At 42.4% G+C, this 71,193-nt stretch overlaps 4 protein-coding genes across 5 annotated transcripts; 1 reads left to right on the top strand and 3 right to left on the bottom strand.

Annotated features, from left to right (window-relative positions):
* Positions 1-29,899: 29,899 nt before the first annotated feature.
* On the bottom strand, positions 29,900-41,856 carry lpcat1 (lysophosphatidylcholine acyltransferase 1). Of its 2 annotated transcripts, XM_058048051.1 has the most exons (15): positions 41,590-41,856; positions 36,589-36,728; positions 36,277-36,491; positions 36,076-36,188; positions 35,950-36,010; positions 35,138-35,196; positions 33,762-33,796; positions 33,574-33,628; positions 33,421-33,503; positions 33,232-33,357; positions 32,238-32,385; positions 32,025-32,123; positions 31,798-31,939; positions 30,669-30,804; positions 29,900-30,594 (listed from the first exon to the last, which is right to left on the bottom strand). In XM_058048051.1, exons 1-14 carry the CDS (start codon positions 41,674-41,676, stop codon positions 30,671-30,673), a joined length of 1,497 nt encoding a protein of 498 aa, XP_057904034.1. In that variant the 5' UTR covers positions 41,677-41,856; the 3' UTR covers positions 29,900-30,594; positions 30,669-30,670. The 2 variants fall into 2 exon arrangements, with proteins under 2 accessions (XP_057904034.1, XP_057904033.1); XM_058048050.1 differs by having other exon boundaries at positions 29,900-30,804; positions 41,590-41,855.
* A 2,088-nt stretch (positions 41,857-43,944) lies between these two features.
* On the top strand, positions 43,945-45,629 carry ndufs6 (NADH:ubiquinone oxidoreductase subunit S6). Its single transcript, XM_058048067.1, has 4 exons — positions 43,945-44,135; positions 44,353-44,406; positions 44,746-44,868; positions 45,496-45,629. Exons 1-4 carry the CDS (start codon positions 43,992-43,994, stop codon positions 45,562-45,564), a joined length of 390 nt encoding a protein of 129 aa, XP_057904050.1. The 5' UTR covers positions 43,945-43,991; the 3' UTR covers positions 45,565-45,629.
* Positions 45,630-47,452: 1,823 nt separating this feature from the next.
* irx4b (iroquois homeobox 4b) lies at positions 47,453-53,119 on the bottom strand. The gene is made up of 6 exons (XM_058048053.1): positions 52,746-53,119; positions 52,447-52,632; positions 52,179-52,291; positions 51,412-51,568; positions 51,156-51,309; positions 47,453-51,086 (listed from the first exon to the last, which is right to left on the bottom strand). Exons 1-6 carry the CDS (start codon positions 52,788-52,790, stop codon positions 50,521-50,523), a joined length of 1,221 nt encoding a protein of 406 aa, XP_057904036.1. The 5' UTR covers positions 52,791-53,119; the 3' UTR covers positions 47,453-50,520.
* A 9,396-nt stretch (positions 53,120-62,515) lies between these two features.
* irx1b (iroquois homeobox 1b) lies at positions 62,516-66,114 on the bottom strand. The gene is made up of 5 exons (XM_058048052.1): positions 65,557-66,114; positions 64,955-65,197; positions 64,046-64,802; positions 63,921-63,981; positions 62,516-63,406 (listed from the first exon to the last, which is right to left on the bottom strand). Exons 1-5 carry the CDS (start codon positions 65,791-65,793, stop codon positions 63,358-63,360), a joined length of 1,347 nt encoding a protein of 448 aa, XP_057904035.1. The 5' UTR covers positions 65,794-66,114; the 3' UTR covers positions 62,516-63,357.
* Positions 66,115-71,193: the final 5,079 nt, after the last annotated feature.

Below are 71,193 nucleotides of genomic sequence, written 5' to 3'. Positions count from 1 at the left end.
CAAAGAAGCCGTAACATTTTGATGAGCATGCGGTTAACAGTGCAGATTTCGGAACATATTTAGTACTTATTCAGCAACTTTTTGGTAATACAGTCCGCTCGCAAGTGGGGCCGCTTATGTTATCGGAATTTGGTTTTCTGTTTGCTATTTGTCCACCCTTCACCCTCTGTAAAAATATGAATAAAAATAAAAAAAGGAATTAAATTAAAGCTTTAATTAGATTATTAATTCTAATCAATATTATATTATATAATATAAAAGAATATAATAATAATATATTAATTATAATAAACAAATTTGGGCGGCACAGCGGTCGAGTGGTTTGCGCGCAGACCTCACAGCTGGGAGACCAGGGTTCAATTCCACCCTCTGCCATCTCTGTGTGGAGTTTGCATGTTCTCCCCGTGCATGCATGGGTTTTCTCCGGGTACTCCGGTTTCCTTCCTCCCACATTCCAAAAACATGCTAGGTTAATTGGCAACTCCAAATTGTCCATAGGTATGAATGTGAGTGTGAATGGTTGTTTGTCTATATGTGCCCTGTGATTGGCTGGCGACCAGTCTAGGGTGTACCCCGCCTTACGCCCGAAGACAGCTGGGATAGGCTCCAGCACCCCCGCGACCCTCGTGAGGAAAAGTGGCAGAAAATGAATAAATGAATGAATGTTTGCTATTTGCATCACAATGAAGACTCGTGCTTGTGTGTGTTGCAACAAATGTGTTGACGTGCGGACAGGAAGTGATGTCGGTGGTTCAGAGTTGAATTTTAGCTGGGTTACGGCCACAACAGTAGCCCCCGGTATTATTATTCATTCATTCATTTTCTACCGCTTTTCCTCACGAGGGTCGCGGGGGGTGCTGGAGCCTATCCCAGCTGTCTTCGGGCGTAAGGCGGGGTACACCCTAGACTGGTCGCCAGCCAATCACAGGGCACATATAGACAAACAACCATTCACACTCACATTCATACCTATGGACAATTTGGAGTCGCCAATTAACCTAGCATGTTTTTGGAATGTGGGAGGAAACCGGAGTACCCGGAGAAAACCCACACATGCACGGGGAGAACGGTATTATTATTATTATTATTATTATGGTATTGCTATTATTATTTTTGTGCCTATAGTGAGATCATCTAGACCTGCAAAAAAAGTGCGTTGTTCCGCCGATCAAGTCCGATGCTCGTTTCACCAAACCATTACTGACAGCTAGCAAGCTATCGAGGATACGACATTCACAATTTTAATGCTGCTTCTTAATTCAGTATGCTTTTTTTTTTTTTTTTACTAATAATGGACCGTGTTCAAGCACCAAATGGCATGATTTATTTATTAATATGTTTATGGAGCCGCGGAATTCGAACTGCTGTGTGACTGCTGAGGGACAAGTGTATGTGGAATGCAATCAGCAGGAGGAATGCAAATAAGTGTGAGAAAGAGATTTGAACAGGGCCAGTGAGGATAAGCGAAATACAGCACATTAATTATTTGCAATATATTTGTTTGGTGTTTTCTCTCAAGCATTTCTGTGTGTGTGTGTGTGTGCGTGTGTGTGTGTGTGTTCCAAGCTGGCCTGAGGGGAAGGAGACTCCAACCAGCGAGCTCCATCCAGAGCTAAATTACACAACCCAGCCATGATTTCATGCTTCACCTCTGTACTCCTGTTTTCTTTTTTTTTTTTTTTTGGTTTGCCTTGCACGCTCTCTGTCTCGTTTACCTCCACTTTAACCCCGCATGGATCTTATGTGGTTAAAGAGCAAAAAAAAAATAAAAAGAGGTGAATCACGCAGCCGGGTGGCATGAATATTTCATTGGTGTTTGCATTACCGTTTCTCCAAAGATTCATTGTTCTATGTTTAATACATGCGGCGTTGGGCTCCCGTACCCGGGTCGCAACCTTTGCACCCCTAATCACAGGCAGAGCAGGCCTTCACCTTGCCAGTTTGTGTGGGTGGATACTTGCTATGTGTGTGTATGCTCACAGACCTGTCTTTTAGGTGTGTGTGTGTGTGTGTGGAACCAGGGGTTAGAGCGAGGCTAAAACCGGCTCATCTCCCTCACACACTCCTCTGCCCTCAGGCTGGATTAGAAGATGAGGTGGGAGACAGAATAAGATTGGAAAGGAGAGAAAAATGTGTCGGTAAAAGGAAGGAGCAGATTAAGAGTGAATCTATATGAAAGTCTTTTATTTTGCCGGGCGCTGCTGCTGCTGGCTTGGATCTTGCTGCGATAGACCTGATGATCCACGTCCTTCTGGAGAGCGTGTGATTCCGCCACACCGTTCCGGCTGCCTGATGGCTCACTTTTGCCTCCTTTTTTATCACTAAACGAGCAATGAATGAAGAAGCAGTCCAGGCCGGCTGGATTTGAATGGGCTGCTCGGAGGGGGGGGACTATTCTGACCCAAACCACCCATATCTCCTCCTCACCACCGGAAATGGGCTCTTTTAAATGTATAGTTTCTCCAAAATTACCATAAGAGTCATTTAAACCAGTGAGGCACAGAGAGGGTGAGAATATATGAGGAGCGCTTGACCCGAGTTCATCAGAAAATGCTCAAACCATTTACCTTCGGCACTCAGTGTGTGTATGCATTGCATGTGTGTGTCTCCAACTACTGGGCCGCAGACCAGGCAAGGCCTGTAGATCCTTCGGAATTCAATTATTGAGGTTGAATGTTGTCATAATTAGAACTCATTCTTTCATTCATTTTCTACCGCTTTTTCCTCACGAGGTTCGCGGGCGTGCTGGAGCCTATCCCAGCTGTCTTCGGGCGAGAGGCGGGGTACACCCTGGACTGGTGGCCAGCCAATCACAGGGCACATATAGACAAACAACCATTCACACTCACATTCATACCTATGGACAATTTGGAGTGGCCAAATAACCTAGCATGGTTTTGGAATGTGGGAGGAAACCTGAGAAAACCCACGCATGCAAACTCCACACAGAGATGGCCGAGGGTGGAATTGAACCCTGGTCTCCTAGCTGTGAGGTCTGAGCGCTAACCACTCGACCGCCGTGCCGCCATAATTAGAACTAAAAATGTCATAAAATACCTCGAAAGTCCCCAAATACGTATGCCTTTAAAGTCAACCAGTCTCATCAGCATCGAATGCCGGGTGATCAAAATGCAGCCTGGGGGCCATTTTTTGCCGTGACTTGTTTATGATTGGCACGTGGCATATTGTGGAAATAAAATTAAAACACTAAAAAAACAGCAACAATGGAAAAAATAGGGCTGCATGGCGGGCGAGTGGTTAGCGTGCAGACCTCACAGGAGACCAGGGTTCAATTCCACCCTCGGCCATCTCTGTGTGGAGTTTGCATGTTCTCCCCGTGCATGCGTGGGTTTTCCTGTGATTGGCTGGCGACCAGTCCAGCGTGTACCCCGCCTCTCACCCAAAGACAGCTGGGATAGGCTCCAGCACCCCCCGCGACCATCGTGAGGAAAAAGTGGTAGAAAATGAATGAATGAATTAATGAATGAATGGAAAAAATAGAGCAAAAACCCACAAGACAAAGAAAGAAGATGCCATGTTGATACTGTATGATAGATTTTATTATACAGTGGCTAATATCAGGTTGCTAGTTAAAGAAGTAAGAATTATTTTGGTTATCCCGAAGCAGGAATACTCAGTCGTCCCGATGCAGATGTTTCGCTCCCTCACACTTCAGGTGTGATCCCACGTCTCGCCCCCCTCACTTCCACCATCACGTTGCTCGTCATTCTGCAGAGCATCAAACCGCGTGGCGCACACCCGAGTGCACGTTCATTCGCCGTACGGAAGTAAACTCATTGGCCTCTCTCTCACATTTTTAATTTAGCAAGATGACAAACGGCGATTAAAGCTGTCACGTCGTTCTTATACAAACAGCAATTTTCTCTCTGTGTATTTCTTGTTTGACCGATTTTATTTGAAAAGTGATTTTGCGGTGTTAACTTTAGCAACCAAAGCAGGTGTCTTTTTTTTTTTTGGGAGACGTCAATGAGTGCTCACAAAGATGAAAGTTGGTGTGTTGTGTTACTTTGAATTAGACTCCCTCTTTGAGCGTGCTGCAGGAAAAAAAAAAAACACTTTGTAATCAAAACCCTCGGGAACGTCTGTCTTGGTCTGGCTCTTCAAACCGTAGTGTGCATCTCATTGTGTTTATACTCGGCTCTTGTTCTTCTCCACTTTGAGCACATCATGAAGAATCTTTTGACTGGAGAGTGCATCATCTGCTTGGTGTGTGGATAAATTGCCTTTTTTTTTAAAGAAACTCCAGAGTTGTGCTGTGCAAACTTCACATCCGACAGAAACCCACAAAATACACAAATAACATCGTTGTTGTTTGTCGTTTGGCTTCTCCCATCAGCACGATTTTAACGTTTCTGGGGGTTGTGTCTTGGGCTTTTTGACAATCAATACAATGGAAGTAGTTCTAGAGTTAGACTGTAGACTGATTTGTTGATGTTTGACTCATTTTATTATTGTTTAAAACACAATTTTCACATAATTTATGTATTTAATTTCGGCCGATTCTATATTTCATCCATCCATTTTCCTTGGAGCCTATCCCAGCTGTCTTTGGGCGAAGAGGCAATGGCAGGGCACATCATTCACACTCACATTTGGAGTCGCCAGGGAATATTGGAGCAAACCGGAGTGGATTTTATATTAATAGACAGAATATTTTAGTAGTCAGAGCATAGAAAACCCGTTCATCACTTTCTGCATATAATTTTGAACATTTTTAGAGACCTGTAGACATGAAATAACACCCCTATAATCACTTTTACACTCCAATTATTCTTTGTTTGCATCCCATTGCGCAGGCTACGAGATCACTGTTGGTACATACCAAAAAAAGAAGCCAAAAACTAACCACTTCCACACAGAATGAGAGGAAAAGCTTTTTTCACTCAATTGCAACCATGGTTGTGCTGGCTCAGTAGCCAGTCTCCATGCAGTGTGAAAGGTAATGTCATCATCAAAACATCATGTCTCATGACTTTACAGATGCCGAATGACCAGAATTCAATATTTCTGGACTAATAATGTCATAGTCAACCACGAAACAGCAATCAATTATTATTTTTTTGAAAGCCAGCAATGTAGCAAGGGATTTATGATATTTTATAATGTAGAAATAAATGAATAAATGACGAGATGTCTTGCAATCATTTTTTTTTTATTTTCCAAGTCAACGTGGACCCTTTGTTCCAGAATTACAGCCGGCTGTTTAGTCCTCCACACAGTCTGCAAGGATCGTTCCTAATAGCGTTACTTTTAATAACTCAATACGTACGGAGGCATCGACATCTCCAGCAAGCCTAAATGTTGATTATTTCACTCAACTTGTTGATGTATTAGCTCTTAAGGACATTATTGCAGTCGTATTTTTCTGGTTATTTGACACTCTGAACAGCATTTTGATGCATTGCATTAATCAGAAGGTACCCCGTGAAGTGATTTCCTCTCTGGTAATAGTTCTAATACATGTCTGTCTGTAATTACACACACACACACACACACACACACACACACTCCAACCTGTCTGCCGCAACTGGTGCTGCCCATCAGTCAAAGTAAGCTGACAGCTGTGGCTAATTCTCCGCCCTTTTTATTTTACAGCGCTTCATAATTCACCATAGCTCTAAATCATACGCAACATATGTCGCACTATTTGTTATTATTCAATGCAGATTTGCAGCTCGGTGTGACATCATACTGCCACTTAATTGCGCTCGACTCATCTTTTTAACACATGAAGCGTGTAAAGATTCAATGCCGGTAAAAGTGTAATAAGAGATATTTTGTACCATAGCATTCGTGGCATATTAACAACTTCCATGGCCGCTGTCAGCAGGGCATACTTGCTTAGTTATTCGGCGATAATGAGAACAGGTTTCTGTCACACACACACACACACACACAGAGTGAAGATGTTGATTTCGTTTCAGTCTATCTAACCCAATGAGTCAAGGGATTTGGAAAATTAGCACTTAAAGCTGCGGTATAGAATAGTTACCTTTTTTGCCCGAGGGCCTTCCCCTATAGTTAAAAGTATATCAGCCAATTGGGTGAGTGCAAATCCATTGTAGAGTGAATAACATGTGCACTAGTCTGAGCAGTAATATTGGCAGCCAGGTGAGATGAGCCTTTATTGTTATTCATTTCGTTTTTGGAGTGCAGTACTTGGTTGCCAACAGCAGAGGCGCTCTTGGTTCAAGTGTGAAATTAAGCTACATGCATTCTTTTGCTCGGTGTGTCCAGGCTGGTCCAACAATGTTTGAGACAACTAAAGTAGGCGTCGCTATGGCAACAGTGTGGCATGATTGTCTTCATTACAAAGCAGTATACCATCACATTAGTTTTGAAGCTGTCGTTATGATAAAAATGTATTACATATTGTTACTTTAAGCCATATTGATTGAAATATACAGCAGTGCCTTGATTTTTGTGATGAATTTGTTCCAAAAAGTTGAGGAAATAACGTAAATCCAATCAAACTGTTCCATTCATTTTCTACCGCTTTTTCCTCACAAGGGTCGCGGGGGTGCTGGACCCTCTGATTATAAGCTTCTCTCTGAAAAAAGCTCCTCTCCTCTCATTCTGTGTGGAAGTGGTTAGTTTTTGGCTTCTTTTTTTTGTATGTCCCTGCAGTGATCTCGTAGCCTGCGCAATGGGATGCAAACAAAGAATAATTTGAGTGTAAAAGTGATTATAGGGGTGTTATTTCACCCAGCTGTCTTTGGGCAAGAGGCGGGGTACACCCTGGACTGGTGGCCAGCCAATCACAGGGCACATATAGACAAACAACCATTCACACTCACATTCATACCTATGGACAATTTGGAGTCGCCAATTAACCGAGCATGTTTTTGGAATGTGGGAGGAAACCGGAGTACCCAGAGAAAACCCACGCATGCACGGGGAGAACATGCAAACTGTTCCAGACACACAAAAATATAAACAAAAGAATACACTTTTATCAAAAATAATTCTATTTTTACAGGCAGAAATGTGCATCAATTTATTGTCGATGCACTCTTTCCATACATCCTTGATTGGATTCAATCATGTTTCTCACGTTGTTTATCAAAATGCTGGCACTCACAACGTTACTTGGCCCCCTGGCAGGTTATTTTATAGTTACACAAAAATGCTAAAACGGTGAATCAGCAACATGTTATGTCTAATGCTAGGCAAATTTTTAACCAATATATTCTATGAAAAGTGATATGAAGTACATAAAATAGTAATAAAAATGTATTTTGCCATAATAGTGTATGCCTGCTTGATGGACGATAAAATGTCATTAGTTAAAACCCTAATGAAGCTTCCCCACACAAAGTTCGGACGCCCTACTTTAAGCTGAACTCTTTGGCTGTGAACTTGGATTGACCTCTCGGAGGGGCCGACTTGGATCTATCATCTTAACTGAGGCGATTCGGGGATGACAACCCCCTCCGCCCCTGCCTCCCCCCCCTGCCCGCATCCATCATGAGAAGTGCTCACACATAAAACCTAAAACTGCACTCTGAAGAACAGAAGTTGACATTTAACACCACAACCCAACTTTTCCCCGTGATCACACCATAAATTTAAAGCGGCAAACTTGTCAGCACAGCTGCACATTCTATCGGGTCTCGTTCTAAACGCAGCATCCCTGCGTGTAGAAAGGTTAAACACAACTAAGCAGAGTCGGAGTGACTGATGGCGGGGCTGTTGCTAAATGTTAATGACACCCTCCGGGCAAGCACACCGCTGGATCCTACCGTGGAGTTGCAGCACGGCGGTTATGCTATAGTGGCTCCGTCTTTGCATGCACGCACGCGGAAGGGACAGCGCCACTGTACAGCTGGCACACAGCCAGGAGTCCTTCCACTCCATGGTCAGGCAGAGAAATCAATCAAACATGGCTTGTCAGGCCCCTGAATCCATTACGGCAGAGAGCGTGCTGAGGCTTGAGTAAACAGCCATGACAAGGAGAGACAATTAGCCGGAATTCAGTAGGTTGTTGGGAGACATGCTCGGGGATTCAACGGTCCCTGCATGGCCTACTTTGGCCCACCTCGACTCCAGCTCCATCGCCGCTTTTTATTGCCGCTAATTCACAAGGCCCTCAGTGTTTTACGCCGCTCTCTTTACAGCCTAAGCAGGCAAAATCCATTTAAATAAACACCAGCGCTGCAGAATGATGACTGAGGTGTTTAAAGGCACTGATGCAGGAATAGCACAGTCACAGCTGGGCTGATTATGGCATTTCAGGGCCAATATAGCATACAAGTCGTGGCTCAAACAATGGACAGCCTCTTTGGATTTATACCCCATGCTGTACATGAATGCACCATGCTTATTGTGCTGTATTATAGTCCTAATGCAGATGTAATCTTCACACATTTACCACACAACTCACAATATGAGAGGTTGGGGTATTGAAACATCATTTGCAAACACATGCAGGGGTCTGCGTTTTATATGTGCCTCCATGACTCATACATGAACTCATTACGTTGGCCTAATAGCACTTATGTGAGAACATTATAGGTGGCCTATGGAAACCCGTGCCATGAATCTGGCACACAATTAACTGTGCGAGTCGCTCTAAAATATGAAGTGCTGAGAAAAGAAAGGCCAGAACATTTGATACACTTGCAGAGTCTAATCTAGTCAATCTCAACTGGTGGGGGTCAGGGGCGGGGATTTTTTTTCATGGAGCGGGGCGCCATTAAGATGTTGAGTGTGGCAGGTCTGTCTAATGGTGAGCCTCTAAGTGCTCTAAACTTATTATATCTGAGTTTTGTAATACGCATCTTAGTTATGAACTAAATTATATGGAGGTGTTGGAAATCGCCGTGTACCATTGTTAATGCTAATTGCTAGCGCGCATATGGGATTTTTTGTGTCAATTAGCATCGAGTTCGCGCTAGTTTTTTTAAATGCATTTCATTTATATTGACTGTTTTGTTGCCCTATTTAAGCATTTTCAAGCATAAACATTACATGACCTTAAATACAGGTATTTTGTCATTTGTTCAAAGACGTTGTGAGTAAATGTAATATTCTACACCGGTCACTAGGTGTCAGCAATGTTACTGTCATGTTTGGAAACACAAGCACCAGACCAGATTGCCAGGACAACAAGCACCTTAAACTCCAGTTAAAAAAAAGACACATGCTACTCTTACGTCCATAGCCCACAGCAAGCTAAAACTGAACTCTGAAATCTTGACCTCACTTCCTGTCCTCCCGCCACTCAGCTCCCGATGGGAACACATTTACATCAACACACACAAGCAGGAGCTTATTTTCTCCTATTATGGTTATATTATATTGGGTAATATGAATGTAAAGGTGACGATAGGGATGTTATTTCATATGTAGAGTGCTCTAATAATGTTTAAAAGGCATATTTTAAAAGGTTATAAATAGGTTTTCTATGCTCTACCTAGGATGCAGACCTCACAGCTAAGAGACCCGAGTTCAATCCATGCGTGGGTTTTCTCCGGGTACTCTGGTTTCCTCCCACATTCCAAAAACATGCTAGGTAAATTGGCGACTCCAAATTGTCCATAGGTATGAATGTGAGTGTGAATGGTTGTTTGTCTATATGTGCACTGTAATTGGCTGGCCACCAGTCCAGGGTGTACCCCGTTTCTCGCCCAAAGACAGCTGGGATAGGCTCCAGCACCCCCGCGACCCTTGTGAGGATAAGCGGTAGAAAATGAATGAATGCTCTACTTACGGAAATATTCCATTTCTAAACAAAGAGTTTTACTTCACTTATCACGGTTGGGTCTGGAGCCAATTAACAGTGATAAACGAGGGATTACTGTTCCTTGTCAGTCCAGAGTGTACCCCGCCTCTCGCCCAAAGACAGTTGGGATAGGCTCCAGCATACCTGCGACCCTAGTCAGGATAAGCGACATAGAAAATTAATGAATGGATAACTTCAGAAATTTCCGCAGTTTGGTTTGCCGCTTGCCATTAAGGGGGTGACGGTGGGTGCCACTGCCAAACCAGTTGAGAACCGCTGATTTCATCCAGTGAATCATGAGGTGCAAGTAATGTTTTGGTTTCTGCCAAATACATTGTCAGCATATCTTTTTTTGTGTGTGCTAACTTCCTCGTTTGCATATCACCACCAACGGCGTCTCTGCAGTGTCGCCTGACAGTGATACAATGCCTTTGCACTCATGAGCTTGCATGATAAAGTAAACAGGGGATTATTTGGTAAAAAAAACATCACTCACTAACGCTGCGAGCTGTCTAAAACTTTACCAGGGCACCCTTAGGCTGTAATGTTGTATTATTTATATATTTACAGTGTATTCACACAGTAGCTGTGGTGTCAGAAAATTGTTCAGCACACCAGCGTTATTCATGAAGTTGCACTCACTGCTTGCCGAGTGGAACTGTTTTAAGAGCGCTCGTAAAGTCCAGTTTTTGCCATAAATCCTCACCTTTTGAGCGTCTCAATGGACATCTGTGGCGGGGGGGGGCCTCAAGAGAAAGAGGCCCCTAATTTTCACATGGCAAGTTTGAAAACAAGCGTGAAGTTTAGCGTGACATTCCGTGAACTTGTAAGACTACTCTAGCTATGCTTGAGCCAACTTTGAGGTTTTTATGCGCTGAATTGCACACAAACACACACACACAGAGACACACTCACACATGCAGGGTGATTGCATGTCACAGAGTGCATTCGATCTGTCCCTGTGGGATGCCGTGCATGTGTGTAGGTCCAGGTGGAATACCTAATGCATCACATATATATAGACACATACATCTCTGTGTGTGTGCTAGAATATTTATCAAAGGACGACTCCATAGACTAAAAGCATCAAATAGGCATGGACTGCACATGACACGCATGCAGTGTTCTTGTATGGCTTCATTGATTTCCATCGGTTGAAAGAGAGACCGGGGCCAAGTGGAAGATTATTCAGAATAGCATATATCTCTCAGTGGGAGTCCGGAGAGAAGTGAGTGACAGCATCTGAGCTAAATTGTGATGAAATGATTGCTTCACTCTATGGTAAAGCCGCCTCCATACTCACATGTATGATTCATACATAGATGCATGGAGGATTCCTTCAAAGCTCTCACATGTTTATGAGTCCATAACATCTGACGTGTTCATGTTTATGCTCCCAAGCCACATTTGACATTTTCTAGATAGGATAAATCATTAATGATGACCTCAATAGGCTCTCACATCTTTTGGCCCGCAGATCAATAAAGTGGTTAGGAGAGTAGGTCAGAGGCTCTCCGGTGGTGCGCCTGTCACGATGTGCCTGCGCGCGTCTTTGTCTCTGGCCTCCAAACAGTCGCGATCAGCACGCCGCTGTCAAACGCCGCTGCTAATTGGCGGTCAAATGCGACACCGGCAGCATTGCAGCTGGTTTTCCAAGGTTTTTTGTTGGGGTTTTTTTCCTTCCACCCTCGTGCAAAGCTGCTGGAGTTTCATCCATTATTGATTAGATCCAAAAATTAAAGCAGAGATGCCCAGTAGGGACTGTGCATCTTTTTACCCCATGCAGGAAAAAAAATGGTTTGACCACCAACCAGCACAAATACACTCATTGGACATTTTATTAGGTACACCTAATAAAGAATGAGATACAATACATTTTCATGAAGTGACTATCTATATTGGGTTTGTGCATACACACAAACAGGTGGCGCCAAAAGACTTATCCACAAGTAAGCTTTTCTTCTTGTCACTCACATGCACATTACATTAAATAGTCTCATCTTGCATTCCAAATTTAATTCCAGTTTGACAGACATAGAGTTTATTTTTTTTTAATATTTATCACAGCATTGTTGATGATGTGTGCATAGCCACGAGGCGGTCATGCTTCTGGAGGTTTCCAGAAACCAGAAGGTTGGCGGTTCAATCCTCGCTCCCTCCAGCCAGTCGTCGTGTCCCTGGGGCAAGACACTTCTCCCACCTTGCTCCTGCAGCCAAAACCAGCTCCCAAATTGTGATGTCCAATTGTCTCTTCTATATATACGTGTATATCGTGTATATATATATATTTTTTTTATTACCGAATTTCATGATTTTTTTTAATGCTTCAATATAATAGTATTGCTATTACTAATTAAAAAAATTAATTAAATTTAAGATTGTGGGTTCAATCCCACTCTCAGGCATCTCTATGTGGAGTTTGCATGTTCTCCCCGTGCATGCGTGGGTTTTCTCCGGGTACTCCGGTTTCCTCCCACATTCCAAAAACATGCTAGGTTAATTGGCGACTCCAAATTGTCCATAGGTATGAATGTGAGTGTGAATGGTTGTTTGTCTATATGTGCCCTGTGATTGGCTGGCCACCAGTCCAGGGTGTACCCCGCCTCTCGCCCCAAGACAGCTGGGATAGGCTCCAGCACACCCGCCGCGACCCTCGTGAGGATAAGCGGTAGAAAATGAATGATTAAATTGATAGTAAACTAAGTCTACCGAGCTCTTGTCGTTAAACAGAGTACACTGTATGTAACATAAGAGAGTGATTTACTATAATGATACAACTTAGTAGCATTTTAAAAGCACCGCCCTCGCTTGAGACTTGATATTTCCAGTACGCAGATGATGACATGGTGTTATGTTGGGGTTTGCCAGGCTTGGCAGCGTCTCGGCTCAGTGCTGCTCAATGATTCAGCTGTGCAGCATTGACCTCCACCTCACCTTGGCAAAAACTCCCCAACCAAATGGACGCTTGGCAGCCAGCACACACTCTGGATATAGAAGCGTGTGTGCCCGCCAGTGATAACGCACACACTTGCAGATGCACACACACACGGAGGGAGAGTCTCTGGCAGCGGTTGTAATGCTGCGTGTAACAAAGGGGCAGATGGTTGTCAAGCGAGAGCGCCAACACTTGCAAGGTGGTTAAAATATGCATTTGTGTTTGTGTGTAAGCAATGCAAGTGTATTTGTATAGCACATTTGGAAAACGCGGTGATTAAAAGTACTCTACATGAAACATAAATGAGTGACTATGTCCTTGTACGTGTCTCTGAGGTGGTTTTAACCAGGTTAATGCATGCCCAACTGCAGCATAGACCCCTCGTATGTGTTTGTGTTGGCCTGTTGCTGCGTGCCTGCAAGCGGTGCTTTGCCAAATGTGAGTGGAAGACACTGCCCCCGCTCCTTAATAGCGTGCACTCCCAGGACACTTTATTAGGTGCAAATGCACATTCTAATGCAGGCTTTGGGAATCTTTTTCCTGTCAGGGGCCATTTTAATGATGCACCGATCGAACCTTGGTGGGTTAAATGTTTTTAGCATTGCATGGTGGGCTGGATCAATTATCATTAGAGGCATTAGAAACTTTTTAATGACTGTTTTTTTTTTTTCAATGTTTTGTGTGAATCTTCAGGTCAGTAGGCAGTGGCGGCTGTTGTATTCCCACATGATTAGCATGTGAATGAATCGCTGTTGAGCCAGTAACTGTCATCGCGAGAAAGTCATTTGGAAACTTCTGGAGCCAACAAGCATGCTGGTCTTCTCTTGAACATTTTGCCTCATAAATCTGCAGGGTGTTGATATCTTGCCGTAGTAAAAGCTTATGAATGGTATGGTCGTGTGGTTTTTGCAGGTTCTTTCCACAGTGCAAATTTTATTGTTTTTAAATTTGTCATATAATATCGCTTTAAGTATAAATATGTAATATTGTTGAACGCTGTTCGCATGCTATTTTGTAATAAGGAGAAGAGTGCCTTTCTTATCACCATGGCAACCCTGGATCAATTACCTTAGAGGTTTATTATAGCGGTGGACACCATTTTGTGTTAAAATTAACATCAGTTCTCACATTAGCTTTAGAGTTGGTCAGTTTTTCTGCTTTTTTTCCTGCTTCTATGTTGACTCGCCACACTACGTTGACTCTAAGGCGGACCACGGACGTATCTGTAGCTAGCTAGCAATCTTGTAGCAGCCCTGGAATGGTGCCATCTTAATTTAGCAATTCACCACTATCAGCAGCGAGTATGAAAAGGCTTGACAACTACATGATGAAGACCACTGGTGACACCACACAGAACAACAACGAAAGAGGGACAGAGAGAGGCCGACAACATGTGTGATGAAGGAATTATGAGGCTGTTCTAACAGGAAAGAGGAAGATTTTAGTTATTTTACTTCCCAACAGGAGGAGGATGATTGCGATAAATGCTACTATTTAACAAACCGTATTATACGCACTGTTTGGGAAAAAATATATATTATACTTCTTAACAGTAGGGGGCTACAAAATGGGTAATTACATATATATACATGACAAAAAAGATCGAAAGAAAAAACAAAGAAAATGGACCTCCGACCAGTCGATGGCCTTGGGGAGAGGGGAGTCTGGGCTTCCTTACTTAGGCTGACGCCCCCATGACCCGACCCAGATAAGAGGTAGAAGATGGATGGATGGATGGACACAGAAAATACGTTTTTTACTGGCTGGGAATCTTCGTAGGATGAGCTCAGGTGGACAAAAAAGGATGACATCACCAAGTTAAAATGATAATGAAATGTTTGTTTAACTTCCAAGTAGTCCAGGGCCAACGTTGAAACGGGAGTGACATGTCAGTCTATCTCTGTATTTCTCATTTTTAATTGACTGGCTGGAGTCCACTCCTGACATGAATGAAAGCGTCCACTCCGTGTCATCGCCGCATTCAATGGCCATCCACTTCCATCCATCCCGAGTCGTTAGCCTTGTCCGCGAGGCTAATCATCATCTCGTCTGGCTCGACTCATCCAAAGAGCGAGCCCGAGACAGTTAAATATTCATGTCTCTCGGCGGTGTAATATCCTCCTCAATAATGTTTGAACCTCTCGACCCGGGCAAATCAGGCCCGTAATCACGCCGACACGCTGCTCAGTGGGAAAGATGACGCGTGATCCGGCTGATGAGTGACAGCACACAATCTGTGATTGTTACTGTACATCAGCATGACACTCGAACGCAGCATTCCAGGAAAGTGACATCATTCCTCACACCCCTAGAGGCATGTGGCTATGACATCACTCGATTAATAGTGGAACAATTAATTATGACCTCTTAGGCGGGTGAATTAGATTAGATAGAGAGGAAGAATATATCCATGTGATAATATTACACCAGGATACATTAAGGTCTATCTAATTATAGCGATGATAAATGGTGTTAGTAATATGATCCTCCACCTGTACCCCCAGCATCATTGTTGTAATTTGATGACAGTGAAGCTCGTGGATCTATATGTGAGTGGTGACATGACGCCGTGTGACAGCACGCTGCGTTATGAATGAAAATTTCATATTGACGACACACTTAGACGCAAGCGATCTTTGATGCGTAAACATTTTTTTTTTAATATGGATGCTGTTGTTGCTTCAAAGCAGAGGTGCTTGCAATGATAAACGTGCCAATCGAGTTTGAATATTTAGTAGTTCCAAAGCATAAATATACAGTGTATATACAGGAGCAGATGTAATAGGAAATGATGAATGAGTTTTTTTACTGTATATAGTATTGCCTACATATTTATATGATGTTAAAGCATCCTCATCAAGAAATGTAAAGATGCACAGTTCATCTCATCTGGAGGAGGATTGACACAAAGGAGCTCAGACTGGTGGACTCCTGTGCTGCATTCTACTGACATCTAGTGTCAGGATAAGGAAGTGAAAGTACACTTAGAAGTGTGTGACTGAGCAGGTGCACAACACACACACACACACACACACACACACTGCCTACTCGCCAATACATCAGCGTATTGATCTGCTCACTGCGACCTTGAACGATCAGACAAGTGGAAGCGCCTCGTCGGGCCTGAAGCCATCCATCGCTTTCCTCCCACCCTCCCTCCCTCCTTCCTTCCGCTTGCCGTAATGGCTTGAGGGGAGACGGCGAGGAAAAAGGAGCCCGCTGAGATGGATCTCTGAACCAGTGGGCTCTGCAGCAGCCTTATGTTGCGGCCAGCCTCCCCTCTAGGCAACAGTCTGTTCCGGGTAAAAGGAGCAAAACTGGGTCAGGCTGTCTGAGATGCCTGCGATGAGCAGGAACAATGCTGATAATGGAGTCATGCATGCAGTATAGACAGGATTATGTAAGGCATGTGTATGTTCTTCCCTGGGTATTCATATACATCTGATGAGGGAATACAGTGAGTTAAAATGGTAATCAGTAGGTGGATGATGAAATGTGTTCTCTTGGGGGGGGGGAGTCATGCCTGGGGGTCTTCATGAAAGCAGGTTTTGTAGTTGGGTGTGTTTTAGTATCTGACATCTGAAATTATATGTAAGCCATGTTTCCCTGCAGCGGAAAGTATTATAATGATCCTTGTGTGATTGCATTGCAGGGGTCGTGCACCGCATTTCAAGTCCAAGGGCGCTGTTGCTTTTGAGGCTTCTTTTGTGGCTCTTTTGAATATAGTGTTGTAAACATGTTGGTACGAGGTTGGCTGGAGAGGAGTGTCTGAAAATGTTACACAAACATGTCTCCGGACATGTAATGGTAATGGTAATGGTTTAATTTCATTTGAACATGCATCAGATTACAATTGAATGCATCACATAATCAGTTCACAGTTCCACATGTCCAAAAGGAGTAGAAAGAAGCAAAGCTTATTAAATCCTACCCCTCCATCTGGTACTTTTACAATCAGTAACTGTTACATTTGTTCACTTCCTGCTTTCCATAATACAGTTTAAGGTTTTTTTGTTTTGTTTTTTTTTAAATAATGCACCTCGTACCGAAGTACGAGGTGATATGAGCATCCAATGACATAATGGGTACCATAGTAAGTGTCAATATAGTGATATATATAGCACATCATGACTGGTTCAAGACTCTTCATCCTTGTATTTAGCAAACATCAACTGCTTGTATTGTTTCTTGAATTGGCTCATCGTTGTGCATTGTTTGAGGTCCTTACTCAATCCATTCCATAGTTTGATTCCACATACTGAAATGCTATGGCAAGCATAACGTAGTTCTAGCATATAAGTGTTTCAAATTTAGTTCTTCCCAGAGATCATATTTCTCCTCTCTTATAGAGAAGTATTGGATGACATTTTTAGGTAATTGGTTATTTTTAGCCTTATGTATTATTTTAGCTGTTTGAAGATTAACTATATCAGCAAGTTGAAGTATTTGTGATTTTAGAAATAAGGAGTTAGTATGTTCTCTGTAGGCAACATTATGAATTATCCTTATATATCCTATATGTAACTTCTGACCGCTGTCGTAAGAAGTCCCAAAATGTTGGATCTATATTCTTCTTTTACGGGCGGCAGTGGCTCGCTATTATTTGAATGTTATTATGCTGCCCACATTGGTGTAAGAATGTTTGGTGGTGGTCAGAGAGGCACTTTTCCGTCTACCTCCGACTACCCAAGTGCAGCTGTAGCTACAGATGTAGTTGACCACTACCGATGTGTGACTGTGGAGTGAATAAATAATGGGTTTCACTTTATTGTGAAATGCTTTGGGTGCCTTGAAAAGTGCTGTAAAATGTTAGCCTAACGAATGCATCATGGTAAGCCACACCTTTCTCTTATGACGAGTGAAGCATCCAACAGATGTACATAATAGCGTCTGACACTTTGATCTAGTCTGCTTTGTTTACACTCTGCTGTTGACACACACTGATTGTGTGATGCTAGGTACTGTATCAGACATGACTTTAACTGATTTTTCATGTGTTCTCGGGCTATAAAGACATGGCATATACCAAAAGACTGTCATCAAAAAATAGTTTGTTTTTCTACCTTTTTCCATTCTTTAGTAATCAGAAGTAGAACATCAACAAAGTATCTCAACAAAGAAAGGGAGAAAAAAATTTCAAGCACAACTTTCACTTTGAATGTGGCGGCACGGCGGTCTAGTGGTTAGCGCACAGACCTCACAGCTAGGAGACCAGGGTTCATTTCCACCCTCGGCCATCTCTGTGTGGAGTTTGCATGTTTTCCCCGTGCATGTGTGGGTTTGACTCCGGTTTCCAAAACAATGCTAGGTTAATTGGCCACTCCAAATTGTCCATAGGTATGAATGTGAGTGTGAATGGTTGTTTGTCTATATGTGCCCTGTGATTGGCTGGCCACCAGTCCAGGGTGTACCCCGCCTTGCACCCAAAGACAGCTGGCATAGGCTCCAGCACCCCTGCAACCCTCGTAAGGATAAGCGGTAGAAAATGAATGAATGAATGAACTTTCACTTTGAAACAAATGTAGGCATTTATATTTCGTCACAACATAAACAATACAAAAAAAATGTTGTTTTACATGAAAATAACAATTTTTCAACAAATATAACACCATGAACTATTTACAATTGCCACATAGGACGTATGAACGTATGAACTGTGTGCATACGTTAAAATTCCTTTGAGATTTTTTTTCACTTCCTTGTTGCTGCAAAGCATCTGGCTGAGCTCTTATAACATGCGCTTCTGGTGCTGTTTTTGTTGGCTTAAAATCACATTAAACATGCGCTATAATATTGTGCAGTTGCATCATCACCTCTTTGTGATCGTCACAAAGAGGCACAAGCATTCGGGTTGAAAAAAAATGTATAAATACACCTTTGGTCTTGAACGAGTTAAAGTAATTTGGACCCCCGTAGGATGGATTAAGACGTTTGGTCATCATGCCTCCGGCTCAGACGTCTACATTGCAATGATGCTTTTCCATTTATCTGATATTGATATGCATGCCTGTTGAATGTGCTGTGCACATCATTTTCTTGAGTGATGATCAATAAGAGAGCCAGTCAGGCGCTTTTCAATACTGTATCAAACTGTCCGCAACTTCACAAAAAACATGAAGACAGCTTTATGAGTTTGAGAGTGTTTGGAATGTAATTACAGTGACCATTACACTTCTTTTCAAATACTTTTTTTTGAGGAAAAAGCCTTAATAGCCCATCACGCACCATAACGAGCGCCACACAGCGACGTATACGCATGCTCCATGTGACACCTGACGGCCCATTAGTTCCCAAAGTGCTATTGTATTCTATGAATTCCTCTCCTTATAGAATATTTAGACTCTGTGTGTTCCCCGGGCTTGTCAACACACCATGCATTATTCATGTTAATGTGCCATTATCTGACGCTCAACGTGATGCACAGCACCCACCGGCGGGTCCCGTGACCTCCTGAACCCGGCGGTGCCATCAGCGCGTGTACAGCGCTGCATAAAAACAAATGATTTCATTGCTCCATTAAAATGCACTGCACCTGTCTGTAAGAGTAAGTGGCTTTTAATTATGCAGTTAAAATGTGTTTGTGAGTCATTTCCGGGTGTTTAAGACAAACTAAGATGATTTTTTTTATGAACGCATACATGTGTTCACAGGGAAGTTAGTAAAAAAAAAAAAAAAAAAAAAGCTGCTTCACAGGACGCTATTGCGAGTTATGGTTCATATGGAGAAGGAATTTATGTCGCAACATTTTCTAAACAGCTTCTGTTGAAGTGCCAGCGTGTCAAAGTGCATTCTGGGATAGCCGCCAGTATTGCGTGCACCCTGAAAAGGATTAGACAGCAAGAGAAAATGAAACCTTTAGTCTCCTCAGTCGTCAAACCTATTGTGGATGTGCAAGATGGTTGATGAGCCAATAAATGAAAGGCTTTTCACAGCTAATTAAGATGACGCTCGGAGGTTATTGACAGTGGCTTTATGGGCGGCTGTGGCTTGATGCGCAGGTTTATTTTTAAGATACCAGATGAGCACAATGCATAATTTATCACAACATGCGATAAGTCTCCCAAGCTGGAGAATAAAGGAAGAAATAGACGGCTGAAATGCTTTGCGGGGGGGAGAGAAAAATCCAGTTTTCTGTTAAAGGCAAGTGTAATTATCTGACAGCCAACCAAAAGCCACTTCCTGTATGTGACCTTGCTGAACTTGTAACCATGGAAATGTTTTTTTTTTTTTTTATCCCCCAGCCCGGTCATTCAAAAAATGTGTTGTTTCATGTCTTGCTCTCACTAAGGCACCTTGGAAAACGTCTTATCCTGCATTTTATATCTTACATGTACGCCCTTTACTGTGTCCCGGTGACAAATATGCAGTTCACATGCTTTAACTGTCCACCAGTACACTAATTCTAGCCTGCATTGGTTTTATTGGGTTTTATGGAGGATCTGTACACACGTACACGTACAACAAAAATAGAATAAAAATGTAACAATTGATGTGGCATGTGTGTGATTTTGAGTATGGAGAAGTTTATCTACTAATAAAATATTATCAATGAAAGTGGTTAATAATATTCATTCATTCATTCATTCATTTTCTACCGCTTTTCCTCACGAGGGTCGCGGGGGTGCTGGAGCCTATCCCAGCTGTCTTCAGGCGAGAAGCGGGGTACACCCTGGACTGGTGGCCAGCCAATCACAGGGCACATATAGACAAACGACCATTCACACTCACATTCATACCTATGGACAATTTGGAGTCACCAATTAACCTAGCATGTTTTGGGAATGTGGGAGGAAACCGGAGTACCCGGAGAAAACCCACGCATGCACGGGGAGAACATGCAAACTCCACACAGAGATGGCCGAGGGTGGGGTTAATAATATAAGGAGCAAAAACAACACCGTGTGATAATAGCCCGCAAAGCATGCAGGGAAGCCCACATACACACTTTCCCACCACGTTTTTTTATCCATTCGCTGGTTTAATATTTTAGCTTCTACAGTATATATGCATATGTACACGCAATTTCCCATCACAAGCAGGCCATGTAAAGAAGAGTCATGTGACTTGGGATGAAATGTAGCCTGTTAACTTCCAAGGCATCATCCAAAGAAGGCGGAAAATGAAAGAAATCAATCAAACCACCTCATGAAAAATAACAACAGTAGCGCGTGTGGGTATGCATATGAGTATGCGTGCACGTGTGCAACTCATCTGGGGGCTGCTTATGGAGCCACCTCAAGGCCACCGAGATGCTGTCGGTGGTTTTTCCGCATGCGTCGCCAATATGAGCCAATATGAGATTTATGAGTCCCCCTCCTGATGGGAGGCTTTTTTATGGAGGCAAATACAAGTTCAGCAGATAGACAATGTTGGTGTTATCTGCTGACATGCACACATATCATATTGAGCTTACATGTATATTACACCAACGTATGTGTGCTTTTACTGCAGGTGTGCAGCGTCTGATGACTGCATTGCTTCTGCTCGTGGGGTAAGCATCGACACAAATTTTTGGTCACTTTTTTTTAATGACACTTTTCTTGCTATATGAATGTATTTCCACTGTGTACATTGTCCATCCCCTCTGAAGACACACAACTGTACAGTATGCAGCGTTCTGCAATAGCTGCCAGTCAGGACAACACATTTGTAACAATTGAGCGTCTCACCGAGACAAACAATCAAAGTCAATCCGTAGAAAAATGACCTCATCTACCATGAAGGTTCTCGTCGCCTCATCACCGCCATCTGAAATTGAGTTTGTTTGGACCTCCAGCTAACAACGACCCCAAGACTGGATTTTTTGCGTACAGTATGCGACATTGGATTTTATTTATTTTATTTATTTTATTTATTTTATTTATTTTATTTATTTTATTTATTTTATTTATTTTATTATTATAAAATTTATTATTATAAAATCCAGTCTGGGGGATTATTTCTCTTAAATAGCGGATTCTCTCTTGTAAAAGTGACTATAGGGGTGTTATCTCACATCTTGAGGGCTCGCTAATAATGTTAAAAACCGTATTTAGAATATCGTAAACAGGTTTTTTATGTTCTAATGATGAAAATATTTGGTTTATAAAGGAGGAATCCTACTTCACTTAAATTAACTTATCACAGTCTAGTTTGGAACCAATTAATGGCAACAAACAAGGGACTGCTGTACATCTTAAAGCATGAAATGGTCAAGTTTGAAGCTGGTATCATGATTGTACAATTCTTGTGAGTTTATTTCTCTTAAATAGCATATTTTCTCTTGTAAAAGTGACTATAAGGGTGTTATCTCACATCTAGAGGGCTCTAATAAGGTTAAAACCCATATTTAGAATGTCGTAAACAGGCTTTTTTATGTTCTAATGATGAAAATATTTGGTTTATAAATGAGGAATCCTACTTCACTGAAATTCATTCATCACAGTCTAGTTTGGAACCAATTAATGGCAACAAACAAGGGACTGCTGTACATCTTAAAGCATGAAATGGTCAAGTTTGAAGCTGGTATCATGATTGTACAATTCTTGTGAGTTTATTTCTCTTAAATAGCATATTTTCTCTTGTAAAAGTGACTATAGGGGTGTTATCTCACATCTAGAGGGCTCTAATAAGGTTAGAACCTGTATTTAGAATTTCGTAAACAGGTTTTTTATGTTCTAATGAATATTATTTTTATTTTATTATTGTATTGTTTTATGCTAAAACCTAAACTATGAGACATTGTACAATTTTTTTCTTCATGTACTCCGGTTCCTTCTGCATGAGTGTGTTTTGTGTGTGTCACTGTACATGATGTGACTTTCGGCAAAATGAGTCAGTTACCAGTGTGAGTCATTACGTGCAAGAGGCTTGATTCACGACTCTTCCCACCAAAAGAGACCCACGTTGATACAGAAGTAATGTATTCATTAGTGTAGAGTACAACTGGATACTGAATCAATAATAAAGTCCAAATATTAGAAGCGGCTCTCATTTGGATGCAAACTCCCAACAATAACAACCACATGCTCGTGTCCACATCTCAATCTTTGCCTCTCAACATGCTTCCTTTTCACACTTGCCGCTCGCGTGTTTTATGGCTGATTGGAGCATGCCGGCTTTATTACCGAGTGTATGTAAGTGCATAATGTGCTAGAAAAGTGGAAGCAGCGGCATGAGGCTGTTTCCCGGTGAGGATGGAGGCTGCTACGCTTCACCGAGTGTAAAGCTCTATGTGAGTCACACTGAAGGATACGATTGGCTGCTTGGCTGATTGGCAGAACTCTCCATCCCAGTGTGTGTGTGTGTGTGTGTGTGTGTGTGTGTGTGTGTGTGCCCCATATCTCATCTGCTGCACGACACATGCAGGGATCTTTGTTGTCTTGTGTATGAAAGAAAGCATTATTTTTATTTCCAGTTAGTCTTTATAGGACCATATTATGTAACTTTAATAGAAATGGACACCATGCATTCCACATTTTAAAGCTATAGAATCATGGGATTGAGCCCAACCAATCAACAAACAATGATGACATCATCAATCATTCACACCTATGGACAATTTGGAGTGGCAAATTCACCTAACATGCAAGTTTTGGGAATTTATTAAAAATGTTTAAAAAAATACAGAATAAATAATAAAATAATTAATATAATGACACAACCACACAAAGTACAAAAATAAAATATTTTACATGTCTGGGATAAAGAATATGGCAAAATGCATTTTTTGTGGGAATAACAAAAAAATGTAATTAAGCACAAAATGTAAGTCACCCCCAAACACAATTATTTAAATTATTATTATGTAAATTATTTAAATGCATGCCCTCAAATTTTTTTTTTATATTCTTCAGTGGGGAGCAGTCACAAATGCTTGGTTGTGTTCCAATCTTACAATTCTTTTTTTTTTCTCCTTGGAGGGGTTTTTCCTGTGTGTCATCACAGTGCTTACTCATGTTTGCTGCAATTGAATTCAAATTGTAATATAATATTGCAATATTATAATATATAATTTTTTTGGGAGCATCTGTTTTGCCATTCTACATTTCCACCGCACTGTGTTGGTTCTACGACGGTTCTCCTAAAGTTCACTATGACTTTCATCCTCAAAATGTGTGCATTGTGTGTGTATATCAGTCCTACAATACTGTATGCCTATTTAGACAGACGGTCCATCCATTTAGCAAAATAAGGGATGGATTCGATCAGAGCATTTGCAATCACCATGCAACGCTCCTCATCTGACATCAAGCCAGTCTTTCTCTTTGGTGATATTCTGCAAAACATTCACATGAGGGCTGCTATGTGTTACTATGTGTGCATTCCTGATGAAATGTCTTTACGTGCTACAACCAATAAGCCCTTTTTTAATGAGTCTGTGTGTGCCGAAGCTCTGAAGATGAATGGAGACGTGTTTGGGCCGACCGACACCGTGTTTCATCAGCCTCATTAGAGAGCGATGTACATGATGGATATTTATAGCTGATAACACTTCTGTACATACGCTTCATTAACACGGGCAGTGAAATACTTGCTTGAAAGTTACTTTATGTCAGGGATGATAATAACATAGCAACACTCGCTGTGGTCACTGCACTGATTTGTTTTTAGCTGCCTTGTACTTTCCCATTCTTTTAACATTAATGATGTTCCAAAGAGTAAATTAAAAATATAAACTTTTTTTAAGTAGACTTCATACACTTGTGAGTAATACTCTGACTGATTCATTTGACGATTATAGCCACTTGAATAGTGGATTCTCGCTTGTAAAAGTGACTATAGGGGTGTTATCTCCCATCTAGAGGGCTCTAATAAGGTTAAAAAACGTATTTAAAATGTTGTAAACAGGTTTTTTTATGCTCTAACGATGAAAATATTTGGTTTAGAAATGATGAAGCCTACTTCACTGGAATTCGCTTATCACAGTCGGGTTTGGAACCCATTAATGGCAACAAACGAGGGACTGCTGTCCACCTGGATGCATGAAATAGTCAAATTTGAAGCTGATATTGTTATTGTACAATTCTTGTGAGTTCCTGACTGAGTGGTAATAAAATCCAGTCAGTGGGGGATTATTTCTCTTAAATAGCGGATTCTCTCTTGTAAAAGTGACTATAGGGGTGTTATCTCACATCTAGAGGACTCTCATAAGGTTAAAAACCATATTTAGAATGTTGTAAACAGGTTTTTCTTATGCTCTAACAATGAAAATATTTGGTTTATAAATGAGGAATCCTACTTCACTGAAATTCACTTATCACAGTCGGGTTTGGAACCAATTAATTTCAACAAACAAGGGACTGCTGTATATCTTAAAGCATGAAATGGTCAAGTTTGAAGCTGGTATCATGATTGTACAATTCTTGTGAGTTTATTTCTCTTAAATAGCGGATTCTCTCTTGTGAAAGTGACTATAGGGGTGTTATCTCACATCTAGAGGGCTCTAATAAGGTTAAAACCTGTATTTAGAATATCGTAAACAGTTTTTTTTATGTTCTAATGATGAAAATATTTGGTTTATAAATGAGGAATCCTACTTCACTGAAATTCACTTATCATAGTCTGGTTTGCAACAAATTAATGGCAACAAACGAGGGACTGATGTACATCTTAAAGCATGAAATATAGTCAAGTTTGAGGCTGATATCATGATTGTACAATTCTTGTGAGTTTATTTCTTTTAAATAGCGGATTCTCTCTTGTAAAAGTGACTATAGGGGTGTTATCTCACATCTAGAGGGCTCTAATAAGGTTAAAACCCGTATTTAGAATGTCGTAAACAGTTTTTTTTATGTTCTAATGATGAAAATATTTGGTTTATAAATGAGGAATCCTACTTCACTTAAATTCACATTCGGGTTTGGAACCAATTAATGGCAACAAACGAGGGACTGCTGTACATCTTAAAGCATGAAATATAGTCAAGTTTGAGGCTGATATCGTGATTGTACAATTATTGTGAGTTCCTGACTGAGTAGTAATAAAATCCAGTCAAATTGAATTGAGTTGCCATACAGTGTGTGTGTGGGAGGGGTTCTTTCTATTCAAATAAGTAGCTGTATGTTTGCTATTCATGATTTATTTAGTATGTACGAGACAGCATGAAAATATCAAGTATTTAAATGTTAAAAGTTGCAACAGAGTGAGCCTCATTTGCATCTTGCCTAATTATCATGCTGTAGGAGGCTGCTGAGACTCCAGAGGGCGACTTTGTTATTCCTGATAAGAATGATGAGTGTAAAAGCAGTTCAACACTTTGACAGTGTTTCCTCCCTTGTACACTATCTATCTCAAGATTATCTCACGTCGCCGATTTAATGTCAGGGAGACCAAACACAACGCGCACCTAATCCAAAGTTAATATTGTGCAAAAGTTTTTCCTCTTCATTGTCTGAAAGCCATCAGGAGCTTTGGCACAGTCAAACACCTTCTCACGTCGTCGGCGGCGGCGGCGGCCATCGGTGTGTCGAGCATTAAGAAACGTTAATTGGAATTTTTTTTTAAAAAAGAAAATATTGCATTACTAGTCACAGGCTGTCAAAATGCAATATTCCAAATTAGATTGTATTTGGATAATCTTTTGAACTGTAATGGGTTTCCAGCCAGGAGGCATATTACTATTGGCACATCATTATTAAACAAAAGTGACACAGAACCATCACTTTGCAGGCGGCGCCAGATAAACGTTCGACACCGTGCAAATAATATTAGTTCTGCTTCCAGAGTCACTGGCTTATCTCTCTATGCTATATTGGCTTCATATCCCTGTCGGCGGGCGAGGGCCTTCTGACAGAAGTGTCTAAATTTATGAGTAGCCTGTATGTGCATGTATGAATAGGCTGCCGGGTGTGTGTACTGTGTAACTTGTGTGTCACACATTAACGCTTTTATATGTAAATGTTTGTGTGTGTGCACACGTGGGCGGCTCGGGTAGTCGTGCCTCCTCGCCTGTGTGTGTGTGTGTGTGTGTGTGTGTGTGTGTGTGTAAAAAGTAGACATTCATATGTAAATTAGAGTGTGTATTTGCGCCTGTATATGCAGACGCGACCCATATCATGGCATAATGAGATCCGCCACTGTTGGTTACCCTCAGACAGAGGTAATTATGGCTGCACTGAAGGCACCACATATTCAACCACACACGGGCCTCAATCCCGCTGAGAGGCGACGTGACGGCCTGTCCATTTGGCACCGGAATGGGAATGGGATGAGGCAAATGTGATGTGATAAATTAGAGCCGCATCCGTTTTCTAATCAGCATCACCAAACCTGTTATATCATTCAATGGCATGCACATACAGGATGTGCACAATGATGGCATGACAACAAAAAAGTGGTGAACGGTTTGGACCAAAACACAACAAAAAGTTGGAGAAAAATGGGTTGGATGTGGATGGATGTGATCTCGCTATCCTTTCTAAAGGGTAAAATCATTTAAGGCATCATCTTTAAGGCACCATAAGATCGGGAAGACCTGGATTCAAATCTTTCTCCGTAATTCCGGTTTCCTCCAACGTTCCAAAAACATGCATGCTAGGTTAAAATTGTCCGTAGGTATGAATGTGAGTGTGAATGGTTGTTTGTCTATACGTATGTGCCCTGTGATTGGCTGGCCACCAGTCCAGGGTGTACCCTGCCTCTCGCCCAAAGACAGCTGGGATAGGCTCCAACATTCCCCGCGACCCTCGTGAGGATAAGCAGTAGAAAATGGATGAATGAATGAATCATATTGACCCCAATATAAGCTGGTATTACATGCAAACCAACAGGTGATGTAAAACGAGAGCTTTTCTTCCTGTCACTCACACACACACACACCTGCTGGAAATACTGGTCCACCAGCATTGCAAACCATGACGGTAACAATGGAAGTATGAATGTAAAAAATGCTGTATTATCATTAATCTTATACTACCATGTGTGTATTAGTCGTTACAGAAGTGAGATAATTCTTTAGCATCGTTCATGATTGACCCTTACTCTATTCAGGCAACCTTCTAGGCTATTTCAACTCTCAGGATTGCTCCACCAACCATGACCACTGAGGTCCATTACAGGGAAAGTTGCTTATAGCATCACCAAATGCTAAGAAAAGACCAAAACCCATGCAGATCCAAAGTCCAGCTTCTTGAAACAATCCAAGCTAGTATTGCTATTTCCAGAGAGAATGGCCATGTCACCAACATGCAGTATTTCCATCCAAGGCTACAGTGTCCCGTCTCTTTATTGCACATTTTTCATCACTGTCGTTTTCCTTGTCTCCCACAGGAAACCCACCCGCTATCGAAAAAGGATCCCCGACAAGCTCTCCATCGTGTTTGCACGCTCGTAATCCTTCCATCCAAGTTAAGTTGTGATTTATTTTCTTGCTCCTCGCCTTGAACCTTTCAGCGTTAGCATCGCTCCATCTCTGCATGTTTGCTTGTTGTTCCTTCCAAGGGCTAATGGACTTACACCCCACCATGTCACTTTAATGGTGTAGGGTCTTTGATGAAGAGCGTGTATGCAACATGGAGAGCTGTAAAAGGATGCATCATCTTTATAGGTCGGGATTCTATAGTTTCAGTCCATTGAGGGTCAGCTTTTTTTTACTTGGATATCTTTTGAATGGCTCCAAGTGGCTTTATAGCACGGTCCATTCTTTTCCATCCACTCCGTGAGGATGGCAGAAGTTGGAAAAACATTCAGTATGGCGGCACTCTTTTTTTCTTGGCATGATAGCGGCTATCAGGGAAATAAACACGTTGCAGGCATGCAGTGAAGATGGAGGAGGAATATATAATTCCACCATGAAAATATGGAAAGTGACTGGGGATAAGGATTCCTCCAACACCTACATCCTGTTTATGGATTTAAAAAAAAACCCTTGAAAAAAATTCTGCAGTTGTCTATGGTGTGAGGCCAAAAGGCCAAGTAAGAAAAGTACATTATTTGTCCCCCAGACAAACTTTGGGATTACCAACCACAACAGTAGGTTAGCAGGGGTGGAAGAATCTAGCATGGCATCAATTCCCACTCAATTCACATTTGCCTTGTTTTCCAACTTTCCATGTTTGCACTGTTGGATCTTGAGAGTAGAGCTTCAAAATGCAAAAAGAAGAAACGGGAGTGAGACAAAACAATTTTGAGTCAGCAATTTATTGCAAACAACCATTAAACTTGAAACTGAAAACTAAATAATGAGAAGTTGTTTCGTGGTTATTATTTTGTGTAGTGCGGCGTAGTCCTGTTGAAAAAGCCAGTCATTACCACACAGACGAGGGCCTTCAGTCATGAGGGAATTCCCCCCCTGCCCTATCTCCTCATCGTCAATCAACCGTTTGACGCCCTTGCACAACATGGAGCTCCATTGTTCCATTGAAGGAAAAAGCATCCCAGAATCAAACTTTCTTCCACCTTTCAATGACCCATGTTTGCTGCTCTCGGGCAAAATTCCAATTTTGTGACATTGAAGGAGATGAGGATCTTCCCGTGTGTTGACGGACAGCCAATCGGATTCTCCACTTCAGGACCAGTGACATTTTGGAGGGATTCTACCACTTGACTTTTTTGTTCCATAAAACTCAGGATCTTTGAAGAAGTTTCAAATGATTTTCACAGCAATGGTTGCACCGTGAGAGGCCTTGCTTACAATCTTAGTATGTTCAAAGAGAGAAAGCCTTTTTGCCTTTGCCATCAAGAGATCCTGGGAATACACTGGGAATACCTGGATTCAGCATTTTGCTCAGTGGTGTTAAAACGGTTGGTACTCACTGCAGTTGCACTCACAAACCAGATTTTGGGAAGAAGAGTCAATCTTGTTGGTATGGTTACCATGGCGACACACTCTCTACTGCTACTGTATAAAGACAGTATTTATCATAGTGTCATCATCTTAGTGTTAGGACAGTACACTCAAATGAGTCAACCTTTGACCTTTCAGGCCTCAGGTTTGTTTACTGTATGGCCACAGTGGAGAGATGAAATAGCGTGAACACATTCCAGCCTTGTTGGGCTGCAGGCGTGGTCTTTTATTGCAGATTCCTTTGAGGCAGGAGTATCTGAGGGAGCCTCCACAGAGCCGCTGCTCGCTGAGCAATTTATATGTTCTCATCAAAGCGTCTTCTTTAGGGCCCTCAAGGCAGGTCTTAATTGTTCGACGTGATATCTCAAACACCCCTCCCCTCGCGTTCCCACTCCCTCGCCTTACTTTTGACTATGTTTTCCTCTCCCTCCTACCTCCCACCCACCCTCCCTGCAGCTATTAGGAATTGGATTTGGAGCAGAACGATCCATTTAGTCTCTCTCTCGCTTTCTCACCAGCTTCCACACCTCCTCTGTAGGCTTCTCTCATCAAAGCCAAGGCTTAATCTGTCTATTTTTACCTGGAGGAATGAAAGGAAGGGGATGAGGTAATGCTTTTCCTGTCCATCAGGTGGGCAGTGGTGCGTCTGGTGGGATTTAGGGAGCTGGCGCCACCATGTGGACTCATATAATCAAAACATAAAAGTGGAAAAAAAAAAAGCAAAAACAAATGCAATTCAAAATAAAATCATTGCATTGTTTTGCATTTGAATCAAGACACCACCCTTTAAAAATATTTTACAGTATTGGAAGTACAGTTTCGTTACATTTTATTAATTCCTTGACCAAATGTGGTGATTAAGTGGATGTTTATTTGTTAAATGTGTATCTTTGGGCTGAAAATGACAACAAACATCAGAAAATAAATGTCAAAGTATTAAAAAAGTCTTTCTCTTATGCTTTTTGAAGCACCCCCACCCCCCACCCCCGCCCCAAATTGGCTGTGAGCTCCTGTATTTAACAGCAAGGATGTACAAAAGTATCCCAAAATAGTCATACATTTGTAAAGCACATCCTCGATCTCATTCCCATTGCTTCTGTTAGATTCAGCATTCAACCTTCTCTGCTTTAAAGGCACAAAAGTGGCTGTCTGCCAAGAAAAAAAGGTAAATAAATAGAAATGTGGCGAGAGAAAGAGAGAGAAGGGAGCCTCTCAAGTCCAACCTTCAGTTGTCTTTGTCGCAGTTGTGTCCATTGCAGGTGTTGCGTGGGCGGACGCAGAAATGGCGTGGGTGGTCTTTAAAATCAAGGTAGTCCTGGACGAAGTGTGGATGCGCCGCTACGAAACGGCGAAGTTCATCTAGACAAAGAGGAGCAAAGGTGAGAAATACGATCAATACGGCAGTAAAAGTTATTCACTTTATCAGAAGACATATTGTACTCGCCCATTTAAAGACAAAGGCCTGGTTACATGTATCTAGCGTACCATCTTCAAACATGTGGTAGTATTTTCACAGGCTAGTGGTTGTGTGGTACTATAGCTTACAAGTCCACATGTAGTATTATTGCTACTTAGGTGTGTAGTAATCTGATCTGGGGAAAACAAAATCCAAGTATATATGTTGCTAGCTCTCGCAAGAGAAACAAGTGACAAGCTGAAAACAATGGGAACTTGGGAATTTACAAAAAAAGTAAACAATCACAACACCAGACTAGGGTTCAATTCCACCCTTGGGCATCTCTGTGTGGAGTTTGCATGTTCTCCCCGTGCATGCGTGGATTTTCTCCGGGTACTCCGGTTTCCTCCCACATTCCAAAAACATGCTAGGTTAATTGGTAACTCCAAATTGTCCATAGGTATGAAAGTCAGTGTGAATGGTTGTTTGTCTATATGTGCCCTGTGATTGGCTGGCGACCAGTCCAGGGTGTACCCCGCCTCTCGCCCGAAGACAGCTGGGATAGGCCCCAGCACCCCCCGCGACCCTCGTGAGGAAAAGCGGTAGAAAATGAATGAATGAATCACAATGTGACTATAGGGATGTTATTCATGTCTAGAGTGCTCTAATAATGTTAAAAAGCAGGTTTTCTATGCTCTAACAATAAAATGATCACAAATAGTCAATTTATGGGCTGCACAGTGGGGAGTGGTTAGCATGTTGGCTACACAATGGAAAATCCTGGGTTAGATTCTCCGTGTGGAGTTTTGCATCTACGTATTGTATCCATTGCTACACATCCTCTATTCTTCTGTCTCCCAACTTTTTGGAGACGTTCAATTGTGCGAATATAAAGCCGATGTTCCTTTATGTAACTTATAAAGAATGTGTGAAATATATTTCAGAACATTTCTTACCGTATGTGATCTTGCCGGTGTCCGGCCCTTCAAGCGACATAAACACCATGGACAGCTCCACTTCTTTCACCCCCAGCATTATTTCCAACATGGCGGCAAGTTCATGCTCGTGGACTTGGCCGCTGTCCTCATTCTCGTACATCTGCACAACAGTGGCAGCTCTTAGCATTAACACATTAACACATTGAGTTTAAAAAGCAGCTTTTATGGTAAACATTGTGCTTTACTTGAAATGCCATCTTGAGGGTCTCCATTGCCCTTGATGGTCGGTGAATAGTAGACAAGGCAATAACGTAGTGCCTGATGTCTATCTGCCCCTCTTCGTTCTGGACAGAAATACAATAAAAAGAACTAATTTGAATCTTGTATGCGGACCTTACTGGTCAGTCCGTCAAGTGTCCACTAGAGGGAGCCATTCTTCAGCTAAAACTATTCATTACCTGGCCAAAGAGGCTGAGGACTTGTTTGAGTGTAATTGAAACAGGCACATGAAGGAAGAGGGCCAAGTCCTCCAATCCCAGCTGATGTTCTCGCAGCTTCCTGACTCTGCTGACCTGCTCCTTTAACAAACTCTCTGTAGTCTTTTGCCTGCAACACAGGGTAGTTAAATAATCATCAGTGGTTGCCGTGCATGTGAAACCACCAGTCCTTTTTATTTACACATTTATTTACACGTATAGTGGTCGGTATTTAAATGCCCCATGTAGTAGGATTCGAATATCGAATATATAATATAATGTCGCGGTTCGAATATCGCGCCCTCACTTGACTATATTGTGGCTTTTTAAAAAAAATAATCAATGATCACTGTTTCGTGGCTGACTTTGACCTACCTATTATTTGTGAAAAATATTGAAAGACACATAAGTAGTATTGTGGTCACTGGGCATCAGTCATGTTATGAGACATGATCAAAGATAGGTTCTCCTCTCATTCTGTGTGGAAGTGGTATGTTTTTGGATTCTTTGTCCTTCTTTTGAAGCAAAGTTTGAAACACTTTAAGTTTAGAATAAGTAAATTGGAGTTTGCTATGCTAGCTGTGACTGTCTGTTGACCCTGCAGTGATCCCATAGCCTATGCAATGTGAGTTAAAGTAAGTATAATATGAGTGTAAAAACCTATTGCGGTATTGTTTCACATCTACAGGGATCCAATGGTGTTAAAACTCTTATTTAGAAAATCATAAACCGCTATTATATGCCCTAACTATGAAAATATTCAATTTAATAATATTGCCTCCTACTTTGTGAAATTCACTTAATATGGCTCCAAAGTTAAACGAAATGTTGCCATCATTATGTGTAATCTGAATATTCGACCTTCAGGTTTCCAGGGTTGACTTGGAAGTGTGTTTCTCTTAGTGAACCAGTAGGTGTCAGTGTAGCACCACCAATAACCCATCGTAGGTTAACTACCGACCCCCCCACTACCTACCCCAAGCGGCGAACCAGCTGGTTAAACTCCAGCAGGCTGCTGGGGTCGTAGACGCGCAGGGGCCCCTGTGCAAAGCTGATCTCTCGGTCCTCGAAGGACAGATCTGTGAGCGGCAACTCTAACGCTCTGTGGAGAAAAGAGAGGAAAGTTAGCTAACGGGTGGTCAAAAACGTGAAAATACACACTCACTTTGCCATGATTATTCTGACATTACTGGCAAACAGACATGGGTTTTCCTTCTCCTCATCCGATGGAGTATACACAGGCAGGTACTGTGGAAAGACAACTCCAGCTTCAATCAAACACGCTGTTATCTATTGCACGCCCATCTAAGACACTCACCTCTACCTCCATGGAATTATGAGGCTGGCACAGAGTGAGCCAAAGGATCTTGAACCTGGAAGACACAAGCATGAAAATGCAGCATGAAAATAGCTGAGGTCAAGACGGGGTCAATGACACAATGTCAAATTCCTTTTTAATGCTGTTTGAACAGCAGAGAGGTGGCAGCAGGAAGTAGTTTGACTTACGCTCCGGGCCCTCGCCATGTCCATGAAACTGTATCCTGCGGAAAGGAAGTAGAGAAAGGAACATGAGTATGCTTTGTTTTTTTGCAAAATATACCCGTGGTGCTTTTGTGTGCATGGGTTGTTTAAATGGAGGCGGGGTTAGACAGGAAGTGGTAGAGGGTTTGCATTGAGCTCAAACTACAAAGCAGCCCATATCAGGCGAAGAATGCTTCAATGAATATACGGAATGGATAAAATAAGACTTATAGAGGTTCTAAACTCATTCAATTAGACATTTTTGATGATTTTGACTGATCTCGGGCTATATAGAAATGGAATGTACCAAAAGAAGTACGAGACTCTCATCAAACCACAGTTAGGCAGATGCTGGGGCTGAAGACCAGACTAAAACACACACTAAACACGATAGAAATCATTTAAAAATACACATACATGTGTTTAAAGGGGACTTCTTATGCTCATTTTTCGGCCCTTTATATTGTCGACTCCTATAGAGCAGCTACACACGATAACCAGCATAGAAAGCTTTCTAGCGTTTCCAGAATCTGCACCTATTCAGCTGTATTTCTTTGGATTCAGTGCGTCCCGCGAAAACGGTCTGTTTTAATGTATTCCACCCACAGCCTGCCTCTAGGCTCCAGTGCTTCGAACCAAACTTTAAAGGATTTGATAATAAACGGCCATGTATCATTTTAAAATGTCTGCTTTTAACATACAGCCATATGTTTTGGATCCCGAATCCGATCCGGAAGTAACTACTGGACAGTCCAAAGTTTCTCAAGAAAAGAGGTTGCTTCAAGACATCTCTCAATGGTAAGTAGGTTTAGCATTTTAGTGTTTTCTACAGCATCGCTAACGTCTAATGTGTTTTGCGGGACTACCTGTGTTTCAAAAACTCGGGTAGAGCCATTAATTGTGGTGGGAAACGGCTATGAGCAACCCCACTTCCTGTATGCACACTCTATAATGCTACACAGACAAGCGCTTTTGCTCCATGACTTATGAAAATAAACACAGTTAGCATCATAGGTCCCCTTTAAGTATGACTGAGAAGTGGTCGATCATCAAAGTGTCATTGGGGGCAAAAAAGACCCATTTTAACGTATTTCGACATATATATTTCATGGGGGAATGGTTCATAGAGACACAACACCTGTGTGTGTATTTGTGTGTGTTCGTGAGAGAGGGGTAAAGGAAGAAAGGAGGAGGATGAAATATCATCCAACCAGAACATGAAGTCATTCAAGAAAAGACGAACACATACAAACGTGCGGGAAATAGACACCATTACATCACAGGTGTGTGTGTGTGTGTGTGTATGGAGTGTCAAGCTAAATTTAACCATGGTCCAAAAAGTACTATAATACTGTATTTACCAGTTTGTTTTGGTACCGTAACACTACTGGTTGTACTGGGAGTCCCGGGATGAAAGCACCTGAGGGAGAAAAGAGGATGACAATGAAAAGTGGAAGTAATCCCCCAACTATTTGACTACACACAGAAACAGCGATATGCACGGCAGAATAGAATTACAGACTGGAATAAATGAGGATTAGACGGCGCAGGAGTGGAACAATGGCTCACAGCGAAGCGTGATGAGACACAGGATGTGGGGGGATTACAATATGCACGTTAGAGGTGTTGTTGAGGGGACCTTTAGTTTAGTAACACACAACACGTGTGTTGTAGCATTTTTTTTAAATATCGGTCGATGGCGATATCAATTTGTCATTTTAATGCTGATATTGGGCTGATATCCCTAATACAAGAAATTATAATTACTAACTATTATATAATCAATTACAGTAAGTAGAAGTATTATTATAATTACTAAAATTAAGATTAAGATTAAGATATGCCTTTATTCGTCCCTCAGTGGGGAAATTTGTAAATTATAAATATATAATTATATATTATATATAATATATTAATAATATATTATTATATATAATAATAATACAATTCATTCTCAATAATATTAATAATAATAAATATAATAATAAATAAATCTAATATTATTAAAAATAATATTTTGGGGGAAAGAAAAGTCACAAAAATAAATGTAATTCCCATTTTTTTTAATTCATAGTAGTAATAGTAGTATGGTAGTTCCTAGCCTGCTTAAACATAGTGCCGAATAAAATGGGAAAAGATATAAAATCTGTAATATTCTCAATAGAATACATACCAGCCTTGAATAAGATGAGACTGGACCTGTTGGTGCAAGTGCCCTCTGGAAATATCATGATCTAAATAGAAGAGAACACAAGTATTTCAAACCCAAAAAGTATATAAAGTGACATGAATACCTTACCTGAGGCCACTCCCCTCCAGACTGCACTCGCCTCTTGATCTCCTCTACAGTTTGTCTCCTGGAGTCGTGATCCGAGCGGAACACAAACACCGGTCTGATGTAATTGATCAAAGCTGGGGAGCAAAAATAATTGATGCACCAAATTCTGCACTTAATTAAATGTGGTGCGGTCTAATTGCTGGAGAGAAGTTAGTTACTGACTTCCCCAGACCGGAATACTGCTACTCTCCAGTTTGGTAACAATGGAGCACATGGTGAAGGTGACCGGGATGGCGTCAAAGTAGGTGGAGTGTGGCGCCACGGTGAGGATGGGGGCCTCCGAAGGCGCCGCCTTTTCCCCTTTCACTTTAATCCAATGGAAGCCTCCGCAGAACCACATGGCTCGCATGATGACACGCAGGGCTAGGTCTACTAAACTGGAAATGTCACACAACACAAGAACAGCAGCAGCAGCATGCAAGCAGTCAGAAAACCAACACGGAAAAGTGACTAAATATTCAAACACACACACACCATCTCCACCATGACTGCGACTCAACCACAAACTCGGAGCGTCCCAGCGAGGCCACGAAGGCGAAGGGCCAGGCTAGCAGCATGAAGAAGGACACCATGAGTAGTCGTACTGGAAACACTGTCACAGACATCAGTCCAATCTACAGAGAGAAACAGAGACGGCATTCCGTAAATGTTCTCATGATTCAGGTCAACCGCAAATAGCCGGGTAACAATAGTAGATGTCTTTTAGAATAATGAGTCATTGTATGCAATAAACAATATATATAGATAATAGTTTGTGCAATATACAACAAATACTGCAATACGCAACTGTACTTAGGTTAGTCTCAAAAAGTTGACAAATAAGAATCCAGTTAAATCCAGATGGCAACCGTTGGAAAGCTGCAAGTTCCTATGTTGCACAAACATCCGTGGAAGAAGAAAAGTGCAGGTGCAAAATAAGACAATTGCTGCAATGAAATAAAATTCTAACCCCAAGTGGGCTAGTCTTTAAAAAAAATCACAACAAAGAATCCAATTTCTATGTTGCACAAACATCCATTGAAGAAGAAAAGTACATGTGCAAAATAAGACAATGAAATAAAATAGCTACCCCACAGTGGGTTAGTCTTTTTTAAAAAATCACAACGAAGAATCCAATTTCTATGTTGCACAAACATCCATTGAAGAAGAAAAGTGCAGGTGCAAAATAAGACAAATGCTGCAATGAAATAAAATGCAAACCCCAAAGTGGGTTAGTCTTTTAAAAAAAATCACAACTAAGAATCCAATTTCTATGTTGCACAAACATCCATTGAAGAAGAAAAGTGCAGGTGAAAATTAAGACAAATACTTCGATGTACAATCCAAAGTGGGTTAGTCTTTAAAGAAAAAAAATTCCAACAAAAACTCAAATTTCTATGTTGCACAAACATCCATAGAAGAACAAAGTGCAAAGCGTGAACGTCTGGACTAATACAATCAGTCATATTATCAGCACGTTATTTTACTGCAAGTCCGGTAGCTGTCAGTGACTCAGAGTGATTCTTCCTGACTCCTGCCTCAACGCTGTACAGCCATTGCAAATTATAGTACAATAAAGTAGTCCAAACATGGGTAAAAATAATGTCAGTTTTACTAGCTTGGGTTGGAATAATTTAGATAAATGAATAATTTAGAGGCGAACGAGGTAGAATCCACTTAGCAAACATTATGCAAGGGGAAAGCCACCCACTGGTCATATGGTCCATGTGGTGTGGACGTCAACGAGAGCACAAATCAGGATAACAAATAAGTCAGCTGACATGACTTGGATGACTGCTCCCTCGCCGTGTTCTGACATGAGGCGTCAGTGTGCGCCGTAGTGTCGCAGGGGTCACGGTCGGCTATGTAAATTCACACAGTTGACATTTTAAACCCCTCCTAGTCACGGCATCTCTTCGATCGCTTCATCCAACGCCGCCCCGTGCCGACCTCCTGGCCTGCTTTACAGTAATCTCCCATCTCGGAGGAGTTTCCCTCCCATCTATCAATCCGACACTGACCATGTCGGTTTGCTACTCAGATGCGCCTTGCTGTTTTTATGCCGCTCTGGCTTCAACTGTCTTCCCCCTGCTTTGCATTGATGTACATTTTGTCACCTCCCTGGGGAATCATCTCGCCCGCCCATCCCTTCCCGCTCTCTGTCTCTGCGGAGGAGCCCAGGTGCACGCTGCAGGGCTGTATTAATAAATAAACAGTGATGAGGCTGATTTATGACGCTCTAATTCTTCTTCCTGCCTAAACAACCCCCGCTTGGTTTGTTCATCAGAGCTTCACAAATCCATCTGGGAGGATCCTCTGACATTTTCTCAGGAGGGGGTATGACAATGAGGGCAGGGGGGAGCCGTTTCTCGTGTTTTATGGAGGCTGTGCTTCATCCAACGACAATGGCGGCTACACTCTGCTTGCGTCAACCGGTCTATACCGACTGTATAAAGGTTTTAGATTTACAGGAATGGCGCTTTGTGCACCACACCAGCTAGATCAGATCTGTTTATATTTCAATTGATGGATAAATTGATTATTTATAGCTTTATACCTGTAAAGATATATGCACATAAAAGGCTGGCAGCTAAAGTGTTGGTTCCAGAATGCACCGTCAAAACAGGCATTTTCGAGAAACATGCTGTAAGTAAAAGCATCGTAGACGCATCCACACTGTACATGCCAGCAGCAACACAACGATTGCACCATCTCAACATTCCAGCTGCTTCAAAGGCATAAACAGGCAGCGACACATGCCCTAACCTCCACGTGCACACAGCAGGGGCATAAGGAAAGGGAGACAATATCCAGACGACTTTACAACACATTGCTTCTGACTTTAGGGAAGACTTTTTTTTCCAAAGTCAGAGCCATAAAGGTATGCTTAGAAGAACAAATGTGCGATAGGATCTGTCAGGCCATGGTCACGGCCCACCTGAAAGCTGCATCTGATGTCAAATATTTATCCCAGGTGTTGCCAAGAACACGTGATGGGAATGCGATGAGTCCATGGACATCACAGCTCTACCAAATGTGTTTTGTTTGCGAGCTGGCAGCATTGTAGTCACTGCTCAGAAATGTGTGACTCAGCTGGAATGAGTTCTAATGGGCGTCTGTGACGCTTCCTGACCTGCATGGACTACAATTGCAGGGTCAAATAAGCATCAAATGTGCCTTTGTGTTTTGCAAGAACACGGTTCAGCAGGCGTCAAAGGAGTGACTTGCTTTGCTTTTTCTTTGGCTTTTTGGCAAAAAAATGAACAGCCTCAACAAAGTAGTGCTGTTTTTTTAACACTTATTTTACCAGCATAGTGTGTGTGCTTTTTGGGTTAGTGAACAAAAACGTCCTTGAACTAAATGCAAAAGTCCCTTCATTTATTGATGCAATACATCATTGGCCAATTTTGCTCAGTATTTCAGAAACGGATGTAGCCATCAAATGAGACAAAAAAAAAATCTGTAATCTTGGTGCTACGAAGGAAGATGTAGTCACTGATGCAATTCCAATTCGCTTTTATGACACCCTTATATCGTTTACACAATTAGACAAGGTGCGGCAAACAGCGGCCCTATGTTGAAGGCCAGAAGCGTGTTGTGTGTGTTGAGAATGTCTGTTGATGGTTAAGACAAGCTGGCTGCATGAATGAACGTGCCTCTTGTCTATTTTTCACTCCGACCTTGCGCAACATCAGCGCGCATTGTAAAACGCTCGCTGACCCTACAGCGGTAAAACCACACTCTTGCAGCCGAACTAGCATGCTCTGCTAAACTAAGATGACCAAGCTAGTTTTATTGTCCAATTCCTCCATTCCGTTATCCCTTGGTGACAGTTAGGGGGATGTTTGGCCTTGTTTTGGTTAGATTCTTTTTACACTTGTGTAAGAGAAGTGAGGAGCTTACATAGGGCTGTCTTATGTCTTCATTCATTCATTCATTTTCTACCGCTTTTTCCTCACGAGGGTCGCGGGGGGTGCTGGAGCTGTCTTTGGGCGAGAGGCGGGGTACACCCTGGACTAGTCGCCAGCCAATCACAGGGCACATATACACAAACAACCATTCACACTCACATTCATACCTATGGACAATTTGGAGTCACCAATTAACCTCGCTAGCTAGTTTTTGGAATGTGGGAGGAAACCGGAGTACCCGGAGAAAACCCACGCATGCACGGGGAGAACATGCAAACCGAGGGTGGAATTGAACCCTGGTCTCCTAGCTGTGAGGTCTGCGCGCTAACCACTAGACCGCCATGCCACCCCTTATGTCTTCATATTAAGACTAATTTAGATAAGACTATTACCAAAACATTCCCTGTACAGTTATTAAATTCAACATGATGGCAACAGTTTGATCCCGGAACAGATTATTTCTATTTCCATTACTTCCTACTGGGGGAAAAAAACGGAAGCTCAGAAGTTCCACTGTATCTTTAAAGCCTAAGGCATGTAGAAAGTCATGTTTGTTTATGTTCAACACTCACGTGTCTGAAGTGGAAAAACACCCCACACTGCCACAGTCGACGCAGGGAGCAGAAGGTGTGACCCAGACATGCTTTAACTTATATTTACAGGACTGATGCATACCGTCTGGCAGAAGAAACACAACAGTTTACAGTCTCCTGCAAACTCCAGTAGGGAAATGGCAAGGATAAGTGGCCAATAAAGGCATTCCATGACTGGAGAATCACACAGTGAGATAAACAGAAACCAGAAAACCACTGTTTATTGGCATGAAAGCATGCAAAAGCCAATTGTCTCAGGGGAAACACCAGGCTCATGTTGCGCTTGCATGTTTTGGTCGGTATGAAGGCAGGCGGGCACCCTCAGGCTATATCAAAACAGTCTGTACTCTGTATCAAGTCGGTTTCTGCAGAATAGGATTCCATGCCTTTTATGCTTTAAAAATAATACAACATCAAATGCGCACAACCCATCAATCACCAAGCAGAGGTCAATCCAGCTATAGGTTGTTTGAGAGATATTTTGAAAAGACGGCTAGCCTAGTAGCTGTGATTGGTTGAGGGTGGAAGTACAGCTGCTGAAAGTCTGCATGTTCTTACTTTGATCAGGCCCTGATAGGCCAATTGTGACTTTTTGGGAGCCGCAATGAGGCCACAAGTTGCAGCGGACACTTCCAAAGTAGTGACGGGCAAGGTGGGGCGGTGTGCATGAACTTGTTTATTATAATATACCTCTTTAATTTATTATAATGTATTGCATGAATTTCTTATGCCAGTATGTTACAGTTGCTAAAATAAGGTCGTGTGTTCAACATGTGGTTTCTCTACTTGAAGTGGTGCATTTATCTAATCAGTTTCACGACGATACAATGTAATTCTACTCCATTACACGATAATAAACACACTTATCTGGCAATAGACTACATGTGTACCTAATGAATTGATCACAGGATGTGTCAACTGGCAAAACATTTTTGAAGTAAAGTATAAACTTCCTGAGGATTAATGCAAGGGAAAAAAAACAGTTTCCTCACCGTTATTTTGTCTGCCAGGCTTAATTTCAAATTGTGGACGAAGGGGTTCCTCCCCCATCTGGATGGGCGACTGCCCGACGGGTTCATGGTTGGACGACCTAAAAACTATGTTGAGAATGTTGTGTGCCCTTTGCAAAAGTCGCTGTTTTAGCTGTGGTGTGTATGTGTGTGTGTGTGTGTGACGGAGAGAGAGAGAGAAAGAGGGAGAGAGAGGGAGTGTCAGCGTCGTCTTTCATCTGACTGGAAACGAGGAAAGCTGTGCTTCTCCGGGTCGGAAGCAGCAGGGTACAACAAGTTAGCAGTAGGCTTATATACTCAACTTCCGGTAACAAAATAAAAGACATAAGGTCAATACGCGCCGCAGCCCCGGTCACGAACCGGTGCGTTAGCAAGCTAGCAAGACTTACACTGTCGTTTCGGTTCAAAAATAAAAGCTCACTAAAAACAACACACGATGGGGACTGTATACGTTTTTGATACGTTGTGATTTGAACAATGCAAAGACCGTCTAGTTCTAAGTTTGGTTTATTTTGTATTATCATATGTACCCTTGAAATATTTAATGTATGAATAAATGGCAACATAACAGAACTCACACAATCTGCAGAAAAGGATAGTCACGTTATTTGCACTTCTATGACAGTTTTCACAACAAATTCCTGACCACACATACTTTCTGAAAAGTACTCCTGCATTTGTAAATATTAACTTTCTTGGAAAAGCATTCAAGCAGGTTTTTCCAGTTTGTTGACCAATACGTTCCAAACCAGTCAGATATATCCTACGGCATACTGTCAGTGTCACCATGTATATGTCATATTGTAGCCAAAATGTGTATTGTAGCAAATATAAGTCTATTGTCTACATGCTTATCAGTCTGAACCATTTGTAAATCACTGTAAAGAATAGTAAAGAAGAATTCGAAATGCAGAGACTCTGTCGCCCCCTTATGGAGAACAATGTAACATCATTGATTCTGCATAATCACAATAAAAAATAATTTTATTGTGTGAATATATCTGATAACAAAAATGGGGGGGTAAAACTAGTCAGCATAACAATTTATTGCAAATAATGTCATAATATTCCCCATAAGCCTTCAATATGACACTTCAGCCTTGTCTTTGCTTGTGTCTCGGATTCGTCTTGCAGAACACAAACAAGCGTCCCCTCCGTCGCACAAAAAAACAGTCTTTGCAGCGCTTCTTCAGCGAAGACTTGGTTTTCATTCCATCAGACGGCTGGATGCAGGGAAGATGCCGACACTGTCCCAGCAAGGACGGCACACAAAGGACTGGCTGAATGCCTTTGGCTGATGACCAAGAGCGAGGAGTTGTATTGAGGCTATGCAAACATCGGAAAGAATTTAATGCTGGCAAATAGTTCCATGATGTCCGATTCATCTGGGCCACCTGGCGAGTCAAGGCGGCAGTCAGGTGCTTCAACAAGTGGGATGCCATTGGGTCAAGGCCTGAAATAATTAAGAAAAGAAATAATAAGACAGAACTGTGAGGCAATGGTAATTACTGCTGCTGTTGCTACCTTTGCTTGAAGCCATCAGCTCTGAATATGTGGCTTCAATGTATTATTGATATGACTATTGATCAACACATAACACATATGGATTATACAATACTGTATTTACCTGGCAGCTACACGACATGCATAAAATAGAAACACTACTATGGAAGCAAAAGGTTTTGATGCAGCTCGTTTTGAATCTCAATGTTTTATACCCGAGTACCTAATCTAACGGCCGGTGCCTCGTGACGAGCCTAGATTCACATGGGTAATTTTTATATCATGAATTTCTATTTCATGAATGTAGTTGCATGACTAAATTACGATAATAATGGCTGGATAATAAATTTCAGTATAATGGGACTTAAACAGTGTAACACGCCAAGGATATACCTGCGTGACCTGCTAGCTTCATTGCAAAACGCGATGGCACGATCGTATACATTCCAGGCGTAACACACTTCTCTATCAAATAAAACAAAATGTGAACATACCTTTAACACACCGTGGGGTGATTCAAACAGGGTTGAAGCCCCTGATAATTGTGTTTTAGTTTTGATCACAACAACACAACCGTGATGCGACTTTAGCTCAAGAGGAGAATACAGCTATTTCCGGTGTAGTTGAAAAAAGTAAGCCCTCAACTAAATCTGACAGGCCGTCAACTCGTCAAAGTGCCGTTCAATTAGCGATTCTCAAATCATACGAATAAAACTTTCCATAGTCTGTGATTTAAAAAGCATATAAAAATGGAAATAGTCTCCAAATTAATCAATTGTTCATCAAACGTTTAATTTGTATGCGGCGATACACCTGAAAGTCAAATGTGTGGGTACGGCTTTCTTCTCGCAAGGCATCTTGGGAAGAAACGAGCTGCAAACATGGCGGCTGCTCTGGCAAGAGTCTTGTCCTTCAGTAAAAATGTTAAAACATTTGTTACTCCTTTGAGGCTCTCTGTTGTACCGCTACAGCAGTACACTTTAGAAGTCTCCAGCACCGGCGAGACTATCACACACACCGGACAAGTACGTTGGCCACCTGTTTCCTTGTCTTTGCACGGTCGGTTAGCTTAACTGTGTTGCTAGCTTCGCGTTATCCAATTTGTTTGTGCGTTGATTTTGACAACGGTTTCAAACGACGTACATGTTTGCCTCCAAAATGGTCACATACATTATGCCAGACACGTTAACAAACTTATTAGATTAAGGGAATCACCCGTTTAAATATACTTTTTGTACACAGGTGTTCGACGAAAAAGACCCAAGGAGAGCCCGTTTCGTTGGCAGACAGAAAGAGGTAAGATATTTCAAATTTATTTAACGTGTTTCTTTCATTGCATAAATAGTTTATTTGATTAAATTGTTTCTTTCGTTGAATAAGTTGATTATTTGAATGAGTGAAGACTGTCTTTGGGCTGTTTCTTTACGCCACTTCTTCCATGATGTTTTTGCGACAATTATTGACAACTTGTGTCACCTGCTTCAACACATAAACTAGTAGGTACTTTCCATTGTTGTTTTTACGAAAATAATCAAATACTTTAGGGGTGCCAAACATTACAAATGCCTTGGCGTTGAGTCTTGTAGTTGACAACACTTGCATATAATAGATTTATAATGGAAGAAATGTTTCCAGGTGAATAAGAATTTTGCCATTAAGTTGGTGGCTGAAGAGCCAGTGACGGACGTTGAGGACCGTGTGGTGTCCTGTGATGGAGGAGGAGGCGCGCTTGGACACCCCAAAGTCTACATTAATCTGGTAAGCTTCTCATTACACATGAACAACAAATAAAGAAGGTCCCCCTTTGGTCTCCAGCTATCTTTTTTTAATGTCATTTATGTGTACCTATCGTGTATAAATTTGATTGTATGTGTAAATATCTATGGGTTTTTTATACGCAATACAGTTGAAATGTTTAAAAATGAAGACTACAAAATAGACTTGTACATTTCTGCCAGGCCGGATCAAAAATGGTGCTGCGATATATGTAGAGTATACTCGCGAAATATGGTTTCAATTGTGAACACATGTTTTTTATGAAACATTTAGTGAGAACATTTGGTTTTTACAATAGTCGCATAAGGTAATTGCTTTGTGTGGAGCTGGGTGAGTATTCATTCCAGATACTTTGCTCTTATTTCTTATGTATTATAGATGTTTTATATAATTTATACATGTTTCTGAACACTGACTTGATAAAATATAACTACTAATGTAATTGAGCTGCCGAGGCAGCTATTTTAAAGCTTTCACCGTATGTGGAACTGGGTATATTTGTTTGTTTTTTCTAAGCTGTATTTATTCAAACACTCAAGACAATTTATGTGGCGGTCCATAGCATGTGGCTAGGCGAACCTCTACAAACTATTTTGGGTCTCTTTCCAGGATAAAGATACTAAAGTGGGCACATGTGGCTACTGTGGATTACAGTTCAAGCCGAAGCATCATCACTGAATCTATTCCTCTCACTATGCTTCACTGTGTAACTCACCACGTTGGTTAATAAATTATAATCTGTACCTGAAGGTGTGTGTTGTTCTCTGGTAGACTTGCTGGAAGGAAAAAAAGAACAATGCAACACATACAGTATTCACTTGCAAATTATTAGCATGTTATTCGTACTGCCAAATACAATTTTTTGGAATAAAAGCATACATAGCTATTGTGGATGGTAAATAGCCAGCTAACATTTACATGATTGTAACATACAGTACCCAATGTAATACACTCTCTTTTGTTTATTTCTTGTAAAAAGTAAAGTTCAGGACTAAAGGTAGGTGCAGTCCCAACGTTTGACCGTTAGATGGCAGCATTATCCTGTCATTCCTAGATTTGAACGTTAGATGTCAGCATTGTCCGGTATATGTAGGCTGAGCACTCATGAGCTAAATGAGGTATTGCATTAGACGGACAAGGTCGTATTTAATACTGCATTCATTACGGTGACTCAGCTTATTTGATTACGATTTTGTGGACATTGCGCTTTTCATGAAGTGATTGTGGTCGACCAGCATCTGAAGGTTTGAAAGACCTTATCTCTTCTTTCTGCACTTTTCCTCCAACGAAATGCACTGCTGAGGCTTGCTCAGTTCAAACTGCAGGACATCAGGGTGGGGAGCCGTCCTGATAAGACAGCAGTGCGGAACAATACATGTTTGAAAAAGATCATATATATATTTCATCAGGCTTATTCTCCATAGACCTCTGCATGCCAAATTGGCCCGCACTTGCACTCCAGACAGCACTAGTCTGCTCTGTCCCCTGTGATGCAGCCGGTGGAACTGCATTTTCCACACCATAGAGCTCAGGTTGGGAAGGAAAAAAGTAGTCAGGCTGATATAATTGGCCCTGGTGACTCCTGGAAATGGGGTTTCTGCTTGTAGTTAACCTCATCTATAGTCAAGACTTGCTGTGGATGAGTGAAGGGGAGCAGGGAGAGGGGTACATTGTTAAAAATCCATGTCAGAGTTGACTGGTTGGTGTAGTCAGAGGTGGCGCTTGGTTGAGTTATAGGCAATGCCAGGGGGCAACATCTTCAGATGTAACCGAGCCAATGAATTTCGCTGAATTAGACAGCACCAAGATTTTTTTTTGCTTGTTAATTATTCAGCATTCATAAACGAAGCCCACAGCATCGCCTGAATGTTGTTTATACTCAATTGTGTAATACCTGAGTATAATAAAGGTGGCCACCACTAGTGATCTGCTGCGTAATGCAAGACCGTTCAAAGATCCACGCAAGTATTTTCACATTAAAAACTCCCGGATAGATGATGAAGTTTAAAATGCCAGTGAGTTCTTTAACAAAAACAATCCCTCACGCTCCACAAAACATCCTCTTCGTTGCTGTAATTGCCCCATTAAAATATTTTCCCTTGAAGACGTGTCATTTTACAAACCCCCAGGCTCATTATGGCACTGCCTGCAGCCAATTATCTGAATCTCCCTGTCTGATGCCAGCACCCCCCCCCCCCCCCCCCACTCCCAAAAAAAATGAAGCGTGGGCTTAAGGCAGATCTGGGAGCAGCCCCGACCTCATATCTATACTCATGGTACAAGGAGGCAAAACAAAAAAACTGACCTTTGGTCATGGTCTTGGGGCGACTCCACCGAGCTCCACTTTGGAGTCAGGTGACAGAGTTTCTGACCTTTTAGCAGGGAAATAATGACTTGTTCCTGTGCCAGGAGATCGGAGGTTACAGCGGGGTACGAGACACTTCTGGCAACATGTGACAGTTTTTGGAGGAGGCAGTTTGCACTCAGCGCTTTGATAGCTTCGGAAAAGCAAAGTGTGTGTGTGTGGTGACAAGGCTCAAGAGATTTCGAGGCTGTGTGTGTGGAAAAGGAAATAGGTGTCAGACACATGGCGCAATTTGAACTTGTCAATACTGTACAGTGCTCAAACGATAAGAAAGTGGGTCACAACATATGCATACCGCCGAGCCTTTACTGATAGGATCACACTTTAAAGTCATTTACATTCACCACTGTTATTGCAGTCCTCAAGGAAAGAGGTGGTGTGAGGCTGACAGGTAAACAGTAGCTGTAACATCCCCCCCCCCCGCCGCCACCTGTACAGCAACTCATGGTGGCTTAATCACATTTTATGGCCCAGGGAGCAAGGCTTCGTGTCAGGCTGACTGTCGGATGGCTCGCTTGTGTTTCCACAGTAGACGGAGGCGAGATAACGAATGCCAAGCATGGATGGCTTAGAGAAGGCAAAGATGAAGAGGACAAGGTGCGTAGATGATTACTGGAGGAAGGGTGTGAAAGCTCGGTGCAGAAAATCACAATGTGAAAGTGAAAACTAGCATTTCAGGTGAATATAGTCGACCCGTACCGGCTCCAGCTAGTTGTACTCCGTAACACTGGGATAAAAATATCTATGTACAACAGATCCAGTGAATGGCGGAAAAATACATGTAATTGATTAATCCATTAAAATGTGCATCTTTGACACACGGTCCCCTTTACCCTCTGTTAAATTGTATTAATTATAATGTATTAATTATAACGTTTTCAATTGATTGTTGTATTCAGAACGCTCTTTTCAATTGCCGTTGTGCACTCGCCCCACAATGCAGCTTTAAGCCCTAAAAATGTAACACATTCGTAGAGAACTCAAACTTCTGCGCCTCACAGCAACTATGATGCGTTCAAGGGCTGCCGAACAAAAATAACACTTGACAAAACATTATCAGTGAAGCGTAAAGATATAAACATGTAAAAAAATTGTGCCTTATATGTATGCTGTACAGTTTGGAGAAGTCACATAGTGAAAGCTAAGAACACGGCGGTAAGAGCGGGGAACAAAAACGGTGGCGGTGGTTATATTTTGTAAAGTATCTCAACAGACTGTGACAAACCCAAAACTGATGGCATTCTACGCCTGTTTTTTTAACTCGATATGTAACAGATTGACATTGAATGGCCTTGAGTGGGGAATAAAACAAGCCTATTCTCAAGGGAGAAGTGATGCTTCCAACAGTAAAGAGTGAAGACAAGTGTGTGCTCACGGCTCTTAACCCCACTCAGCAGAGGGTCATTCTCCTATCAGAACGCCATGTGATATTCATCGTGACTCCGCTTCTTCTGCTGCACTTAGAGTCATCTTTTTAATTCTTGCATTCCCATTAAATCACATTTTAGGTGGACCAAAAAACAAAAAGGAAGACCCATACTCAAACAAGACTTTCCGTTGAGGACGGAAAACTTTACAAAAATAAGTCAGATGTCATTATTTATCATCTTAAGTCTTACTTATTTATGAAGCAGAAAGAGAATGAATTTCTCGGATGAATTCATCCTGAATTATTTAATCTGAAATGGTTAATTCCATACAAAGCCCGGGAAGATCCCTCCTCTGTTCTGATAAATACTTTATCACTGCTCCTAAATTGAAAACAGGAGAACAATGGTGGAAAAAAACACAGTTTCTTGTTGTGCTTTGTTTTAGAGAACGCCGCTTTTAAGTGCTTTAAGTGCTAAATGTGACAGTTCCGCTCTGCCTATCTGAATCAGATGGGAGGGCGTTATGACGCACCGTTTAATGCAAGTGATGCCCTCTGTAGTGGATTGTTTATTTCTATGACGGTTCTTCCTATTGTTTGTAACATGAAGTCACTCAAGTGGATCCACATATTACTCACTTAAAATTACTTAAGAGGTTTTATGAGGCATTTTACTGGCGGAACGTTGTCTCCAATTCCCAGGATGCCAAAAGTCAAAAGCTGCCTAATGAAAGGGGACGCATGGCTGATTGCAGCTATATCTGGAGCTCGGCTGGAAGTGGCATCGATTTAACAATTTAGCAGCACCCTCCTCTGTGTGTTTCCATTAGTCACGGCTGAATACAATCCACTTCCCCCCCATTCCGCTGCCTCAAACCACACACACACGCTTAAACACACACACACACATCCGTGGTTGTGGAGGTAGAGTTCACATTGTTTTAAAGGATTTACATCATTTGAACTGATGCTAGTCAGCTTAACATTTATTCTCAGTGGGTGTAAAGGTGTTAGTACAATATGGTACAACTTGGATGCAGTTAAAATGAGTTGAAACGGGGTCCATAGTGTGTCAAAGTTGCTAGAATTGGTTAAAACAGACCGCTCAGTCCCGAACCTGCTGTTAGACAGCGACATCGGCAAAGTGGATAGTCCGAGAGTTCCCTTTTTATAATGAAATGTGATCATTGCATGTCCACTAATCAGTAAAGTAAAGCAAGCAGGATGTCCATTAAACTATGAAAGTAACCCCCCTCCAGCCAAAGGAGAGCATCACCAATAGGTGATAATTGGTGGTGTTGCTTAAACTAAACTTTGTAACATTTAGGATCAACACTATAGCTGCTCTAGGCCTCCCTTTTATAGATTTAGAGAACTGGCTCATGACACCAACATTTAAGTGAAAAGCAAAAGGAGTCATTTATCTGTCTGTGTAGAAAGTCCATTTAGTGTCACAAGACCAAGATCATCTCCTGTGCTTGAGTCTTTAGTTGATTTCCAACAAATTAAGAGGCTATATCAAAGACCATTGGAAAAGTCTTTTGTGTACATTTTATGCAAAGATTGCTTTTTTAGGATTCTTTTTTTTCATGAATCACAGGGAAATCGTTGGTTCTTAATGTTTTTTAAATAATCTCATAGCATATATGTTATTGTAATAACTAATCATATGAATTGAGTTATGAACAATATCAACTGTAATAACTAATCATATGAATTGAGTTATGAACAATATCAACTGTAAGCTGTGGCTGGCTGAGTATCCTTTGGATGTAGAAGTGAGACCACCAGGTGACACACAACAGTGTGGTGAACAGTTAGTCAGTTACAACATCAAAATATAAACTTTTATCTATCCAGTCCTGCAGTGTGTTGTTTTAAAATAGAGTTGCTTGTGGCTTTACAAAGATGTTGTAGATCTTACAAGTTCAAAAGGTTGTCCTGATGTTCTGCAGCTCGACGTCGCTTCGCTCAAACCTTTCCACGGCGTGGCTGTTTTGAGTTGTTGGAATGGCGGTCCGTGGAAAACGCCGTCCACCCACTCCCTGAGCGTGGCCACCGGTGATTCCTGCTTCCTTTCTGCCGTGGGTAGCACCATGTTTGAGGGAAAGCCAGGAGAGGAGGAACCGGTGGATGACAGCATACAGGGTGGATATTCAGGCTCAATGCTGTTGTCCAAAGACACAGCAGTGTGTGCGATGGACCAGATCTTGGGTTTGGTGTCTGTCCCCTGCGCATCTGGGATAGGATAGAAGGTGTTGGTCTGGTCGTGAACCGGTGTGAGTTTGGGGAAGTCCGGAGACAATCTCTCTGAGCTTGGGTTGTACGCGAGGTGACCGGATGGGACGTTTGAATTGACTTGGCTTTCCTCTGGTAGAAACTGTGGCTTTGGCTCACAGTCGGACGCATCGGACTCCAGCAGGTCAAAGTCTTCAAGATCGCTCTGCAAGTCAGCAGACTGTTGATCTGTGAGAGTGAAAAAAAAAAGTTCACATCAGATTTATTCAGAACACATGTCAACTGAGGAGTTCTTACCAGGATGATCTTTGTCAGCTTTAAGAGGCTTTTCTACTTCATCGCTGTCTTCATCCCGGCCTCTGTCGTCTGAGCTTTTACAGGCTCGTGGCGACCACGTCACCTTGTTCTCTTTCTTCAGCCTCCTGCGAGCATTGGCAAACCATGTGGACACCTGGAGTGGATGTCAGGACAGAATGCTTTCATGTTCAAGTTGTACCTTTTTAAGGGTTCCAATACATCTAGGGTGGACAATGAATAGGTAGGGTGTGATCACCTGTGTGAGGGTCATCCTGGTGATGATAGCAAGCATGATCTTCTCTCCTTTTGTTGGGTAAGGGTTCTTCTGATGCTCTTGAAGCCAGGCCTTCAGGGTGCCCGTGGTTTCCCGGGTGGCATTTTTACGGCGTGAAACTCCTTCGGATGAGGAATACCTTAGCAGTGTAAAAAGTTTTTGCACTATTATGAGTAGTTCTGGCATGAAACAATTGTTTCACATTGTGCTGTTGTATAACCCTCCCATTTTCCCTGGGGAACTCCTGTATTTGGCCCATCTTTGCCATCGACCTCACATTTAGTTTCCCGTACATTTCCAGTATTTTCATTAAAATACATTAAAAAAATGACTACTTTTCTATACTGGTGAGAGCAATGTTGAAGGAGTGGGTGTTAGGCTGATGTTAGGCTGTATGAGAGTGGCAGAATATTAGAACTATGACACTGTGAAGTTTTACACCACTACAACCACAAAAATAAATGTACTACAGTTATTGTATTAGATCATATTAGATTTATATGTAATTTATTGATAAAGGTACAATACATATAAATGATCATTTGACATGTAGATATGTGAGATTGTAGCCAATGGCTCATTTCTACATTTACATTAAAACCACGCACATTCAAAGAAAAACAGTACATCAAGTAATTGGATCATATTAATGTCGTGGACAGGAAGTGGAAGCACCTCCTGTATGTTTTTTTTTTTCACCGCTAAGTAACACAATAAAAAGTTGCTTTAAAGCCTAAATGCAAACTTACCCATATCTGTCATAAGAATAATGTCCAAATGTGTATTCATAGGGGTAGTAGGCAGACGTCTGAGATGTCCCCATGTGCACAGATGCAGCTACAGTTTTGGGTTCCAGTCCTCCCTGCACATTGTTGACATCATCAATACACTCAAGTGAAATTCTGGAATCTAAAACACTTAAATGACTTCAATAGCTTGAAGCGGCTTGTATCACATCATAGTAGAATTCCCCTGTGGAATTTAAAGTTAAAAAAAAAACACTAGTACTAAACTCACTCTGGAATAGAGGGGGCTGGCGTCGCCGGTGCAGGTGTTATAGTAACCTTGGCGCTTTGGGTATGGGCTGCACACACCGATGCCGGTGCCAGGGGTGAGCTGGTGGCCGGGGGAGCGCAGCACCGAGTGAGATGATGCAGGGGATCCCGGCTCCAGACAACCAGAAAGGCTTGAGGTCATCAGAAACTTTAGAAATAATTACAAAAAAGTCATTTGCAGACCCATATTTATTTTCCTAAGAGAAAAGTATCATTTTGAAGCTAAATCGTGACGTCAACAACAACAAATGCGCACTGTACCTGTGGTGTAGTAGAGTAGGAATATCCCAGCTGAGAGTAAGCCATGGTTGAAATAATGTCAGAGTAGCAAGGGGGCGTCCACCAAAAACATTAGTCCAAGCAGTAAACTTGTACTTCTGACTCTTGTCCACGCGAATACACTTCCTGGCTAAAATATCAAATGTTTAGCCTAATCCAATTTTGGTCGCTGACTTTTACGCACAGTACGCTGACATTTACGCGCCACTTTCATGGTAGAAACGATGCAAAAAAAGTAATTTCCGTGTGTCCCCAACAGTTGCTCCTCGCTCTCTGAGCGTGACTGCCTTTAGTGTTGTTGTCCTTGCTGCTATGATAAGATCCAAAGGCATGAGTGGGAGATCAAACCAAGAATCACTCCGCGCTACGCTCTTCCAATTTAAGGCGCGCCTCTGTGACGTCACCACGGACTCCGTCGCCCGGTGTTCAAGTGAAGATGAAGCGACTCGCCTAATTAAATCTCTTCATTTCAGCTCTTACTCAACACTGCAGGTCCACGCAAGCCGGTGAGGCTCTAGGCGTAATTACAATGCCATCAATTCTCCTTTCCTAACTAAACACACATAATGCCTTTGACGAGTAAGAGGGGGGCTTGATGCCTTGACACCACATTGACACAAGATGATTGATGACTACAACCTGATATTAGCATAATCGTTTTGCCTCTGTAGTTGAGATAACTTGTCACCACGGAGAAATCTCCCTGTCATCGACACATTCACTACTGTGAGACAGAGAAGGGGGGGGGGGGTGTTTCCAGGTCCCCTCTGCAAGCAAATTAATCAAAGAATAAACAGCCAGCATTCCCTTGAGTAAGCACATTTACCAAGTGAATGGCTTGTCATGTTTTTAATGATAAAGCCTTTAAACGTTTCCCCCCCTTTTTTCAACCCTTATACCAAACCTCCACACTTGACTGACTCAGTGGTGATATGTCACAATGCCAAATACTGCAAAAGCCCCAAAACATGTATCATTGGGGCTTCAACCGGACATGTCTATGGGGGGAAAAAAAGTCAAACAAAATGCTTGAGCTGAGTAACAATCTGAATGATTCACTCCATGAGTGTTTTCTTTGGATTTTGTGTGGATTTTTTATTTTACTGTGGCAGTATTTTAGTTAATTTAAAGTTTAGTTAAAAAAAAAAATATTTCTCTGAAAACACCATCATGTTCCCTCTAATATATCTGGATTGACAGTATGTTGTTGGATTGGTGCTTTTTGTCATCTCTACTATGCACTGGTCCAACGTAATGCATGCCATATATCACATACAACTACACAACATTAAGTACTGGGACAGGATGACACAAACGTTTTGGTTTGCAGACTGTATTTTGAGACGTGTAGCAAAGCCTACTTTTTTACGTAGCTGTCTTCTGAGAAATGAAGAAAAGTCAGCCAGCATCATAGATCAGATTGTGTTCGTCTTTGGAGGTTCCATAGATCAGATGGATATATATGTTTTTTCCAATATCAAAATACTGTCCCTGCTGTTTTATGGAGCTCTTGCTTCCTATGCGATTCAGACAGAGAACAATGTTAAAGCGAACCAAAGTAAAGAAATGAATACGATAAGGGTGAAGGAGTAATGGTTAATAGTGGAACGCAGCAAAGGGATGTGAAAGGGTAAAAGGCCAAAATATTCCCAGTGCAACCAGAGTAATGCAGGAACAACAGAGCTGCATCACCAGAAAGCATCCTCGTCCCCACCGGAGAAGTGGGGGGGCAGATGGCATCTGTGTACCGCTTCTTGATTGACATTCCATTTGTCCCGTGAAAGGTGCTCATATAGTGAACACGGGCTAACTGTCTGCACGCTCATCTGTGCTCAACGCTCGGAAATGAAGTTATCTCCAAACGCCACCGTCGCCCGTCTTTGCACAAAACATGTGCCACTCAAAGACAATAGCAATTTGTTTAGCCGCTGACAATGAACATGACTTGCTTCTTGGTTGCATTTATTGGGAAAAGTTGTGAGCTTTAAATGAACTCTATGGAGCATCATGCATTGAACTTCCAAGCCCCTTTCTTCCTTTACACAAATCCAAGGCATACATTTTATTTCCTTCTCTTTGAATATTCAATGAGCTACTTATATATTAATATATGGTGTCTTTATAAATTTATGGCATTCCTCCAGTATATATATTTCTTAAGACCCTGCGTTCGTTAGACCATGATTATATCTTTCTGATCTGGCTCCCCTCACATCAATCATTCATTCAAAAATGCTCCACGAGAGAGAGCAAGAGGAGGGGAAAAATAAAACGCATTCTTATTTTACCCTCCGTGCATCCTGCTCCGGCTATGATGTAGTAGGGGGAACAATGGGGTTAATGATAGAAGCATGTTAATGTGAGAGGAAGGTGCTGTGCATCTTGTTTGCAAGAGAGGCCAAAACAAGTCCAATCACAAGTTCCTTCAATCACAGAGCGCCGCATTTGAGTACTTCCTACCTTTTAAAGTCAGAGATCTATGCAACTTTAATAACTGTTTAACATGTAGATGCTTTTTGAGCCTTCATCTTGTCTTACCTTGGAAATATATCTCAGTGGGTGGTGCCCAAGAAGCCAACATTCTTTTATCAGCATAGGTAGAACCTGGATTTAATTACCTCCACATGTGTGTGTGTGAATGATAACTTGAAAACATTTTGCTGATAATTGCAAAACTGTGTGCAGAGCCAAAGTTGTTCTTCAGCTATTGTCAATCATATCATATTACGCATTACCGCCATGGGTCGCACGGTGGTCGAGTGTTAGCATTTAGGCCACACAGCCAGGAAATTGGGACTACTTTGGTTTGAATCTCCACTTGGAGATTTCTGTGTGGAGTTCGCATGCATGTTCTGCCCATTTTCTCCATTTTAAAACTAAAATCCATAGACAATGGTGGCCATTGCTTCTTTTCTTTTGGGTGTTGGTTCTTTTTTGTGTAGAAGTTGGTAACCATGTTATACTTTAGAAAGCATGACTGGAGAATTGGACCACTAGCTGCCATTTACAGTAGTACCTCAGTTTTCTTTCCTAATGTGTTTCAAAAGGTGTGATGGTAACCAACGCGTACTAAAACCAAGGCAATTTGTCGTGATCTGTCGGGCTGAGGTTGCCGAGGTCTTCAAAAATGTCCTTGTGGGGGTGAATGAGATCCGCCCAGAGGTCCGCAAGGCTGCCAGAGCTGCACTTTGTCACCGATTCAGTTCATTACTGTTAATTACCGCATTTGAATTTCTAGTTGAGGGGATCTGGTTTGGTGGGTGCAGGATTGGGTCTCTGCTTTTTGCAGTTGCGTTTCCGGTAGCTTCATCGGGTGATGATGTCGCTGGGTCAGTTTGCAGTCGAATGTGAAGTGGCCGGGATGAGAATCAGCACCACCAAGTGCGAGTCCATGGTTAGTTTATCTACAGCTTATGTTTGCCTGAATTCTTGTCGTTGTCCTGTTGAGTTGACTTTGGCATTCAGAATATGGTGTCTAATATTGACTTCCATGCCCAAGAGGATTAAGGCAGTTTTACTTTTCAATGATTGTCATCATGTGATCAATCCTTGCTTCCAAGATGCAGGAAACTGAATTACTGGACCAGTGGATACTTATTATAGTTTCCCGGTGTTAAACACAAGCAAGTACAAGACTTGACATGATCGACAAAAAACGAAGCAGCCAACCAAGTTTCTGACCACGGTATCTACTGCTGCTTCTTGCTCTGGTTTGATATAATCCTCATGGAAACTGTGGTAGCTGCTGAACTCTTGAGCTGGGATACTATAAATGCCCCGGCCTTATTCATCAATGATGTAGGATATGGGGAACAGAGACAAGCTAACCCTCTTAGCCGCTCTGCGGTGTCTTAGTGTGTGTGTGAGAAAGACGGGAAGTGAGATAGACAGAGGCAAAGAGGGAGGTGTAGGCTACAGGCAGCTCTTAAGAGTGTGTACAGTTTGCGTTGAGCCCTGGGAGGACGGCCGTATTCCTCCCAATCACTTCCACTTCATTACTCCTGCAGCGGACATACATTATTCAGGCCTTTAAGCCTCGGTCCACAGAGACCAATAGAGCCATTAACAAACACTTAAATCTGTCTCGACTCTTTTGATGAGCCCCTCTCTGTTACTGTTGCTGTTTAGTTATGTCTCTTGTTGGAATTTAGTGTTTGTGTTCCATATTTGTTTTCGGTACTCTGTTTGATTAATATCTTGCCATACCTGAAATTCTGCAAAAGTGAACTTTGTAGGTTTAAAAAACAGCTCTTCTCTAAGACTGCAATTTTCGTCTGTTTATGCAGACTTTCAGTTGGATTTAAAGTTGAAAGGCCACTTCAGTGTGGTTGTGTGTTTTGGGTCATTGTCCTGTTGGAGGACCCGTGCCCTGTGACTGAGACCAAGCTTTCTGACACACAGGCAACACATTTGGCTTCTGAAGGCCTTGATAGTCTTGAGATTTTATTATACGCTGCAGCAGTCTCCTGAATTGATCCCCCAGGCCACCTGTTGACTATAAGGGGGGTACACCCGCACAATCTACTGAGCTTCAACACAAGACTTCCACCTTTGCAAAGGTAATATTGATTAGTTTGAATTGGCACGTGTATGTTTTTAAATTGGGTTCTACTTTACAATTGATTGTAACTGTTATTGCATCACACAGATGTCATTTCTACATAGAGTGATGCAATACCATATTGTGCATGCAGGCATACCTTATAAAGTGTCTGGTGGGTGTAGAGAACAGACAATTATCTGAATTCAAATTGCTTCCAAAGCATCCTTCACTTTTAAGTGCTATCCCCAGCATTTCTCTGAGCTGCTGATGAGAACCAGTACTTGGAGCTCAAGCGCCATCTTGTGGTCTATGGGGATACTACAGAAGCGCTTTCTTCTGTGGTAAATGTATGTGTGTGTTTGCCTGAGGCTGCAGTGGGATCAACTTGCGGTAGTTATTGACTCGGGGTGAAGAGGTCACACTTAATTTTGTGACCAACCAAGGACAACACAGTCGGTGTGCTTGTCTGCATGCATGTGGATGAGGTTGCAGGTTTCATGTCTGCAGACCTCCCAGGCCTTCTGGGCCACCCTGGTAATTTAGAGAGGATGAAACAGACATCTCTTAGCCGTTGCAGCACCTCCTCTTTCTCCAGTGATCATGCGTGTGTCACATCTCCCGCAAGCCTCGCACTGTGCACGGTGACTGATCCTGTGCCATCAAACGCTCTTCCACAAAGTATTAATCTGCACCAAACGTTTTCCAAAAACCCTGGCGACTGACAGGGTTGAATGTGATCGCAGTCGATTAAGTGCCTCTTTCTGCAGCGCTGGCACTCTCCCGCGAGAGGAAACGGGGTAATCATTGCTTCAGATTGGCCCAGTGGGAACAAGACTGCTAGTTTTCTGTGTCCGCTGCAATCACATCAGTAATGGAGAGGCGGGTAAGCATCTGTGACAGTGGGAAACCAGATCTCCAGCACCCCCTCCACTACCCTTGTGGCGTGCGTGCGTGTGTGTGTGTATGTTCCTTGCAGATAAACAGTTGGCAGGTTGTCCTGTAGCTCTGTGCACTTGCATGAAAACACATCCAGAGTCATGTGAGTCCTCATTCATCTGCCCGAGTCATTTAGGCTAATAGAGCTTAATGGAGTATATTAACCCCTGTCCATCTTAGACACACACACACTCTCTCTCTCTCTCAGATGTGTGTGTGTGTGTGTTGGAGAGAGAGATTGACATAGTCACAGTGTATGTGCATGCAAACCTCTTATATTTAATTACACTGTGGATTTATGTGACGCTTGAATCATTTATCGGTCATGAGGTTTGTTAATTCAACCTTGTGGCAATGTGGGAACAGTTTGGGGAAGACCCTTTTCCTGTACTCTACCCCCACTGCACAAAGCAAGGTCCAGATCTGTGAAAATAAAAATCGACAGGATGCCAGTTACTTTTTTTTTATTGTTATCATGTGTTTTCTAATTTGATGCTGAACCATCAAATTAGACACCAAAAACCACCCAAAATGTGGACCCTCCCAGCAGTACACTAGCTTGTCGCTTTGTATAAATTATTCCCAACTGACTGAAAGGAGCCAATGGCCCAAAAACCTGCTCCTTGCCTCAGACTATAACCTTGAACGGACATCCATTCACAGAAAAGACTTATCACTCCCACTCTTTCATAGTATTTGCTGTGTGTATTTTCCCTGTATATCAAATTTATCTTTTTATAAAGGCATTTACTATTTGTCTGCTGGGTACTCGCAGCTGCAAGCGCACAATGAGCTCAGGCTAAGAAGCTGCAGCCTGTAAACTTGCGCTTTGTGGTGCTTGTTGAATTACCCATGAGTTGTGATACTTTGCTTTTGTGCTAAACGCTTAATTCCACTAATCCCTATACGGGAGTAACAGTGAATGGCGCAAATTCCCTATGATATCTCTTCTAGGCTAAACATTTGCTCACTTACGTATACACAGGGTACAGAAAATTATTCTTTTGACGACATTACAACAGATTTAACCCGGTGGCCTGTTTATCCTGCAATGACATGTTAGTTTCATTGTGTCAGGGAGCCACATTTACATTTCAAATTGCAGCGATTTTTTGTTGTGGGAAAATTATAGTTGCTTGCTTGTAGTTGCGTGCTTCCAAATGTCATTACAATGCCACAAATATTAACTACTATGTCCATTATCTTTTCTCCTTGAGGTCAACAGGTGTAAAGCCTTTTTTGCAATCAAACACACTCTCTCCCAACCCCCTTTTTCCCTCTTTTATGACTCCTCATCCCGCGGTCGTTCCCCTGCCCTGCCCGTGTCTTTCTGTGGGGCTGGCCCTCTCAGCGGGGCTATACAGCTCTAACTTGTCTACATTTACCCCCTGGGTTGATTGACCAATGAGACCATTGCGTGGTGAGTCCCTCCTTTTACCCCTGCGCCATTCTCCCCGAGTCAGCTCATGCTCTCTGTTTTCACGACCTGTGACCCCAGGCCATGGCAACAGTGGCAGGAATGTCAGGAGTGATTGGCAGGATAAAGAGCACGGCCCCTCTCTCTTGCACAAGCGGATTTGAGACACTTTCAGGGGCGAACAATGGCGGATTTGGGGCTTGATTGGATCACCGATGAGCTGATGACTGTCAAAAGAGCACGTCGTCTTTACATAAGCCTGATTATCTCCTCAGCGGCGAAGAGAGGGAAGGTGGTGGCGGTACGACGGGCGAGGGCATACCGGGAGCTCACCCCCATGCAGAGCACCTCAAAAAGGGATAGAGCATCACACGATGACTAGGCTACCACTCTCATCCAGTGGGGGCCTTTAACAAATCTATTCAGGCGACCAGGGGCCCTCATGCATGTGGTTATAGTTGCAGGAAGGTGGGCTGAGGGTGGGAGCGTGAGGCGGCCGACGCACTGGGGCCGTCATTGTTCAGTCCGTGACCGTCTCATCACAGGCAAGAGAAAGGAAACGAGGGAAGGATACAGGCAGAGAGGGAGATGGTGACAGAAAGGAGCAGTGGGACAGGCGAATCAAAGACAAATCCCTTCTATAATCTGCCTCTTTAATAGGGATTAGAATTCACCAAAGAGCCCATATACGAATACTAAAGCACCAATGAAGACTTTATTCACACAGAGAGTTTGAGGGGCTCATAAAACCCCCCAAAAACTCCACAGAGAATGGTTTCATCACAGTAGCTCTGCAACAGTGCCCGTATTCCTCATTCCTCCCAGCATGCACCAGTTTTGAAAAGTTTCAGCAAACAGCCATGAAGCATGAACTTGAGGAAGTTTCTAGCAGCTCCAGCCAGGAAATGCTCATAAAATTTTGGATCAGCACACTTTTTTTTATTGTGCATCCTTTCATAGCTCTACTTGTTTTTGGACACGCTGTGTAAGCGATGAAAGGCCCATTTGATGTCATTTTCAGTGCCATCGTGCAACGCTCACTGATATCCAAGTTTGAAAGAATAACATATTGTTTGGGTTCTTGGAAGGACAGTCGCTCGAGCTGGCTGGTATGAAGCGCCGGGAAAAAAGAGGAGGTGTGTAGAAGAGAAAGAGCGGGAGAGCAGCTAATATTCTCCTCAGCAGTGCCGATGGCAGTCTGTCAGATTTGGCAGAGGAAGTGAAAATGGCCTCAAGTGTCTGGCTTGCTTCCATGTTGTTCTCACATCAATGACAGCTCTCACCGCATCATCTCTCTGTTGCTCGCTTACTGCTGGGCTGTGCTGTTTATTATCTTGTGTTCTGATCCCATCTATCTGTGTGGATGGACAGCTAGCGTCTACTGTACACAACCAACGGAAATGTCAACCTCTTCACACGCTAAAATCCTGTTTCATAGTTGCTTCTGCTCCTGTTTGAACTGCGCTTAGCTGTTGCTGTCAGTGTTGTGCTGAATGCCAATGCCTGGACAATGGCGCTCATGAATTATTTTTGCTTTGGCATATTTTCCATTATTTAGTGTAAGTCTTAATAATATTGAAGTAAATTGTTTACGGTGACATTTTATTTTTCCTCACCAAAGATCCTGGTGAGATCCTCTCTCTAACCGTAGCGCCCTGCTGTGTTTTAATGACATACTTTAAAAACGATTTGGTATGGTGTACAGTATAGCAACTCTATTATTCTTAACATGCATTTGGTAAGCAACACCAAATGGTCATTGGTGTTTAATATAATAAACCACTAATGCAGGCAATGCGTCAATGTTATATTATTACATTACAACCCAGCCTAGCATGACTTTGATGCTCTTATTTTGAACATAGCTGCTTTAAATGAGCGGTAACCGTTTTGCAGATATACCTTGAGGGAAGGTCCTGTTTTAGGTCTTCCCAAAGAGTGACTGCATGTAGTTTGATCCACCGTAGAGGTATATGTTAGTTCCTGGCAGCAAAAGCACACGTCTGCATTAATTAAATCTGAAGTTAATGCACAGTAAAGCCAGCATGGAGTCCAACCTAAAGCATTCTTGGCACAACTGTTATAGCTACCTGGATCATTGATGCAATCTTCCAATGAGGTGTAATTCCAAAGGTAGAACAAAGCACTCATGAAAAAGTGAGCATTTGTCAAGATGAAATGTAAAAACGTTGTGATGTTTGCACGGCCGTTTGAAACTGTTGACTGATTGTTGACTGATGATGAGGTTTGTAAAGGAAACTCCTGTTGTTACATATTTGGAAGATCACTAGATTGGATTTGCAGAACAAGATAGTTTACTGGAGGGGACAGGTCTTGGACTATGTTGTGCTCTAACTTGTATGGGCCTGAGGGGGCAGCAGCGAGTCCATTTTGTGTCTGCCCACATATCATATCATATATATCTTCGTAGAAAATGCTAAAATACGTTGTCTTTTTATTCTTTCTATTTATTGTATATCTCTTAAAGCATCTTGTTTTTCTACAAATGCAACTAGTAGTTATTGTTATCTGTTTTATTCTTAACTGGCATTTTTGGGGCCTACAAGCTGCCTTTCTTCCCTACCAAAGAAACACACTATTTTGCATCCCTGGTTTTAAGGGGCCCTTGAGGCGCCACATGCGGGTCCCCAAATCCATGCATGATACCAAGCGGGAGCCACAGCTTTTATGCTCGACAGCTCTAAGACCCCCTACCTTTCTCTATCTTTCTCTCCACCCCCACTCTTCAGGGCCCTTCAACGTCAAAGATGAGTTGGAGTGACACACAGCCCACCAGGCCTGCGCCACCCCCTGAGCTGCTTTGCCCCCCTACTGCCCGCTGGCCTTTCCTGCCTTCTGATCCATATTTCAGAGGTGTAGCAGTGGTGCCACTGAAGGGGGCATAATCCAACATTAAAGCTTAAAAAAAAGACCCGGCTGAAAGCACAAGCGCAGGTCCATAAGGTCCTGGAAATCTTCTATTTCAATTTCCGCAGTGTTTATGCCGGGACTTCCAAGTCACTGGTTTAAGCCTTTGAATTTTGGCAGCAGTACAAAGTTCAACTGGAGCAGGACTTTTCTTGCAGGAAAAGGGTCAATACTAAATGCTTTGGATGGCACACAGAACATGACTCTAGCAACACACAGCTTGTAAATGTGACACCAGGCAAATACTGCTAATATTTACAGTATATTGTAATATATTTTATCACATTAAAATAGCAGATAGTGCATTTGCAAATGGCACTGGACAATTAAAAAAAAGTTCAGAATTCACAAGATAAATTGTAAATGTAATTCAATCAAAATCCCTAACATAAACATTTCATTAAATAGTCGCTTTTGAAAAATGTGCTCCACTTTTCTGCTCTTCTTTGGTATTGTTCCCCAAGACAAGTGCAAGCCTTTTTTTCCTCAATAATAAATGACTATAATGACATTTATTTAGTTTCTGAAAAATATATTCTTTAAAGACAAATTCATATCCTGTATTTACAGCGTTTCGAAAAAAGAAAACAGAAAAAACATACATAAAAGAGAGGGTATACAAGTGAATCATGTGACAAAAACAACAATCTCTTTTACAAGTAGCTAAACAGTAACACTGTATAACAGGTCGGCCCTGTTCAAAATAGTCTTTTGTTAAATTGTTCTCAGTTAAATAAAATTATTACTTGTTAAAATTGTGGTTAGTCTTTTCATAATGTTGTTGTGAGAGCCCGCTGTGCTCCTGCGCCATGATGAGGTCTGTTGGAGGAAGAAACAAAACATTACAAGTGGAATTTAAAAATGTGCTATTACATTTAATTCCAGCTCTTTAATTCATGCAATTATCACACAGCTCTGGAATTCTTTCTAGTGTTAATCTGCAGTGTTAAGTTAAATTCCTGCAAATGAAGAAGGAAAACACATCTTTAAATTGTTGTTCAAAGCCTTTCACCCCCAGTTACATTCCTGCTATCTGCTTCTTCTTTGACATGCATTGACTGCATTCACTCAGGGGAGTGGCGTGAATTAAATGGCTGCAGATTATTTAAATGACCCTGGTGGGAGATAACTCCGAGGCCCCCGCAGGATGCACCAGCCTGCTGCCTGACGAGGCGTTAAAGTGGCCTCTCAATCACATGATTTATGGCTTGAGAGAGGGCTGCCTCCATGGCCAGTCAGGTGTAGCAGTGTTTACCCCTGCTGGAGGGTTCATTTAGCAGGGGACATGTGGAAAGGAACGGTGTCATGATGTCGTTAAAATTCATGATGTTACCTGTCAGTGAGGAGCTGAAATGGAGACTTGAGTGATTCCGGCCTGTGGTCACTGTCTTCGTCTGTAAATAGAAAATGGTGGTTTTAATCTCCATGCAACTGTGCGGTAACTTGCATTGATCCTACCGTCTCTTTTGGGGCTAAAGCTTCCAGATGAGTCTCCGTCACTGTCGTCCTCCGTGCCAGATGTACCGGGTCCTGTCGCGCCAGGTCGCGCGTCATGACGCACGGTGCAGGATGCGGCGCCACGGAGAGGCAGGTGTCCACCCGGTGCGCCACCGAGGAGCGATCTCATGTTCAAAAGAGAGTTAGCGTTGAGAAAAGCCGCGTTGGCCCAGTTGTGCAGTTTGCCAATCTGGCATGTGTATATCCCATGGCCCGGGATCAGTGCCGGGTGACCGGGGTGGTGCGCATGAATAGCATGAGGAGGTTTGTGCGAGCTGTCCGGGGCCGTAGCGGTCTCTGCAAGGGACCAGATTTTAGGTTTGCTCTGCGGCGGTCTGCTCGGGGAGTGGTCCCCGTTGCGTTTGACCACCACAGGTTGGGGTTTACTGAGGGAAATAGCAGCCTCCACCCCTCGCAGGCCCTCCGCGGAAAGCGTCCTGGTGCTTTCTTCAGTCGAGGCCTCTCTGTCCGCCACGTCCGCCTCCCTCTCCCCCTTCCTGCAGCCCTGCTCCGCTGCTGCGCGCTGCTCCTCCGGTCTGTCGATATCGACCGTTTCCAAGTCGATCTCCTCCTCTTCGTCGTCGCTGCCATTTTTGCCGTGCTCGTCTTCGTTGTCGCTGCTGAAGATGCGGCCGTCTCGGTCCTCGGCGCTGCGGCCCCAAGTCACCTTGTTCTCCTTCTTTAGGCGCCTGCGTGCGTTTGCAAACCAAGTGGACACCTGGAATGGAAAAGAGGTTTTATTCAATCATTTAAAATATGCAAAACACCTTAAATGTTCGTCGAATATATTTTGCATTATTATTGAAGTCATGCATTTTAATGCTTTACAGTTAAAAGTTCTGTGCATGTAAAATATGCATTTGTTCTCACCTGTGTGAGTGTCATCCTCGTAATAATAGCAAGCATGATCTTCTCTCCTTTGGTGGGATAAGGGTTCTTCTGGTGCTCCTGCAGCCAGGCCTTCAGGGTGCTGGTGGTCTCCCGGGTGGCTGTCTTGGCCCTCGACGGGTCTCCGTAGGGATACTGTCCGTACGGGTAGAAGCTTTGAGCGGCGTGCACAGGCAGAGAGGCCGGGTGGGAACCGGGACTGTCCTTCAGCTCGTATTGGGAGCCCTGGAATGTGGAGAAGTGACAACTTGTTGAAAAAAAATATCGAAGTAAGGAAAACTGCTTTAGTGTGTAAATAATTGCATTGCAGAAATAAAAAGTTAATGAAACTTTATACATGGTCATGTATAAATTAGCATTGTTTTAAATTGCAGAATTGCAGGGGTTTGTTTAATGTGTAATTATTTTTAATGCAAATGGTCAAAGTATGTTTGAGTAATACAAGAAGTATTTTTAATTGTGATTTTTAAAGTCAGTGAGTTGTTTATACTTTTTATTTAACTTTCAAATTAATGAATTATAGTCTACCAATGAATTTGGGCTAAATTAGGCAGGTGTCAGTCAAGTTGAGTAACAAGTCTTACCATTTGGGAGATGAGGGCGAGGTCTGGAGCTCCGCTGTACGGCAAAAAGGCACTGTAGTTTGGGGCCGCCCATGGGCTTCCGTACATCCCCAGCATGGAGCCGACAGCAGCGGCTGTAGCGGACGAGCTCACGCCGCTTTCGGTGCTTCCTTCCCGGCTCGAGGCCGGCCGTTCCCCCGCGTAAACCTCATGGGAGGCACTGAGGAACTGGGGGTACCCCAGCTGAGGGAAAGCCATGTCCAGTAAATCTCTCTCAAAAGTCGACAAGAGGAGGCAGTGGAAGGGTGGAAAAGAGAAATTCCCAAATAGATAGAAAAATAAAAAATAAAGGCGCTGTCTAAATCACCAGAGTCCTCTTTTTTGGTAAACTGTCAAGCTTCTAACAATCCGAGAGTCAAAGCCCCACTTTGGCACGTCGGGTGCGGTGTGATGCGCGCGTTTGGCCGCAGGAGCTTTCTGGATGTGGAGCTGACTGACTGATTGGCAGCCTACTTAAGCTCCAAGCTCCTCCTATGCCCAGGGCAGGCGATTAGTGCATTGGTTAGCCGAGGTCGTGTGTGGCTAGTGTGTGTGTGATGGATTTTTTTTAACAATATGGCCATGGAGAGGAGGAACCTGTGAAGTGTGTGTTACATTTCCCTCTTATTAGTGGACTGACAAATACGCCGCCTGTCATTGTCGTTTTATTTATGCTCAACTACAAATCACAGTTAAGGGAAATAGCCTACATCACCAAAATACCAATTTTAAATGGTTACATAAATCCCTTTTACGCATACTTTCGACAGCTGATCGCGCTGCGTTTGGACACTTGTGGCGAGCAGATGGGCCGAGGGAGAGGCTATTGATATGATCGGCCAGGTCCTGGAGGAATGTCTGTGATTATCGACGGAAGTCAGTGGGGCATATTTTCAAGAGGGAGTATAGCAGGGATTGATGGAGAGATGGACGAGGATAAGATAGCAGAGGAGTGCTGTGAAGTGGAAAATGACAGATGTTTGCAGAGAAGAATGGAGCTATTGTCGAAGTTAGTGTGGCTGCTGAGCACATTATTAGGTACACTTAATATTGGAAAGTGTGATGATGATGCTTGCTTGCTTTTGCAATACAGTGGACCATTGGTTTGAGTCGTGAATCCATTCCAGGAGGTTCAACTCTAACTGAATCAATTTTTCCCAAGAGAAATAATGTAAATCCAATTAATCCGTTCTAGAAATCCCACATGTTAACAAAATTATAGTTTTACATTCAGGTTTACATTTCAAGGAAATGCATAATACATTTAAATGATAAATGAATGGCTACATTAACATTTAAAAGGATAGTTGTATGACACCCCCTACACAAGAGAGTTAGTATCACAAGGGTGTTCATTGGTGAATGTAAACACTTTGGAATGCATACACAACAATGGTCACCGTTGATGCATTACGCTGCTAATGGGGATGTCATACCACAATTTACTTTTCAGACATGATTGCTGCCAAAGACACTGTGGCAGCGAGATCAACACAGAAACTATTTTCATGTTTTGCCATGCCTTATTTCTTAACTTCAGTAGTGTTTCTCACCTCAAGTTTGATCACAGCTGCAAAATAACTCTTGACTATAAGACTATTGAGTCAGACAGGTGATGGAGCTGACTTCCTGTTCCTGTTTCCATGTATTAGCAAACATCTAACAAGGATGGGTTGTGATAAAAATAAATACATTAAGGACACAGTTGGACTCCTGCAGTGCTTTGATAACACTAACCTATGCTCCTCAAGGTTCCGTTATTTGCAATGCAAAATACAATAATTGAAGGGACTGTATGTAAGTTGTTTTTAAATTGCATAAATTTTTTTGTAAATTTCCATTTGGTCTAAATAAAATAACTGGTGTTCCTGGCTGTCATATACAAGTACAGTGTAAACGTACTGTGTAAATTAAGCTGGTTTGGATGTAATCTATAAAGGCCTGGTCAAAAACATCGGCGTGTTTGGCTAAAAACCTTTGCATCTTTGGCTATGACTGTGTGCACAAAAACGGCATCAGAGAAGCAACTTATAAGTTGGATATTATCAGCTAAACTTTGTCAAATTGCTATCAATAGCTGACACATAACTAGTGCGATGTGTGTGTTACTTCAGTGTACTCAAAGCAGGAAGAGACGCATAATACTTGCAGTATGTTCGGATGGTGGCGCCCTCTAAGCACCCGGGGCAACCTGCTGCACACAGTCCCTTCAAGTCAGTACTTTATGGTTATATCATGCATGTGTACACACCATGCTAAGAGAAAGTGGACTTTAGGGCTGGGATTATGCTCTTATGCTCTCGAGATAAAGGCAGATAGAGTGGCGCCTGTTGCCTTTTCATTAACAGGTTTCAAACATCAAAATAGCAACAATTCTTATACGTGAACACACACACTTGGAGCACTCGGGCAGTGCTAATGAGGTTGCACACCCTACGCTACGCTCACTGGCCTGTGGGCCTCCCGGCTTCCCTCAGAGGTTAGCTGTGTAATTACTCCATCGCCATAAATACAGATTCATCGTCATCCTGGAGCCCCTCCCCGCCCTCTCCCTGATGAGCTAAGAGAGAAGGAGAGATGAGAAGGAAGGAGGGAGGGATGGAGGCGTGGAGTCTAATGATTTCATTAGAGTGCTTAAAGCCCACTCGGGTTAAGTGATGGTCCTCTCTTGGTGTCGTTTTCCCTCCTCGAAACGCCGAGAGGGCATCTCCAAGCTGTTTTCCTAAACACACATATCGTGATGCTGCTGCTGTTGCAGTGTGTGTGGCTGTGTGTGTGTGTGAGAGAGTGAGAAATAGAAAGACAGGATGCTTAATCTCCATGGCATTTTAAATGGCATTCATAGAGAAGAGAGGCCCTATCCTCATTGCCAAGGTAAATGGAGCCAGGGGACTCTCCATTTCAGCTTGATAAAAGAGCAACGTTAAACACTCTCAGCTTTCCCTTCCTCGCTCTCTCTCTGTCTCACTCTGTCTTGTTTCTCACTCAAAATTGATGTTGTTTTCTCATGACAGGGGAGGGAAACGAGACATATCCACCATCTAATAGGATAATATAACCCCATTCAACACACACCCTCGCCTACCACCCTCTCTCTCTCTTTCTCTCCCTGCCTTTGTAGCCGCCTGATTTCCATAGTGTCTCAGTGGAGAGGCAGTTAATGAATTCCTCTGAGCTGCAGAAAGGGGGTAGAATGGTTTTGGCGGTTGAGAGAGAGAAAGAGCGATAGGGGGAGGAAGGCTTTGAGCTATGCCATTCAACTTCACAGCCTAGGCCTGCTTGTGCATTCAGTGTGTGTGCATTTGTGTGTGAGTGTGTGTGTGCATTTGTGCGTCTTTTAACATGAACCTGCTAAGACTACCAAATATTTAGACTGGCCTCAGACCTTCTCTTTATGGATCGAGGGATCTCAGGAGGCGGCTTGACTCCATTTGAAAGCCATTCCCCGCTATTAGCCAGGCCCAGACAAAGGAATAACTTACATCAGGACACGTTTGCAATGAAGTCCCCTGCACAATCCACTCACACTGCTTGTTTCCTCCTGGGTCATTTGCAGTGAGGTAAATAAACATGCCATAATAATTCAGCATTCAATACTATGTCATAAGCAAACAGGTAGCAACAATGGTGATTATACAAACAAAAACGCCTCTCGTGACACTATATATAGGCATGCCAACTTGACATTTGGTAATGATCTTGCATTTTTATAAGCCCTATTAACTCCCTGTTGCTTTGACAGATTTACTGATTAGCTGCAATCTGGAGGAAAACATTATCCTGCTTGTGTAAACATTGAAAAGTTCTTCCACATACACTGCTGCTCCTTTGACCAAGGTTTAATGTTCTGTAATGAGCAAAGGGAACAACCTTGTGGTGTGCATTGAGGGACAACACCACTATAGTAGTTTACCTCACTTTTCATATAGGTTTTGTTTTTCTTTTGAAACAAATAAGTGACGTTCCCACTGTATCAGTAAGGCTGTAAAGGGCTAGGATTAAATTAGCTCTGCTTCCTCCTCCTCCTTTTCAGGCATGATGAATTGTGCAAGTGTAAACATGTGATGTTCTTCAATGTAACTTTAAGTGTGAAATGAAGCATAACCACACTAGTTGCGTATAGTTTTCATGCAATCAATAGCAGAAATCAGATAAGTCACCTGTCGGAGACAACAGTTGTTTGCCAAGAATCCACATTATCATCTTTCGATATTCTAAAGTGAAATAAATTGTCTTTTCAGAGGCTTTGTGATCACATTTGTGTGATATCACAGATTGCGTCAAGAGCCTGGGGATGGAAGGGTGAGCACAGGAAAGATAAATAAAAAGTCCCCACTTGAGAGCCAAGATCAGCACGGATAGCTTGTGAGCTGACGCTAAAACAGATGAATCACCGTACTGCGACACAGAACAGATAAGCTTGACAGCCTCAGGTAGCGGCCTGACGTTTTATAATTATGATCCCTCACACTCTGCATGTAGATCCGCAACACTGGTAATGGTTATTAGCATTATAATACCCACAATTATATCAGTGGCAATTCGACCTGACAGCCTTTTTGCCTGGAGATGGATCCTGCTGACTGAACATTTTGACCCAGAGGGGAAACACTGACAAAGAGCCTATCATTAGCAATTAATGGGCGTGCCAGCGTTTGTTTGTTAATGGCTTCTTTAGAAGTCCAATGGCACTCATTTACAGTGCCTGGGCCAAAAAAACAGACCCTGACCTCGGACAGGGGTCACGCAGAATCGGCCGCCCCACCCGCTCGTGAAACTCCACCGCTTTTTATCCGCTGAATGCATCTGAAGAGCCGCCGTTAAATACAGTTCCGTCATTCCCCATTGAGACGGCGATGAAAACAAGCGATGTTCAACAAGATTGCTGACTAAAAAAAAAAAGGTGAATTCCCTCCTCCTCCTCATTAACAGAAAGACTTAGCAGGGGGTCTTTCTCATGGCCAGCGATCTGATTGTTTTCTAAACGGATTATTAACTCTTTTGTTACAGTAGGGGTCACTTTAATGCTTCTTAGGGGCCATTAGCATTGCTTTAAAGAGCACGCACACACACATACATACGCACACATAGTGCTGTGTTCTCGGATTTGGCATTTCTTGTCTTTGTTGTTCTCAGTGGGAGCGGAATGATACCGTTATAATGCCGTTAAAAACAATACATGGACTTAAAAGAGGAGAGTGTGTGTGTGGCGCTCTGAAAAGCTACCCTTATAAGAGGACCAGCAAGCTTAATGCAGTAGTGCTGACTTCAATGACTATTCCTCAAAGAGGGGCGGCATTACACAGGCAAAATCCCTCACGAGTCCTTGACTGAGGGAAGGATGAGTTTGAGAAGTGGCTTAGATCACCGAGATGAAGGAATTAGACCCAAAACGTGTCACCTGTAAGACTTGCTATAAATGCTCTGTTTGTTTCTCCAAGCAGAAATGGAGGAAAAGCTTCCCCTTGGGAAAATCAAAGGTACTTAGCTCTCGTCACATGACAGCACCAAGGCTCATATTGACCATATGAATGTGGCATAGTGGAGGTGGTGGAAGGGGGGCGGCAGCCCCCGGGGACCCACCGTTGCTGGCTGGGTGCCCCGGCAAGCTTTGAGCTC

This window comes from Doryrhamphus excisus, chromosome 14 (assembly GCF_030265055.1).
Source record: "Doryrhamphus excisus isolate RoL2022-K1 chromosome 14, RoL_Dexc_1.0, whole genome shotgun sequence".
In the NCBI taxonomy this organism is placed as follows: Eukaryota; Metazoa; Chordata; class Actinopteri; order Syngnathiformes; family Syngnathidae; genus Doryrhamphus; species Doryrhamphus excisus.
Note: the sequence above shows the minus strand (reverse complement) of the source record. Positions and strands in the feature narration are given on the sequence as shown.

What these genes read in the sequence shown, in the direction of transcription:
- ndufs6 (XM_058048067.1), top strand. Translation starts at nt 43,992, where the DNA reads ATGGCGGCTGCTCTGGCAAGAGTCTTGTCCTTCAGTAAAAATGTTAAA. An exon ending in CTATCACACACACCGGACAA is followed by an intron (nt 44,136 to 44,352) that starts GTACGTTGGCCA and finishes TTTTGTACACAG; the next exon opens with GTGTTCGACGAAAAAGACCC. An exon ending in TCGTTGGCAGACAGAAAGAG is followed by an intron (nt 44,407 to 44,745) that starts GTAAGATATTTC and finishes AAATGTTTCCAG; the next exon opens with GTGAATAAGAATTTTGCCAT.
- irx4b (XM_058048053.1), bottom strand. Translation starts at nt 52,790, where the DNA reads ATGGCTTACTCTCAGCTGGGATATTCCTACTCTACTACACCACAG. An exon ending in CCAGCCCCCTCTATTCCAGA is followed by an intron (nt 52,292 to 52,446) that starts GTGAGTTTAGTA and finishes AACAATGTGCAG; the next exon opens with GGAGGACTGGAACCCAAAAC. An exon ending in CCAGGATGACCCTCACACAG is followed by an intron (nt 51,310 to 51,411) that starts GTGATCACACCC and finishes CATCCACTCCAG; the next exon opens with GTGTCCACATGGTTTGCCAA.
- lpcat1 (XM_058048051.1), bottom strand. Translation starts at nt 41,676, where the DNA reads ATGAACCCGTCGGGCAGTCGCCCATCCAGATGGGGGAGGAACCCCTTC. An exon ending in TCGCAGTCATGGTGGAGATG is followed by an intron (nt 36,492 to 36,588) that starts GTGTGTGTGTGT and finishes TGACATTTCCAG; the next exon opens with TTTAGTAGACCTAGCCCTGC. An exon ending in ACATGGCGAGGGCCCGGAGC is followed by an intron (nt 33,629 to 33,761) that starts GTAAGTCAAACT and finishes TGTGTCTTCCAG; the next exon opens with GTTCAAGATCCTTTGGCTCA.
- irx1b (XM_058048052.1), bottom strand. Translation starts at nt 65,793, where the DNA reads ATGGCTTTCCCTCAGCTGGGGTACCCCCAGTTCCTCAGTGCCTCCCAT. An exon ending in TCGCCCTCATCTCCCAAATG is followed by an intron (nt 65,198 to 65,556) that starts GTAAGACTTGTT and finishes TCCACATTCCAG; the next exon opens with GGCTCCCAATACGAGCTGAA. An exon ending in TTTCAGCTCCTCACTGACAG is followed by an intron (nt 63,407 to 63,920) that starts GTAACATCATGA and finishes TTCCTCCAACAG; the next exon opens with ACCTCATCATGGCGCAGGAG.